Consider the following 71630-nt stretch of genomic DNA (forward strand, 5'->3'; position numbering starts at 1 on the left):
GTAAGGGTTAGGATAACCCTAACCCTAAACCTAACCCAAAGTCAAGTACTATATTACCTAGATATTTTGGCTTCCTAACTACCAATTCCTTTCAAATCTTTTAGAAACACTAAACACAACGTTCTAGCAGTAGGTGGATTTTCCACAGATAATTTGAAGTTATGTTCCACAGAATAGGTGAACACACTTGTGTGGAAACGGAAAAAGGCTGGGATCCACTGGATTTGTTTTTTTTTCATCTTCAGTCTTTTTACTAACCAGCTGATAACATCAACTATATTTAACAGACAAATTTTTTTTCTGAATGTTTTTGCTTGGTTGAAGAGATCCTACAGCGTGAATTCAGTGAAATCCTCTCCTCTTTTCTAAAGTCCTCACTTCAGCTGAGCTTTGTCCTTGCGGACCTCGTGCAGCAATGCAAGGTATCAACATGTTTACCATAGAAACAGTGAAGAGCAGACCTTGGCACATTTTCCCTCGGAGTGTTGTTTTATAACTCCCATCGTCTGTGGCCTACCAGCAACCTCATTTTTCAGGAAGATAACATCACTTTCTCCTAAGCAGCCAACGATTCAGCATCAGCTTAAAATAGTTCCTTATCTTTTTTTATTTATTTAAAATGCTAAATTATTTTTTATAAAAAAATAATAAAAAATAGGGCGCTAGATCATCATAAAGCCAGTGAATAAATGGAATAATGAGGATGAAAAAACCTTTAAAAAGATGAGCAAAAGGAAGGGCTAAGTAGTGTTTTTTGTCGTTGTCAGCACTCTAAAGTCAAAAAGGCACAGTCCTTCCCTCAGTTGGACTATGATAAATGTATCTCCTTGTATGCACATTTATCCATACATCCGCTTTGTCTCCAGCCTCTACAAATGACAAAACAACCCCCAGCCCCTAAAAAAAAAGAAAAAAAAAGTAGATAAAAAGACCAGAGTACAGCCTTATTCCTCAGACATAAAAGCTTACTCTGATCCCTACAACACAATACGGCCGTTTCCCTTGTGCCTTTAGGCCAGGCAACAAATAATACCCATAATGGAGGAAGTCTGACTGCTGGAATCCCCTGTGGGCGCACTGGTCCAGCTCATGGAGGGACACGATGCCAGGCGGAAAGCTGTGCTGCCTATTTATGGACGCCCCAATCTGGGCACACGCATTTTTATTTTAATTCCTTTCTCTCTGCAGCTCACCTCACTGGCAGCGAGAAATGTTCTTCCGCCATTATTCGACACAGTTCACACATAGAGTTTGGAAAACAGGTTGGAATGTGCCGTGAATAGTAAGTTTGGCGTCGAAGCAGCAGTTTGAGAGTCTCTCCCTCCCAGCAGCAGCAGCAGCAGCAGCTTAACCCACGGGGGCTCAGATGAGGAAGATGTGACAGTAACAGCTCGAACACAAAGTAATAAGTCCCAAGCTGACACCCCCTCCAACCCACACCGTCCCCTACCCCTAAATAAAACAGCGAGCCACGGATCCACGCGACGCTTCCCGCTCGGCTCCCTGGAGCTTCCCGTCGTCTCCTCAAACAGCTCACACGAAGGAAAACTGGGAATTTAACCACAGAAATAAAACAATTACATCTTAAGTTCCCCCTGAAAAATTCATGTTTGGGCTATGCTGCATGAAACATGAGCGTGCTTGAAGAGAAGAGACAAAAAAAAAAAGTAATCCCTCTGAAACACAATTGTGCTAGTTTTGTGGCCTCAAAGTTGAGCGCTGGGAATTTGGAAAGCTTCAAACAGCACTTGGTGTTAACATCTGGGTCGAGTAGCAGCGGGTGAGTGTGTGGGCCCACAGCGCCACACTGTGGTGGCTGTAAAAGTCAAACAGCCAGCACTCCCCCACCCCCCTTTTTACATTGAACGCCCACGGCTGGAATTCAATAAAGCTGCATGTAAATAAACTTTTAGAGGAGTGTTGCATAATAACAAGTAAAGGACAAAAGAAAAGTCAATGGTATTCTATAGGAAACTGGTGGATTGAGTTGAAAAGGCAGTCAACAAACCAGACTCCGTTATATTAGTGGTCACGAGGAACGGTCCGAGAGTCCAGCAAACTATTGCGAAAAGGTTGTCAAGTAACAAAAAGAGATTAAGTTTATAGGACAATACCATATCAAACATGAAGAAAATGTATGTAAACTCCAAAAACTACATATCATCTGCATGTAGTCTTTTTTTTTTAGTGGCTGTACATAATTCTGTCCTAATAGCCAACAATTACATCCAATCACACACCAAACCAATGTGGTTACAATTCACGCTTTTTATTTTCAATATACAAGTCCACAGCTGCACTGAAATAAACTTATTACAAAATAATGACACTGGCTTACACTTTGGCAGAAGCAGCATACACATTCCTTTCCGACGAAAGCTTAAAGCGTTTAAATACAGTACGAGGGAATAGCGTGGAGTGAACAATCGCTGTGTTGAAGCGGCGATGGGAATCGCCTGATCTGACCCGGTGAAATGTGTACGCAAGTTTACATATCGTCTGCATACGTGATGACTTTTTTAAGTGACGGATGTAACAGGAGCTTGAACATCACTGAGTGGCTAGAGGATATATTTACTTACCAGTCATGCACATGTGATGAATGTCCCGTCTATGTAACAACTCTGGCATTTGAGCCATATACGCATGTAAATATAAAGCTTGCAGTATACCATGCTCTGTTCTTGGCCCTTTACTCTGTAAATACACAAGGGAGACCACGAGAAAATAAATAACTTCAAACTTTTAAATATAGATATAAAACCCACAACGCATTGGTTTTTTCAAAGGGGAATGATTGTGCCGATTGTCACAGCGGCTGTCCAACAGTCGGGAGTCCACATGCAGCTCAAGCATCTCACATCCTGAACCACAAATTGGGTTAAGGCACACAGTTTACAGAGCACTTTATGTGGAAAAAAAAAAACATTTAAATAACACAGGTTGGACGCATTTTCATCACCATAACAGAGACGGTTTTGAAGCATAGCAGCCTTTGACTGAAATGTAAAGTGTTGATTCTTTCTAGAGCTGGAGAATTTCACAGTTGGCTTGAGTCTGAGCGGAAATGTGGTTCTGTAGCGCCTTGAAGTGGCAGATGAGCACAAGAAGCCGTGTGAGTATTCATGTCACAGTCCTTTACCCGTTTGCCACAAGGCTTTTTAAAACAGACGTGGAGCCGCGAGTCGCTCTGGAATCGGATTCCACTTGCGTACTCCCCTGGCTTTCCCCCCTCGCCGGCTCTGCCGAGGAGCCGCCACCATTCCAGACGTTCCTGACTTTGGTCCCCTCGGCTTGTCCCTGGGCGACAGCTCGGCTCGCTTTCTCTCCCGACGTTCGTTCAGTCACACGTCAATCTTCTTCAGCTGCTCGTAAGTGAGGAAGAACTGAAGATGGAGTGAAGGAAAATGTGAGGAAAGGGGAGCTGCATTTTGGGTAGACAAAGGCAAAAGCAGAGGGAATCCTTCAACTTTGCCACCCAAAGTAAATAAGTTCGTTTTTAGCCCTGAACAAAGAGTGATTTCCCTCTTAACATCAAAAATGAAACCCTGTGTTCATTCTCTTGCCCGCTGAAGGTCTCCTACGGTCACTCTGACAGGGGGGTATTTGGGTAATGAGGCAGTAGCTCCAGGAGATTACATAAAAGTGTTAGCCAGAATTAAGCTAATCTCCCCCACTAGAAAGAAAGAAAGTCTCTGAATCCCATGCTTTACTGAAAGCATTACAGCATTTTACAACGCGCCTCAGTTATTACCACATCCTGGAATACATTTCAATTTTAACCAGAGTAGTCGTCGACTCAGAGGGCTGAAAGGATACAATGATGTTCCATGGTCCCAGGCGGAGCCAGTTTGGGAAGAAACCCTTGTAGAGCGCCATGAAGCCCTCTGAGCGCCACGTCTGCAGGAGGAAAACACAACAAGTTCAGTCCAATGTCACGTAATTGTCCTCTGATGGAATCTGCTAGTGATGATACTCTTCACTGCTTGGTGATTCAAAGGAAGAAGAAAACTTTAAACTTGACATGTTTGAGCCAATAAATTGAGAGAGCAAATCATTTTGACACCATGATGGAACAAATTTCCAGCTAATCAATCCTGGCTAATGACCTGAAGGTGATAAAATTTTAAAAGCCAATCTTCCCCCCCCCCCCCAACAATGAATGCATAGTTCAACACTCTTGAGTGTGGACGCACAAGTGATTTTGACATATTTTGAATCACTGTAATTTTTTAAAAATGAAATAAGAGTAAGTACAGAGGCAAGTGAAGCAATTTAAGGAGGAAATTGTATTTTCTAAAATAAAAAATGTCTTGACATGTCTGTGGTTCAATCAGGCTGCGAGGCAGTGAGAGAAAACAAGACTTATGGGAAGTTCTGAGAAGTGTAGAGTAGTAGAGAGGATTAGGATATGTTGACTGTTTTTAATCAATCTAATTCTGTAAGGAAGATGTATAGTCTGCAGACACATTAGTCCAAGCTGCATTACATACAAATTTCTTAATGGCTTTTCTTTGTATTGGTCTAAACATGTCTGCCTCTCACCACAGACATGGCCTCAGGTTTGTCAACCTGCCTGTTGACTCAACATGCATGAACAGGCCCCACTGTGTGTGTACGTTGCAGGACATTAGCATACATTTAGCGAGTTAGATTAAAATTAATGGTTCATTTGAATAGTCCCAGATGTTTTCTTTTAGACATCATGACTAGAATCCATCAATTGCCACCATATTTAATGTTCAAGTTGCTTTTTCTCCGACTTATGAGTTTAGTATTTTTGTTTTTCACATTTCAAATTTTATCTGCATCACCATTATAACAGCCGCTCTATTGTCATCCCGTTTTCCCATAAAGTGCAGCGGAATGCATTGTTTTTTGTTTCTCACAAATAATTAAAAAAAAAAACTAGGCTGTTTCCATTTTGCAGCAAAATGTTCTGTTTCAATCTGAATTAGCATTCAAGTGTGGGATTTTGCAGGCATGAGTAAACCCTCCTAAACGAAGCAGTTAATACTTCCCTGTTGCCAGTAGCAACATGTCTATCAGTAACTCACTGAGGGCTACAACAATTGCAACAGAAATTCTTGCATTAATAGTTTTTGGAGATTACTGAGCTGATGCAGCACCGTGTTCAGACCCGATATCAAAGTGATCAACCAGGTGTCTAGCAGACAGATATAAACTGCAGTGCCCTCAGTTCTTAGAACCTCCATATAAAACATTACGGCCACTAAAACGAAGGGCCCTTAAAGCCGAGCTGCACACGGCCGCACTGGAGAGGTGCAGTTAAAAACCAAACCTAATCTTTTTCACTGACTGATCTGGCTGTTACACATAAACCACAAACACTTCCAGGTTACAGATTGGGGTTTTTTCCCCCCCCTCCTCACTAAAAACAGTTCCAGTCCTAAATGCTAAAGAAAGTTCTTGATTTGCTCTAGAAAAGAACCAGTGCGGCTTTCCAAAGACAGACAATTTTAGGTTCGTCTGGTAAATATTTGATTCTAAATGAAGCATTGAGGCTGCGGTTTATTAATGAAGCACTTAATGCTCTATGAAGAGCACTGACCTACTTAAAGACTGACAGACAAGAGATAAGAAAACTGATTTCATTCCAAAGTTACTTAAGATTTTTATTACCGTTGATGTGTAACTTGGATCACTTTTTTCAGCCTTTGCCAAAGTAAAAAAAAAAAAAACTGGGACTCAGCAAGCATTAGTACCAGATTTCTTTAGAGTATTTAGCTGATCATGCATTTATAGCAGTTGATATGTAAAGCAGTAGATTAAATCTGTCTATATTCAACAGCAGAAGAAGAATCTACACAGGAAGACCTCAGACAGTGTTTATGTGTTTTCCCGTTGTTTAGTATGATCCGGGTGTTAGTCTGTGACTCACCTGCAGCAGACAGTCGAGCGTTCCCTGGTACAGAGCCCCTCCCCTCTGGTTCATCATGCGTGTCCGGACCACATCTACTGGATTCGAGGCCAGAGCCCCAGCAAGGCCACACACAAAGCTGGACCTGATGGGCAACAAAGAGCAGCCAGCGTTGGGGACGTTACAGGGTATCTGCAGGTTTCAGCCAGTCAAATTTAAAACCTTGAATAAAATTTAAGACAGAAAAAGAAAAAGCCTATAAATAAAGGGGACGATTAATGGACTCTGCCGGCTCGTATGGGCTGGCAACAGAAGTAAGGCAATAGTGAAAATGAACATCATCCAGTCAGCAGGTAATACATTTGCATTTACTCACGATAGACGCAAAAAATTAGCAGCTAGTTACCGAACGCCTCAAGTCACAGAACACAATGAAGACGTCTGCATGCAACTCAAACTTTAGCAGAAAATTCACAACATTTATTACCTGGTATTGGCATTTATGACCAAGTTACATTTTTAAAAATAATTTAAGTCCTTAACTTTAGATAAATGAATTTAAGACTTTTAAAGGATGCGTGGACACCCTGCATGATATCATGGCGCTAGTCAGCATTTCGGTGCCACCAATGAGACCAAGACCTCTGAATCCTAAAAACCACTAATGCAGCCCTTTTCAAACACATTAACCATTGTTGACATGCGTCTGTGGCTCTTCGATTATCACACTCCTTAACTGACCAGTGACTAAGTGGACAGCCATGTTTCTGGCTCTAAAGTTACTGTGTGAGCATTTAAAAAATATCCAAAAACATACATACCGCAAACCAAAAACTAAATCCTGACAGATGCACGTCACTAAAACATGTTTTGACTGATGCTTTTCATTTTTGACAGCTCTAATTTACAGCCACTTAAGGGATACGTAGGAATCCCTTCAGTAACTGAAACTCACAGGAAGTGTGTGTACACGGTGTCTCCCATGTGACCCGACAGGATCAGGTGCTTCTTGGTGATGTCGTAGACCGGGAGTTCGACGCCGACCACGATAGCCGCTCTCTGAGCTGTTAGAGAAACGCCCTGATGCGAAGACAAAACGAATGCTTACAGGCCGACACTCTGAAATATGAAACTCACCGGGTCTTTTTGTTTGTTTTGTTTTTGATTCTTTGCCAATTTCCTCTACCTTCCACAGTCCTCGTGTGCCCTCCTCCTGGTAGATATTGATGAAGTTGCCCATCATGCTGCCTTGGATCACATTTCCCTGAGCCTGCATCCGGATCTGGGAGAAGACACAAAGAAAGGGCATCAGATATGACAATGGGTGCATTGTTTTTAACCTGTGTTTAAACCTATAATTACACTGCAGGTGTGACTAATAAAAAAAAAAAATAAAAATAAAAAAAACAGAAACCGCCACTGCATTCACACGGACAGCTTGTGCAGCACACACCCCTATGAAACACAATGTTCCAAACCTGCAGAAGCATGTGTCGAGGTGTTAATCTTATAAACACTAACCGTGCCAAACGGATCGCAGACAGAGAGAGAGAAAAAGAAAAAGAGAGATAAGGCCGTTGGCATTCACCAACCGGTATCATTTACAGAACACTATGTTAGGCCTTTCAGGGGTCAGTCTATAAATAAAGCACCAGTGAGGTCGTGATAGCCCCGGTTTGACTTTCGCTCTACTACGCTGCCTTCACCAAGTATTAATATCTCCTGAACTTTTTCACATTTTATCAACTGACAGCCAAGGTTGGGATTTTTTTTTTTCTTTTGCAACTGGTAAAACAGAAAACTACTGCAAAACTGTGGAGCATAAGAAACAACAAAATGTGGCTTTCACATTTCTTTTAACAAACAAAATAATCTAGAAAGCATCCTATGCATTTTTACCATGAGAATTGTTTTTCTTTTTTTAAATATCTCAAGTTCTGTCAGATTAGATTGAACAAAATTCAACTGATGTTAAAGACTTTCGGGTCTAAACCTGGGCTTTAACCGGGTCATTCTGGCACACAAATATTCTCTCATATAATCCAAGGGCGTCAAGTTTCAGTACTGCAGATTTTAAATGCATCTATGCTTCTACACACCAAATATCTAGGCTGTTATAGCGCTACATGAAAGCTGAGGAGGCAATTCAGTCGTTTGATTCGGGTGTAGTGAGCCAAGGACTGACCAAAAAGTTGTAGAACACATTAAGAGTCTCCATTTGATATCGGTGACCTGAACTATTCCACGGCAGCTTTAGCTGAACGTTAGGGATCTTTGTCCTGCTGGAAGTCAAACGTCCATTCCCAGTTTTGGAGTCTACTGCAAGGATTATCGTCAAGGATTTAGCTCCATCCCCACCCAGACTTTGTAAATAAACCACCTCAGATCTCGAGACCTGAGCACCTTCTCCCAACTTTGTTGTGTCAGCACACAAGTGCGCAACTAATAATTGTTCTTGTCAACAGCTTTGTGGATCTCCACAGTTATCATGGCCCCTGTAGGCTGTTTTCTTTTTCTGACTCAGGGTGAAGCTAGACAAGCTGTAGTTTGTTTGACTAGAAAGTCTGGTTGGTTTGAGGAGGAGGGGATGAGCAATAAAACTTTTATGTGGACAAAACCAAACCGAACTCTGGCTTTCCTGAAAACCTGGGTCCTGGTTCGGATGAGTTTCCAAATGCATGGTAATACCAAGCAGACCGGAGACCGCTCCAAAGCGTAGGATGTGGACAATAGCATAGGGCATTCTGGGTAAATTCAACCTAAACAAACAAGAGTCGTTGGTAGATCAACTTGTAATCTTTTTTTTTACCAACAACAAAAGAGAAATCCTTCCACCGCTAAAATCTGATGCTCCTCCAGTTTTGTTTACACTTTGTGAAGGAGGAAGTTGTGTTGAGCGTCTTCTTCTGAGGTTTTCCTGTAGTTTCTTTTAGTGGGTTGTGGTGTAGTGCCACCACAGGTGAGGAGGTAAACCGGTTTTTCCAAAGAGTTTGGTTTGTTTGACACAGCGGAGTGTGAGAGTGAACCTCTCCGCTTAGATTTTCAAATAGATTGAACACTGTTTCATAATTCCTACAGTGCTTGGGATGTTATTTTATCATCTAATCCTGCTTTAAACTTCCCCACCGTTTTCTCCCCAACTTGTCTGAAGTGTGTCTTGATCTTCATGATGCTTTTTGTTCACTAATGTTCCCTGACACAAAACACCTGGATTAAAACTGATTATTAAAACTGAGATTTTATTGCACATAAGTGGAGCAATAAAACAACTTCTGACCTCAACCGGTTCAAACGTGAAAAGGTTTAAGTTCTATTAATAAGTAAAACTCCACACCTTCCTCCGGTTTCAGGACAGACTGCTCCGTTTTCCACTGAAATATTTCCAAACACTTTGCTTTGGGGGCCCAAAGACCCGTCAAACCCGCTCTGCCGCTTTAAGAATTATAAAGAAAACCGGTCATTTATGCTAAATTACATACCTTCAGCACATCAGTGGGGTTGGCAATGGAAGAAGAGATGACTCCAGAAAGAACGCCGCACAGCACATTGGTCAGCAAGGTCTCATCTGGAAGAAAATCAAGATATTAACTTGATCCACTCAAAGCGTGCAGTACTGGTTTTAGAACTCAGTCTCAGGGACCCGGCCAGGCACTACGCTTTAAGAGGTCACGCAATGTCACACCAACACCTGTGACCTTCTGCAGGAATGCGCATGCGGCGTGTTTGCCTTGGAGCAAAGTTTGTGGGTTTGTGTTTGAGAAGTGCAACAGAAACCGAGAGCTCACCTTCTGGTCTGTCCACCAGCAGCCGCTTAAAACTCTGATACGTCCCAATTTTGATGGTCCCGTAGGAGGCCTGACGGAGCATGGCGGGGGAGATGCTACCAAAAAAATGGTTATTTTTAATTTTTTTTTTAATGTAGCACTACAGAAAAACACTGATTAAATAATCTAGAAATTGTGCTCTCTCTGTCTCTCTCTCTCTCTCTCTCGGTTAAACAAGGATGCAGAGAGATCGGGGCGACAAGACACAGGAACAGGAAGTACATTGTGTTCATGCAGTACCGTTGCACTTTCATTTTGCGCAAAATAAAACACATTCAGCTACATAAGTGTGAACCCGCTCACCCCGAGTAAAGCGCCCGGAGCCCCTCCTCTCGTCCTATCCTCATGATAGCATGGAGCATGCCTCTGTAGCGGATCTCACGGTACTTGATGTCCCCGACTTGTCCCTGGACCTGGAGGCGCGTCTTGGCCAGGTCGATAGGGAAAGTGCCTGTTAACCCACAGCATTAAAGACTCATTACCTTGTTTTCAAACCCACGTTCGAGCAACCCAAAGCAGGAAGAAAAAATAAAATAAAATAAAAAACACCCCATACACGCTGCACGGCCTCCTCCCCACACATCCCTCACCCACTCACCGCATTCTGCCGTTATAGAAGCAAGCCCGCCGAAAACGAAAGGCTTCCAGTTCACGGTGGACATTTTTTTCTTCCCCGGACCGAGTATTAAGACGCAGTGAGCCGCTTCTCGGTATTATACAGCCAATGTTTCTTATGAGAGAATCCCAGGTCCGGTCGTCGCCAGAGAACTTCAGCCCCACGTCGCCTCCTCAGACTGGCAGACCTGAAAGACGCTGAGCTCCGCCTTCCCGCCGCTCCTTCACCGGTGACTGTATTCTCAGGCTCCGCCCACTGCTCGCTGCCTGGCAACCGTGCCAGAACGTCTCGTGACTTCAGTTATCAGATCCTTTCTTGCGTTTCTTTTTCAAACAAATATAGACTGACAATAAAAGAAAAAAAATACAGCTGGGTGTTTAGATTTCCACCACAGGACTTCACGAAATCCACAGTTTTGTAACAGCGCATAAAGAAGCCCCCCCCCCCCCTCCAGGAAAGTAACCTGAGAGAACATGGTAGTCAGTCAGACACTGGAATAATGACACAGCTTTAATGTGCAATAAAGAACAAAATGTAAGAGATCTTAGTTTGAAAATGATGCATATACATACTTAAAATATTACATTTAAGAGCTTAAATGCTCTTTTTTTATTTGTGCTGTAAAAAACATGAGAAAATGCAGCCTACCTGTTTGGTAGGTTATTTCTACATTGTAGCAATTCTTCTAGGCAGGCCTAACCCCAGCTTGTATGGAGCCTTAAGAGGAATTTGGTGTATATTTGTGTGTCTGTGTAGTTAATTTCATTTGATGTTAAAATAATCCATATTTGTAGTCTCGTTATTCTTAAGTTTTTTTTTTTTTTCACTTTGATTACATTTGGTTAAGATTTTCCGAGGCAGGCTGCATCTTTAGTAGGCCATCATGAAATGTAAGTATCATTTTCACAAGACAATCTGTGTTGTTTCAATTAGAGCTGCTACTAGCAATAAATAAATAAATAAATAAATAAATAAATAAATAAAGCAAAGAGAATCAATTTCACCTGGAAAAAGAAAAGTCAGACATTACACCAATATAATTTTTGGAAAGTTTTAAGTCTTGTCTTCTTGTTTGACCTTTTTGACATACATTTGCAATCATAAAGCTAGCTAAACAAAACAACAGAGCTTAAAAGGCTCACAGAAGCATGAAGACAGTTTGTGATTTATTGCTTCAAGCTAAACGTGTATCACTCTGGAGTTGGAGAGGGAAATTCCTCAAAAAAAAAAATGTCTGCCTTAGTATGGGGAATCATTTGGGAACTAAAACTGAGCCATATCTATCCGTGTTAAAACCTGTACTTTCATTCTGCTGCCACTAGAGGTCACAACAACATTACTATTATATTCGATCAACGGCACTGCGTGGCTGAGCCTGATGTGACGGTATGACCGTATCACAGATGAGCCAATCAGTCGCTGCTTCATGGGGGAAAACAAAGACAGCAGGAAAACGGTGCGATCATGAAGCTAATTAGGAAACAAAACATGGAAAGCCCTGATTGAGGGATTTAAATTAGCATGGATGGCCAGAATAAACCTTAATGAGTTCTACTTTCTCGAAACAGAGAGCTCCACTAAAATATATATTGTTTGTTCCATTTCATGTGTGTGCATTGATATTTTCTACTTCTGGAGTCCATCCTTACTACCGGAAGAAATGCATTATTATGATCATATGCTAGTTGTGTTGTTTGATTAATGGGCCGAGTATGGGTCAGTAACCTCGGAATTGCCATCCACACATTATTAACGACCGGGAGGGAAAAACTCGGCGTGCGCGTCACCGTGCGCACTCCTGTGTACACACGCCTGTGTGCGGTGTGTGCAAGGTCGAGCGCAGGGCACAACATCGATGAACGGAAATAGATGAATGGAAATATTGCGGTTTTATCTGAAACCAATAGTCGGGGGGTTGGAAGCGCGGTGCGTTTTAAAAATGGCCACATTTAATGTGGTGATTTGTCAAAGGCGAGCCTGAGCAGAGACACAAGAAGGGGATGAGATATATCTGAGTTTGGTGGTCGTAAGGAGGTGGAATACGATTGTGCACCGAAGAAAGGGAGCTGTGGGTCAAGTCCAAATGCTCGGCCGGAGCTGTGTAAGTGTAGAAACAAAAAGCCACTGAGGAGCTGGCAAAGTTTTGATACAATTTCTATAAAGTTATATAAAACCTCCCAGAGCAAGGTGAGATAGACTTCTATAGTCATTAAATTTGGGGGAACAACAATACACTCAAAGTCAGGTACAATGCCGTGAAAAGCATTTGAGCTTCTTCTGGGGATGGGGGGGTTGTCACTCTGAATATCTCACCCTTAAGGATAATTTAGAGAGTCCATCCTAACAGTTATGTTTCTGGACTGTGAGAGGAAGAAAGAGAGAACCCACAAACCACTGGGAGAAGTTGGGAGAACATGCAAGCTCAGTGCCGAAGGACCTCAGGGAGGGAGTCAGTCTCTGGACCTTCTTGCTCCATGACTCTAGGTCTAACCAACCGTGTAACCCATCAGACAAAGATAACCTGTGTAAGATAACCCCAAAGATAACCCCAAATCAATTTTCACCAACAATTTCGTTTTTTAAGTAGAAAGTCTATCAATCCATGATGTTTTGGTTTGTTTTCGCACATTTTGTGCTAATGCATATGAGTGGGAGGGTAATTAACACAGTAGGGTTACCTCGTTCATCATTTTCAGTGTGGAAATTACAGTTTTTCAGGCTTGCTGCACAGAAAGAAACAACCTGTTATTGTCTGTTGTATTTTGGTGCCATGACTCAGTTTCTAAAGACTTTTTGTGCTGTTCTGTGTACCATGCTTTGATGCAGAATATGACATCACCTACAGTTGCAGCTTTGGTTGCCGGATAGAACGTTTTGTGGCTGAACAGCCACAAGAGATTCTGATGTGTTTAGGTAACCGGAAAAGGTTTTAGTTTTGTTCGCTTTTCCTGGTTTAAAACTAAAGACCTTTTTTTTAGACAGTTGACCAATGATTAACCAAACTAATCAGTGTTTTTTTCCCCCTTCCTTCTGAAACAGAAAATGATTTACTTAGTTTTTTATGAGCAAGCGTGCAGACGTATAAAGAAAACATTCAGTACACAACCTTGGAGAACACCATCAGTCAGAGTAGAAAAAGCTGATTCTCCTACTCGGATACTTTGGGGATGATTGTTAAGAATGTCGCAGGTCCAGTTGGGGGTGATCACGATAAGACCCAGCCCCCACAGTTGTTAATCAAGACACAATCATCAACATAGTTGGCCTTTTCAAATTCAAGGGTTATTGTGTCGGTTAAGTAAGAAGCCCTGATTCTCTACTGAACTGCAACTGATTGCAGGAACATCACGCCAACAATCCTGGTCTCGACTAGACATTGTTTAAGATGTGCGCGAACAAGGGCGTGCATTCCTCTAAGTGTGTTGTCGCACTGTGATACTAAGTCAATTTGACGTTTTTGTTGAGAACACGGTGTAGTACTCGGGCTATAGATGCGTATAAGGTTTTCAGGGCAGTGCATTGGGCTGCATTCGGACAATCCAAACTGTCCTCTCGTGTCTGCACCGCATCCAGACCAGTGATGGCTCATGCACAGCAGAACACAGGCTCACATCCATGACACACTGGCCTAATAAATCTGAAACAAGAAGTGTTCACATAACTCATTACTTTTTTTGTATTCAGGTCAGACACTGTTTTGCTACATTAACTGCACTAATGTGTCATTCAGTGGAAAAATCCAACGTGAAACACTTGACTTGACTAGCCTTTGTTCTTTCAAGAACTTTGTAGATGGAAAAGTTTTCATCCGCCCGTCATGGACATGAGCTTTGTACTTACTTGATTGGATTGAGCCGTTGTTTTCCCAGAGAAGAGTGATTACTCAGCAAACAAATGTAAGCACTTTTACAAACTGTTACTGGATGTATTAATTTGTATGGATAAACTTGCAGGATCAGATATATGCATACACTTAAATCTTTTATAAAGCAGTGCTGAAAGTTCGGGAAAGTCTTTTGACAAATACGGGGAATATGTGTCTCAGCTCACATTGAGGCCAGCACTGGGAGTTCCTGCATGAATGCAACAGATTAACTTCCAATGCCACCGCATTGCTTTATCTTACATAATTTGCATATTGCAAAACATCAGGTGACACGCCGTCCATGTAACTGATAATGCAGTTAGGTAAAGCAAAACTTGTTAATGGTGAAACTGCAAATGAATAACCTTTTTTTTTTCAGTGCTAATGATGCCCTCCTACGTCCCAGGACATATCGCCCAGGATGGAGAGCCACATCACTCATAAAAAAGCAGCAGGGTTAGGAGTTTTTGACAAAGAAAGAAGCCATTGCTCCAAAATATACACACCTTCTGGCTTGACTGAAATTTACAGTTGATGTCAGATGCATTTGGAAGTAGTGGCAAATATTGAACCATGTGGTCACAATGACCGACTCAGTGTCAAACATGGTGGTAGTAGTATCATCCTGTGGGCTGGCTTGCCTTGACATCCACCAGCAGTCTATAAAAACCTGAGAATGTTAGGCATTTCTTCAGAATAAACAATAATAATTCGTTGGTTCTCAAAAGACGGGTTGTTGGTTGTTATCATAAAAACAGTCATTATTAGTATGTTTCCATAACGATCCTGTCATGATATGAGAAACACATGTAATTTAGTGAGACAGAAGTACAGTCATGGTACGATGAGAGCCGGTAAGGAGTGCCGGAGGCTGAAGGAAACGCCCAAATGTTCCGGATATTCCTCTCCTGTCAGCCGGAATGATTCAGGGAACGCTGAAGATTGTTCCTGAATCACTGCCCTGACTGAGTCAGGACAGTGATGTCACACAAGAACTTTACAGATGGAAAATTTTTATGACATCCATGTTCTAACTCATTCCTGGACATGAGTGTTGTGTTGATTTGGGCTTTTTAATGATTGATCTGAGCTGTTGTTTTTTTTTTTTGTTTGTTTGTTTTGTTTTTTTTCCAGAGAGGAATGGTTACTCAGCAAACAAATATAATAACTTTTACCAACTAAAGTTGGATGTATTAATTTGTATTTGACTGTGTAGATTGAGAAAGAAGCATATGCATGCAGCGAGGCCAGCACTGGCAGTTCGTGGGTGCATGGATGCAACACTTGAAAGCTGCAGATCATCTTCCAATGAAGTACTGCTTCATCTAACATAATTTGCATGGTGCAAAATGTCACTGATAAAAAATAAAATATTCTGCTTTATCTACTCTAAACAATGAAGTCAACTATTTGCATCATTTATTTATGTGGATCAAGCAAGACTGTTCTTTGCCTAAAGTGCTTACTTATTTCTTTACATGAAAAATGAAATCCAGATAAAGTGGACTTAATTTTGTCAAGTAGATTAAGCATAACTAAACTCTGCATTAATGATTCAGCTTTTTTAATATAGTAATTTCAATTTGCAAGTATACTGTAAAATCCAATTAGTTAACCTTGCTTAAAAAAATTATGCACTCATTGCCTCAAAATAACCAAGTTTTTAAAACTTAGAAATGTTAGCAAGTGCAAGTTGTTCATCTTCAGTTTACACAACTCAGTTAACTTAATCATTCTGAGTTGCATAAGCTCCTGGCTCCTGTTTATATTTGTTTCTCTCCTAAACCTTTGATAAAAAATATGAAAATCAGTAGTCACTGAAAAAAGTGAACAGTTTTTACACTATCAGGTAGAGCTAGTGGTCATGACAGTGAACATACAACTCACTCATGGCGCTAAAAACGAGCTAATTAGCGCTCTCCTGCTCTGAAAGTATATTCTCACTTTTTTATGAGCTGACTGAGCAGATAAAGCTTTGGAGTCTATGATCTTGTCTTAAACATCTTAAAACAATTTTTTGCGACAAATAACTGAGTGATTTGATTAGCTGCTGCTGCTGCTGCTGGTGGCACAATGTATTGTGGGATACCTTGCTGGCTAATCCCTACAGTCAAATAGAAACCAATGTCCTAAAAAAAAAAAAAATCAACTACTGCAACATATAAAAACAGATGAAGTCAAGTTGTGTGATTTAAGTATTGCAAACCTAAAATAACTTGATACATTTTGTTTAGCTGTACATAAATTAAATAGCAAAGACATACTGACATTATAGGTTATATGCAAAAAAGGTATTTGGTCTAGGCTTTTCCATGGTAAACAATATTCTGAAGCTGAAGCGTTATTCTAGGGATCTTTGCATTAACTTAATTTTTTTTTAAGTAGATAGAGCTGAATATTTTTGTCAATGTCCGTAGAGTGTTTGGGAACTCTGATGGTTTATGGGTAGCACTGGGTATTTTGAAATACCAAATGAAACACAGTAACGATGACAAGGTTGTTTTTTTGTTGTTGTTGTGTACAAACAACAAAATTGGAGGTAGTGTAGATGCATGTTGGGAGTAAATGGTGAGAAAGGGCAAATATTGAGCCATGTAGTCACAATCAGACACGGAGGTAGTTGCATCATCCTGTGGGCTGGCTTGCCTTTGACATCCACCGATAGTTTATAAAAGCCTAAAAAAATAAAAAAGACATTTATGCAGAATAAATAATAATAGTCACCATAGGGGCTAAAAAAAACAGTAATGATTACCATGTTTTATAATGATCCCGCAATGATTTTTTGGAAAAACCTGTCAGTGAGATAGAAGTACAGTTATTGAGCGACGAACACCGATAAAGAGTACCACAGGCTGAAGGAAACGCCCAAACATTCCACAAATTCCTCACCCATCAGCTGGAATAATTCAGGAATTTGGAAATCCTAACTCTGAATTGTTTGTAAGGATTAAGCAACATGGTGATTGTGCCTCCAGACAGAAGAAAAGAAAAGTTCTGTTGATATTTTTACCTGACTCGTGACTTTTAAAAGGAAATTAGTCTTGCCTTTTAATTAGTTAAAAATACTTCTTTGCAAAGAATATTTAGGTCAAGGTGAGCGTGGCTGGGATAAACACTGAATCCCTCCCACCCTCACACACACACACACACACACGCATACACCAGTGCTGTTTCCTGCTGCCTCTCTCTGTGTGGTGAGGTATTTTTACCCCTACCTCAGGGCAGTATTGAACTTAATGGGATCTGAAGGCTTGTCCACCCCGGTTAGCGCGTGTTTGTCTGTCCTGGTTGTTTTTCGCCATGCTCTCCTCACACCCTGAAGCTTTGAGATCGAGGCCTGATGGGATGGGCGCACGCTCCATCGTGATTGGCTGGGCGTGAGTCCGCCCGCTCCCCCAATGGGCATGACAGAAAAAGAGATCCTTGTGACGTGGGGAAAGAAGAAAAAAAATTAGCTGTGTATTTTTCCAGTCTTGTTTTTTTTTTCCTTTTTTGAGTCACATCACGATTCCCTGAAATCCAGGCTTTGAATTCACATCTTGACACCATGCAGGAATTTGGCATCACAGCCAATCCCTGTGAATCAGCCGTACTGCAATAGCTAATCTTTTCTTTATTCTACTTGCGGAGGGGATTTTTTTTTTTTGTCATCACCCTTCATCTTACACAACCAAGATCTTAGAGCTGTGATGTTCCACTACGCCTCAGGGTTTCTGCTCGATCAGCTGGATGCTCTTATCAAGGCCCCAATAAGATGGAGGTCTCAGGATGATAGAAAATCCTCTGGAAATGCTCAAAAATGGACATCAGAACGTAACCGTCGAGAAATCCCTTTTATCTTTACAGAGGCCTCAGGTTTTGACCTCTTCTAGTACGACTGATTTACTCCACCTTGCTTGTCCGGCCATCACAGAGGGAGGCCATCGTAAACAAGGTCGTCTGAGATGGGGAGGAAAAGTCTGCAGGATCATCAGTAAGAAGTATATAGCTGAGTAATGAGAAAAAAAAATACTCATGGAAGTTAGAAAAGGTACAAAACAGAGAAAAAAAAAACACCTTGAACATCAAAATGGCTGCTAAACAGTGCAACTGAAGGGAAGGTAGTACGCTCTAAAGCAGAACAGTGTGTTCCCAAGGTACAGAGCAAACAAAACAACAACTAGAAAGCTGAGATGCCAGAACAGTTTTGAGGTCGCTCCAGTGGTGGGAGGTGGTCTACGGTGTCAACAGCAATGCAACAAGCAACAAAAAAGCAGATCATCAACAAAGTTGCTCAGATTCTTCTCATTTGCACCGTTTTGTCTTCTTCCAAATCATCAACTCTAAGCATCAGGTGTGCCATCTCGAGGTTTTTCTTACTTATCCCACCACAAACAGCCACCTGAGTGAAGTTGCCCACCCAATCTTCTTCAAATCAGACAAAAATGGTGTCAAACATTTGTGCAGCAAAAATTTTGTTTGTGCCTCTAACATTTTACAGATATTAAGAAATGTTTCCAGAGGTCATGAAAGGTCAACCAGCCCCCCTACCGTCTTCAAATCAGATTAAATCGGTGTTAATCGGCAGATTAACCTTTGTCCTGGTTTGTGCAGCAAAATTTTTTATTTGTGCTGCTTTAGCTTTGAAGATATTTATGAAAGTCTAAAGGTCAAATGGTCAACCAGGAACCCCAATTTCATCAATATCTTCAAAGCCAAAGCAGCACAAACAAAAAAAATGTTGCAGCACAAACCAGCACAAACGTAGTCGAGTTGATTGACACACATTTTGTCTGATTTGAAGCAGGTGGGAGGGGTCTGGTTGACCTTTCATGACCTCCGGAAGCATTTCTTAACATCTTGAAAATTATAGCGGCACAAACAAAAGAAAATGTTGCTGCACAAACATCTGACACCGTTTTTGTCTGATTTGAAGACAAACTTCACTGAGGTCAAACAGCCAGTGGTGGGTTTTAAACATCCTGCAAAAACAGAACAAATCACAGCTTTAATATTTGCAACAAGTGACCAAAAGTATTTGCTTTATATGCAAAATTTCCAATTGTGCGTCCAGGACGAATCATTGCATTGGGAGAAAGTTTGCTATAGCTGTCTGTTAAAGCCAAACATGGAACCAGGATCTTGGAGGACAATCCAGAGTGGACACCCCCACCCCACGCCCCCCAGGGTACGTTTACAATAATCTCTCACCCCGTTTAGGTCTGTATTTAGAGCCATTAACCCCCCCATGTAGCACCCTCTCACACACTCCTTCATTCTGCCTCTTAATAGCCTGGATTAGCTGCTGCTTTAATAGACTCATCCATCTCCTCTGTTTATTCACTAGTTTTACACACACATGCACACACTCGCTTTCTCTGCACCTCGTCCTCCTTCCATCTTCTTTGCTCATGGGCAATTACACAAACAAATACAGTTTGTTTCCACTGTTTCTGACTGCTGCATGGCAAATGAATAGGTTTATCAGGCAGTTGTTTCTTTTCATTTTCTTATTATTATTGGTAGGTCAGAGGTTGCGTTGCCATCATGGCCGGGTAAAGGTTGAAGCAGCGCGTCACTCCTGCAGTTTGCAGGGTACATTAAGCATGCAGATTTATGCAAATTCCTGCCGCAGAGCTGAGCTTCTGATTGGACGGAGCTTCGAGCCCCTGCAAATCCCCCTCAGAGTTCAAAGCTGGATTCATTTAGTCTGACGTGAGCAGAAGCAGGGGGATGGAGGGGCGTAGGCTGAGAGGAAGGGCTTCCTGGGGACGACATCCGTCAGACACACGCAGGGAACCCACCCACGCTCAGATCTCCGAAGAAAACAAACAAACATATGAACGTAATGTGATGTCATCCCAAAGGGAGGGGAAAAGAATGACATCCTGTTGTTATTCTAGAGGGGTTCTTACAACCTGACATGTTTTCAGTGGAGGTCCATACATTTGACTCAAGGTCAACTGGGTCAGCATTTCGGAGTGTCAAAGATCAGACTGTCACCACATAAATATGGTCATTGAATTTAGAGGAAATGTTATCCATTCACATTTTAATTAAGCATTAGCCTGCAAATAAATGAATACATTTAATTTTTTTTGTTAAATATTTGTTGGAACTGTAACTATGTCATGACAGTATGGGGAGACAAATAATCTGTGAAAAAAATGGACCTGCTCCACCTTCTCCCAACGCTAACCAGAACCAACCAATCAGAGCCAGGAGGCGGGTCTTAGCGCCGTCAATCACCTTCCACGTGGAGGTTTGTCGCTTTCTTCCTCGTCCCCCTTTACTCTCAGGCTCAGGCTAGTTAGCATAGCCACCAACGATGGCAGATAAACGGTTTTTCTGTAACTAGGTTGTTTCCCTGCCATTCACACAATTAGCAGTTAGTACATGAGAATGATCAACAGCTCTAAGCCCCTCCCCCTGGCTCTGATTGGTTGGATTTGGTCAGAACCGGTATGTTTCTTCAGACAGCAGGAGGTGGAGGAGATTGATCTTTTCACAGATTATCTGTCTCATAACTTACTGTCACGAGATGTTGATAGTTTTAACAAATATGTAAAATAAATAAATAAATAAATAAATGTTATATATGATTTTTACAATTTTTTTTAATAACAAATCCTATCTAAGAATTCTAACTTCATCAAACTTAAGATTCAATCAACCATCACTTTCATTCACCGTCTACAAGAGTCCAGTAGAGAATCATGAGGATAATATAATTGTATAAGTTGTAAATAAATAAACTTTATAGATCTTAAGACTTGCACTGATAAAATATACTAATGGTATTTAATTAACAAAGTTGGCTCAACCATTGACATACATTTCATTTTCTCTGGAATTCCCTAAGCATTTCTGAGTAAAACAACTCAAAAACAGCTCAACAAGCATTTAAATAAACAATTCCAAATCCAAAACAAATATTTAATTTGAACTTTGTTGTAGGAGAATTTCACTCAGCCAACTTGTCCCCCATGGCAAAGAGGAACAAAACCAACAATCAGGGGGATACTAGGACATAAAACGGGACTAAAATTGATAAGCAGCGAGAAGGAAACCTGTGAGGAACATGCAGGAAACAGGGGGATCTGACAAAGCAGTGATTAAACCAAGAGGCTCTTGAAAACCTAGGAGGTTGATTACTGGAACTCAACACAGGTGAGTCTAATTATTTGACGTTTTATCAGTGTAGAGTTCCTCCATGTTTTTTTGTGTGACAGAAGTGTTTCACTGTGCGGCAGCATCTCAATATTCTGTCCGTGGATCAGCTGCCATTTTCTTTAACCTGCTCCACTGTTACTGATTGTGGGGGCCCCACTGACGTAGACGCTTTAACTTTCAGTTGTCACCCACCCAATGTCTCCGACTCCACCCCCACCCATCCCACCAACCCTTTTCTCCTCATCTCCTTTTGTCGTGCTTAACTGTGTTTTTTTTCCCTTCTCTTGATTCCCTGTGGGGAGGAAAATTCCTCTTATCAGCTCGGACCATATGCAGGCGCGCGCGCGCGTGTGTGTTTGTGTGTGTGTGTTTGAGCCCTATGTTGTGTGCGCGAGGATAATCCTTTGCCTCTGATTGGCCCAGCTCTAACCCCCAGTTTTAATTTTTTTATTTTTTCTATTTTGGTGAAGGTGATGACTGGAGGTTTTTTTTCTTTTCTTTTCTTTGAGAAGCAGCAACTTTCATTTTGGATTTTAAAGGTTGTGCCTTTTAAATGGCGCAAGAGTAATTACAACGGGAAGCATCTTAGAGTGGCATTTTGGGAAATCCATTAACTCCTGGATAATCAAAAGGAATTTGCATCCATCATCCAGTTTGAAAGACGTGTGTGTGCGTGTGTGTGTTGTATTAGTACGTAGTGACTCACTGAGCCTGTCTGAGGACATTAACATCAATTCAGCTCTTTTTTTTTTGTTTGAACCAGCTTGCTTCTGAATTTGCTTTCCTCATTCATATTTGTGATGCCTTGCATGATGATGATCATGATAATGATGATGCTGTGGATGGATGTGTGTGTGCGTGTGTGTGTGTGTGTGTGTGTGTGTGTGTGTGTGTGTGTGTGGGTGTGTTTGTGTGTGTGTGTGTGTAGGTGTGTTTCCATTCAGCAAAGTCACAACAGTCCTGCTGTATTGGAAAATTAACACCTGTCATTTAATTGTAGGATGGCAGCTCGTGGCCAATCAGCGCGGCCGCCATTATCGAAGGTCAACTTCCATTGGCTGCTGTTCGGATTCATTCCTCCGTTCGGAGTCGCGACCACGTGACACTGGCATGTGTGTCAGTGTGCAGCACCGCCGTTTGCCAAAATTGAGAATAGAAGAAGAAGAAAAAAACGAAATAGTCTTTCCCTCCTAGTTGCCATAGTAACCAGTGATTCACCGCATCTGGCAAATTATAGGGCTGTTCTGGAAGGGCGCGAGGGTGTGTTGATGTGAGTGTGCAAACTATAAATGTGCGAGTGTGTGTGTGTGCGTGTGTGTGGGTGTGTGTGTGTGTGTGTGTGTGTGTGTGTGTGTGTGTGTGTGTGTGTGTGTGTGTGTGTGTGTGTCTGTGTGTGTGTGTGTGCGTGATTGTGTGAGAGTGCGTACCTGTCCTGCATGCGAAAAGAGAGGTTCAAGTGAAAGCTAGAAGGAAGACGCTATGATGAGTGACGTTTCTAGCTAAAAATAAACAACAAAAATAATTCCAGAGAACAAAATTGGTGTCCGTAATGCTAGATATTAAAGTGCAACGCTAGGCAAAATAATAATAATAATAATAATAATAATAATAATAATAATAATAATAATAATAATAATAATTGTTTCTCTGTGTTGGGATGGTTGCAGATTAACATCAATTGAAAGACGAAGAAGAAGCTAACAGGGACCGCTGAGAACCGCCTTTGTTTTATTAAGTACACTCAACAAAATAAGTGATTATGATATATCTATGAAATTAACATTTAATTACACTGCACAGCAGTTGTTTTTATTAGTGCCATCATTATCCACATTTTGACAATTTCAGTTGATGAAATTGCAACGTCACATCTTACTGTTTTCTTTCCTTTATGTTACTGTTACTGCTTTGTATCGTATTGAAACAGATGGGATTATACTGTATATTGTATTACATTACATTATATTAAAGAGAGACTGACTGAATGTTATTTATATTTGAAAAAAATAACATTTTGCTTCACACATCTACTGCTTAATAGATATCTGGGGCGAAAACTTGCATAAGATTATAAAGTATAATGTTACTATTTGACTTAATTCCATTTATGTATTTAGCTTAGAATCTTGTAGTGAAGTATATAAAATTTTTGTGAAGACTTGGTATACTTTTGGATGTTTTTTTTGTTTTGTTTTGTTTAAGCTTCTTATAATGCATATAGAGCACAGCTAATGTAATCCGCAACCGAAGGTGTTGATTCCCGTTTCTATTTTGAGCAGATCAGCTTTTGCTTCAGAGGATGCCACAGTAATTTCGGTTCATAATGCATCCATAAGAACGCCTCGAAATTGTTGAATGAGAAATATTATGAGGATTAAAAATGTTGACATGTTTACAAGGCCAAAATGAACTTTAAAAAAACTTCAGTTTTCCACTTTGAAACGGCACAATTTCAGTTTTCAGGAAAGGTCGAACCTTAAAAATCACAGAACATGCAGTGACTTTTTGATCCAAGATGACAAGAGATGCTGCAGAGAAGAACAGCGTCATGAAAACAACTATTTTTTTTACATTAAAGGATGTAAACATGCATAGTTGTTTTGAAAATGTTTGGGAGAGAGAAACAAACATGGTGATACAAGAACAACATTTACAGCCCAGTTTCCCCTGACTCCATAGGGCATCAGTCTCTTTAACAGTTAAACGCTCTGGTACACACAACCTCTGAACATATGTGTGTGTGTGGGTGCGCGTGTATGTGTGTGTGTGTGTGTGTGTTTACTGCTTAGAGCTTGGCAGGTAGTGGATTAATCTGAGTCTGTATGTTAAACACTGGCTCAAAGTGAATCAAACAGGTTCTTGGGTTGCTGCTGTTGAGTTTAACCGCTATTTTTTTTTTTTTTATTGAGCACATTAAGAAGTAAACTATACATGCAGATGAAGTGACTGGCAAAAACATTCGTACAATTTGAACTTATTTTGTGGTGTAGCACCAACAAACTTCAAGGTATTTTGTTGAGATTTTATCTGTTAAACCAGCACATGGCAGGATATCAGAAGAAAATCGACACGTGGTTTTTAAATTTGTGTTTATGTTTATTCCCTGTTGATCGATACTTTGTAGAATGAACTCGAGAAAGTCACACCGACAGGTTTTTTAGGTTTACATTTCTTCAAATTTTTCCATGTTTTTTTTTATTATTATTTTACATTCTTATTTTCTCAAATTGTTCAAGCTCACACAGATTGAAATGGAGAGAGTCTGAGAACACCACTTTTCAATATAAGTCTTAAATTCCTTCAGGTTTGGACTTTAGCTGGGACATTCTGACGCTGATGCACCACATACGATTTTCTCCACATTGCATTTAGCATGTTTGTCACTGTGGGTCTCATCCGACCACAATGCATTTGCAACATGTTTTCTTGTGGCTCCTTACGGCAATCTGCAAAAACAACTTTAGCTTTCCAATAGTTATACTTCATAGTTCTGAAATCTCTTTCCAAATTTTGATGATGGTTGAAGTATTTTTATCTTTTATTTTTGCAAGCTAACCCTGCTCTAAGCATCTCCCCACCAAAGGTAGCATTTGACTGTTGGCTACACTGGAATTTCTTTAAAGGGGTGTATTATGTTTGAGCATTACATCGTGTTACATAATCATAATGTGTAGCTTGAAGAGGACCCAAATGGAGCGAGGTAGAGATGGTGAGTAGTTTTGAAGCTTTACTAAAAAAAATCTGAATAACAAAAAGCAGAAAAATCACAGGGAACACAGGGAGCCAGAGGAGAACAAAACAATCACAGGAACCAAGAACATCAGGGAAGTAACAGGATATAAGGGGTAAAGTAAAACAGAAACAATATTGATCTCATCAAATAATGGGAAGGAACACAAAACAATAAAAACAAGACCCAGACAGTTATTTAGTTATTCCCTCACTCAAAACACACCTGGAGTGTGGCTTTGATTCTTTCTTGCATGTTTGGGGAATCCTTTAATCTCCTGTGGCAGACATTTTGTTTTTAGAAACTTTTGCTCTCACCAAGCGCTGGCTTTTTCACTGACCTCCTTCTTGGTGCTGCAGTGTCCAAGCCAAACACGACACCCATGACTTCTCCACTCAGCTCCTTCAGACTAGCAGCAGCGGCAATTAGTAAACATATGGTGGAACTGCGTGTCTGCTGACCTCATCATACGAACTACTTCTCCATGAAACGCTGGTAAAAACTTTGTGATGAAAACTTCATAAAAACTGGTAAAAACTTAATAGAGCAATGCTGTTGTGATGACTTTCAGAAGGCGGAGTTTCAGACAGAGCAGGAGCTTCTTAAAGCGACAGAGGCCCAATTTCAAGGCAGCAAACTGCAAAGTCAAATTTCTTTAAAGTCATGTTTGATATTTACAGCAGTTTTATAAAAACTTAAGGTGACAGATTATGCTATAAAATAGCACAATGTAGCTGGAAAGTAAATAATACCGCCCCTTTAATGTGTTGGAGCAAATTGAGATGAATACAACTTTATTTGATTAAGAAAATGAAAACTATATTTACTTTCCCTTCAGAGTTCTGCACAAAATTGTGTTGAATACTAGCAAAATGCATAAAAAGTGAAAAAAGTTAAAGGAGTATGAACACTTTTTCAAGGTACAGTATGTATAGAGATGAGTTTAAGTTTGAGAGTAGACAGCACAGGGCCACATGTTTAACCAGTAGAGAGAATAATACGAACAATGCCTTTCACAGTGGCTAAACAGGGGATCAACCTTACCTTGTTTGGCAGCGGCCCCCTTTTCTATAAATCACAGGGGTAAATGGTCTGTGTTTAAGGCTTAAACACCGCTCCTATTATGGTCTGTTCGATGGCTGACAGTAAGCTGTATATTTCCAGCATTTACCTGTTAAAAACACACACACATACACGCACACACACAGCACAAGTAAGAAGTTTTCAACCCAACAACACCTGGACTCATCTCCATTCTTAAAAATGATATATGGGAAACGTTTAGCTCTCCGAGCTGAGCGGGGGACTTTGACATCTTTATTTTTACTCCACTTTCAATTAAAGCCACCAGTGAACCAAAAAAAACCACAAAAAAAACAGAAGTTATGAGCTGTCTTGGATTGAGGGAAAGAGTGGAGGAGACAGAAGGATGGGGAGAGAAATGAGAACTGCTTTAGGGAAGAGCTGAGATGGACAGCAGATAGAGGGAAAGATGGAGGAGAGGAGGAGAAGAGAAAGGTGGAGAGGGAGGAGGTTAATGACTGATCGGTGTGTGTTTGTGTGACTATGTGACACAGGGGAGAGGCACACAGAGAGAAAAAGGTGTGTGAGGGCGCCATTAAAGCCTTGTACCATAAATCTCCTACAGTATGTGTGTGTGTGTGTGAGTGGAGATAACGGAGGGATGTCTCTCTCCATTCTGCTTCTATCAGGATGATTCATGAATCCCTTTCTTCCTCCTTGTGAAATATCAGAGAGGGGGACCTATGTGTGTGTGCGCGTGCGTGCGTGCGTGCGTGCGTGCGTGCGTGTGTGTGTGTGTGATCTCAGTCGGCATGTACTCACCTCTTATCAGGGTGGACACAATAATGTAAGTGGGAGACTCGTGGCCACCTGAGAAAGGAAGTGAAATGACCCAGATTCCCAGTCACCACATGCTCACTGATGAGGGAGAAAAAAAAAAAACACCCAGAAACGTAAGGAGCGTCTGACAGTGACGGCTCTTTTTGATGGAGGGCCGCGCGGCTGACAGCGGTGATTGATTACGCCACAGTGAACACATTTCAGCGCTCCGCTCTTCATTTAGCTGACAGTATTTTCTTTATGGCGCCTTGTATTATGGCATCATAATCATACCGGTGCCACCGGAGCGCCTGCGGGGAATAAATCTTTATAATCTGTCCCGTTTCCTCGGCGCTGGACTGCCTCTCTCCTTCGTGACGCTTGAAGGTTGGCCTGACGGTCACACGGCCTCGGTTTGGAGCCGCCGAACGGTCGGGCGGTGGGGGGAGCAGAGAGAAAGAGGACGGACGAACGGAGGGAGTAAAGTCGCAAAGTCAACTCAAGTTTATTTTGTACAGCACATTATAGCAGTTCACAGTGCTTTACACGGTAAAAAAAATATCAGACTAAATGTTGTCAAATGGCGTTATCAAATTCATTAGCAAATTCAGTAGCATTACGTGACAGGAACTAAATGCAGCCCGTTTACTTCTGTCGATCCGGCTTCAAAATATACCTAAAGTCTGAGTCCTGTACGGTTGTTCCCACCGTTCTAATAGAGAGAAGGATAAACTTTATTTTCATGTTTCGAAGGTAGTTGGTTACAAGGGAGTTAATTTAAAAAATAATAATAATAATCTTGCCGAAAAGCGGACCAACAATCTACGGTTGAAAACAGGAGGGAAACTAAAAATGCCAAACTGTCTGATTTGTCGTGGTTGTAGGTTCGGACCCGAAAGCAGAGAGGTGAGGCAGCAACTTAGTTTGATGATTTAATGAGTGTAAGGGCTTTAGAAGTGGGGCGATGTGCTTTTACCTTCCTGGTTTTAACATGAGAACGTAAAAGTTGCTTTGAAATGAATCAGTGTTGTCCATGTGATACAAGTATAGTGATACTGTCACTATAAAGAACGACTAAGCATTTTGCAAGTATTTTGTACGCAAAGTTCTATCCCCTTTTTCCTGTTGTAATGACATTCCTGTTTGTGTTTCCTCCTATATAGCAAGACCCTAAGCTGATGGACAAAGTGCAGAAACTTCACATATTTGTTTAAATTGAGAATTTGACAAGCATAGACATACCACTACAAGATAGTCCCTCCAGGTACAAAGAGTTCAGTGGGGTTGCATTTTTCTCATACTAACGATGCAACAGAAACAGAAACACGTGTGGGATAAGACTGGACATGAACAAAAACATTTTTGAAATGTCACATAATTCACTATGTAATTTAAGACCTCTAGTTCTGCCCTCAAGACTGTTAAAGTGCTTTGCTACAACCTATAGTTCCTTGAGTAAAAGGGGAAAAAAAATCAGGCTTTTGGCTTCTTCCACTTAGGCAAACAGTTCCTTTTCCTCCAGAGTCATCAATCTTGTCCTTCCTATTTGTTGCTTCATCACAGACAGTGAGATCAAGCTGTGTCTAGCCTACATTTTTTACAGCTGTTCAAATATTTGACAATGCAGTCAGAAAAGGAGGGAGCTAACAAATTTCCACCTTCAGTGGGAAACACACCAATAATGCATAGTTAACCAGTCAACATATAAGGATGTTTTCAAAACCTATTTAAATAGACCAGTAGCTGTATCACTAAAGTTTGAAGTAAAAAACAAAAAGAGATTTTGTTTTTTACTATACTTTCCTGGTTGCACTGCATACAAGTTTCCCTCCATGCTTGTTTCCTGGAGGTGTGGACTTTGTTGAAGTCTTAAATTTTACCCAACTGCTAACAGAAAATTGCCTCCACTGTAAACAACTGTCCTCCACTGCGAAGAGAGAAGTGCGGAGCCAAGCAGGGCGACTGTTAATGTTGAGTCAGTATTTGAAAGAGTTGCCGACATGGACTGAGCGACTACAATTCTAAAAAAAAGCATAGAAAATTGACATCGTCGTTCACGACTTCTCTTTCTGTTTGCTGATTGGCCCGGGTTCAAAAATCTACCAGAGGGAATCCAAGTAAATGGGAGAAAATCTAGACAGAGCCATGAAGGGAGATGAGAATTGAACAGAATTCCGGATTAAGGCTGGTAAACTGATAAAATGGAAGATACCTAACATGATTACTTGGCCCACTGAAACGGTTGTCATGGTTACACCAAGGACAGTACAAATCGTTTTGCAATCTGCTCTACAATGTGAGGATTTTGGGGTTTAATGCGACACCAACCCTAACTTGTAGAGCACCACCTTTCTTGAATACATTTTCCCACAAATATTTCGACTCTATCACCTTCTGTCATATTAATCATTCTTGCTTTTTTTGTTTTTTTCAGTTTTGTCTTTGTGTTGGATTCAGCTGACTTTAAACCCTGTCTGCCAGGTTCCAATGTCCTCTGCCTGGGAATTTCAACAAATATCTATCCAGCTCCCCATTTAAAAAGAATAGAAAAACAAATATGTTAACCACAAATAAACCAAGACTATTTTTTATAAAAACAGTTTTTTAAGTGCTGCTGTTGCCTTATAGCAACAAGGTCCTGAGTGTGAACTGAATTAGTTTTTTGATTAAAAAAACCCTTTAAGGATAATTAAACATGCTTAGTAAAAGTAGGACAGTATTTACACAGACTTGAATATATGTGTATATTTTCAGTTCTGCACTTTTCAAAGTGTAGAGCTGGTAAGGTTGGGATCGCTGCAGCGTGCACAGGTGGCACAGCGTGGCGGACGCTTCATAAAGCACACATTTATGTAACGCTAACATTAGGCCTGCTTAATGAAGCGTCCACCCTATCGGATATTGTGACCACGTATGTTCTTCGAGGTTAATAGCCTTTAAATTTCGTCCTTTTTAAAGCTGCTACAGGTTCAACTTGAGAGCGTCTCGTGAAAAGCTGCATTTTATCCAGTTTAATTTGAGACTTCTCCTCAAATCAAAGTGATCATCTGGAGCGAGGAAAAGTTGCAAACGTAAAGAAAAGTCCCGTATTTCAAATAACGATCCTATTTCCCCCCTCCTCCCTCCTCTGCTCTGCAAAGCTGAGAGCTGGCTGACTGCACACATGATGGGCTCATCCACTGAAACATCTTTTGCTTTGGAGGGTGGCAGGCCGGGGAGGAGTAGGGGGGTAACAGGCTGGAGATGAGGGGCCGAAAATAAAGCCAGAGGAAGGCTGAGAGTGAGGCAGATGGATGGAGAGCGGAAGGAAAAGGAGGGAAAGCAGCTTCCCAGAGAGATGGGTGATGTGTGAGAAGGAGAGACAAAGATTGAGAGAGGAGAGAAAATGAAGAAACACGGAGATGATCAGTGAGGGATGATGAATGGGGCCAAAAGAGAGACAGATGGGCCGACTCTATCGGCGATTTGGGCGGCAGGGAAATGGAAACAGCAAGTCAAAGCGGCATTCAGGAAGTCCTGAGATAATGATGACATACACACTGAGAAACACCCAGAGGCTGGAGTCGTCCTCGCAAATAGATTTCTTATTAAAAGTAAAGCATCTGTAATAATATAAATATCAGCTCTTAAAAGCCTTTGGCTCACATAACAAGTGACACAAACAAGGGGGTGATTTACTGGAGCCATAAACGGATGTGTCGTTTAGGGACCGACCCCGACGTCAGAAAGGAGGAGAATGGACGCGGAGAGCGAAAAACCAAAGAGCGAAAGACAACATCTATGGAAAAAATTTTATTTAACGGATAATAGGGCAGGATGGCCAGATGTAGAAAGACAAGATTAGTGATTCAAGGAACACAAAATGAAAGCAAACTGTTATAAAAAACGTGAAGAATTTATGAGGGGAGAATGCAAAGAAACAGGTAGTTGGATGAATTGACTTTGAATTAACTACTCGACTAATCAAAACACCAATAGTTTCATATTTAAAAATAACATTTTTAAGTATGAAAATGATGTAATATAGTTCACTTATTTTGTTTCATTTGCCTTATTTTGTTAGTTCACAAAATAACAAAATAAGGCAAATGAAACGTTTTTCCCAATCCGTTTCTGTCAATATAAAACTCACCAAACTTTAACGAAAACTTCAAGTGTGTCTGAATCTTCGGTTAGAACAAGTTTGTTCTTCATTCAGTGAAGTTATTCACAGTATGTAGAGAGAATCCAGAATTTTTTTTAGAGGAAGATAACATTTGATCTTAGCAAGAGTCCTCAGCTGGAAGAAACTGGCTTTGACAACAATGCTAATCTGTTTATCAAATTTAAACATAGGATCAACAGTCACACCCAGATTTTTCACGAACGGACGACAAAAGGAAGACAGGGGACGAACCACGCTGTCGTGTCCAAGCAGGGCATCGCATTGACCAAACACTAAAATCTCAGTTTTTTCCTTATTTAGGTTCAGAAGATTTGCTCTTAACTATGACTGTACGTCCGAAGACAATCCTGTAACATCCGTACAGCAGACCGGCTGCCATTTGTAGTTATAGGTAGATAGATTTGAATGTCGTCTGCAAAGATGAAAAGAGACTTTGTGCTTTTTAAAAATACAACCCAGAGGCAGCAGATACAAGGCAAACAGAACAGGCACTAAAATCGACCCCAGGGAAACCCAGGGAAGTTCAGAGGAGACACAGAGGAGTGATGATGTCCTAGATTTACAGAAAAACTCCTGTTTGAAAGATAAGGACCAGTGTTCTGACTATCTGTGCTACTTCGTCAGATTTTCCTACCGCAGCATAGATAGATAGTTATGTCTATCTGTCAGCGCTACGCGTCCAAAACTGCCACTGTCATGTTTATACGAAAACTATAGCGGATTATGTTAATGTTAAATATATTGGATAACATTGTTTGAGTGACGAGACTGAAGTGGAAGCTTAGGAGTTAAGCTTAGCATAGCATTGGAACAATGACAAAACCAAAAGAAGATCATTTCCTTCAACTGAATATCCTAAAGTACACATTTTCCAAAAAGTTAATCAAGTAAATGCCACTAGTTACTAACTCTGACTCATTTTGTTTGCATTTGTTTTTGTGATTACAATGTTTTTCACAATGTTGTGAGCTGCTGTACCTGACATCCACACCAGATCACAGCGATCATTTCCTGGAAGAAAAAGAGAATACATCCAGCATTGCCTTGTCAAGCACACACACAGTATACTTGGTGTAAACATGTATTGGTTTCGGTGTTCTTTGTGCACCGGTCACAATCAGCAGCGGTCCGGGATCTGGGTCTTTCTTTGTGCTAATTCGTGAGTCATGGTTATATCACCAGTGACAGGCCTTGCATGTCCCTCCCTCCTGGAAAAGGGGAATATTTCCAACAAGTGAATCAATATTTAGTCTCAGTTATCCATCCGTTATGTAGTCTGATTGTGACGTCACCTTTTGGGATTTTAAACACCCATTTTTCCCTCTCTTTCTCTCTCTCTGTCTTTTTTTCCCCTCTCCATTATACAAGATGTGCACATCCACCTGCATGCAGCACCATAATGGAGCAATTATCCTCTTCAGCTCCGGCGTGCTCCTCTGATTGTAATTTGCATTTATTATTAGCCTTTCTCCTGCCGGAGGTTGTGAGCCATGAGGATGTGGTCCGTCATACACCGCGTCACACTGACGGACCTGCACAGATGCTTCCCAAACACGGGGAAACATGGGCCCTGAATGCGTCGTACTTACATGCACCGCATAGGACGTGATTACAAGAGGGTGATGTGTTTCTTTTAGAAGCAGGTCTTTGATAGTGAAACCAAAGCAGGGAAGGTATGTTCAGCGGGCGCTCCTTCGCGGGAGTACACGGCTTGTACATCGTCGATGTCCTAAGGGGACGTAGCTTGTCTTTCTGCTGTCGCTCTCTGGCAGCGTGGCCCCAGGGATCATACAAATGGAAATTTTGTGAGGAGCGCAGTCTCTCCAGGCACACGACACGCGCGCGCGCGCGCGCCCGCGTAGCGTCTGCCTCCACGATAACGGACGCACGCGCTGGCACTCGAAGAGAGCCGTGCGGAGGATCGGTGGAGTGTGAAATGATTCTGTTATCATGTGGTCTGGGTGGGATATAATTTCCCATCAACCTTCCACGGCAGGTGTGGCTGTGTCTGCCTGATGATGAAGTGGTGGCGGCGTGTCTGGGTGAATTTCGACGACTGTCGCAGCGGTTCTCTTGGCATGTGTAAATCAGCTGGTGATCTTAAAACAAGGAGACAGTTTTTCATGTTTTCTGTTTATTTAATTATTTTATTTCACATTTCTGTTATTTTTTCATTACATTTTTTTAAATGAACCACAGTTCAGTCTGTTCAGTAGGTGTGCGATACGGCATAACCAATACCGAGTAAATAGGGCCTGTATCGCCGATACCAACACTTTTTATTTAAGTTTGATATATCGTCACTCCTTTGACACTTTAGGTGTTTTTGTGGGGTTTCCTCTGAATTAGTTTCTTCAAAGCTATTACAGAATTTGGACAAACGTTATAGGTGTCTACAAAATACTTTAATAAAAAGAAAAAAGCAAAATCAAAAATCACAATTTGAGTGAAAATTGAAACAAAAATCTTGTTTTGAGAGTTGAGAAACTACAATACGAAAATGAAACTAAATTTCATGAGCATTGAGAATAAACAATTCTGTGTTTTTCTCTATCTCTTTTAGCTATTTGCATGCTTGTTTATACATACATGCACTCACATAGAGCACATGTGCACAAAGCTAAGGCTAAAGGAAGTGACATGGGAACACTTTCTTTAAGGTTTAGCTTAGATAGAGACTAACAAACGGAATTACAAACTATTGTTTGATGCCATTTTGCTCTCCTGGCCCATAAGGACAGCTTAAACAATGGACCAGCTGCATTTTGGTATTAATAAATGGAACTCATGAATTCAACTCACTGACCTTTCTTCAACCTCAAGAACCTATGAAGAAAGGATAACTCTCCACTAGAGGGAATCTGAAACTAAAGTACGGATTTTACCATGCTAGTATTGATCCGAAACTGACACCTCATTATTATTGATATTTTGGATCAATCCGCCTGCCTCTAATGCTTCGAATTTTTTTAAAACCAATCCTGATCTGCTATGACTGGAAAGTCTGCTGTGCATATTATGCTTGGAGATGCATGTCTTTTTGAGCAGACTCTCAATGCAAACCAAAGCAGGTGACAGAGACCCATCCACATGTGCTGCTTCTCTATTTTCTAAATTTTGATTTGGTAACATCCAACATGAAGTTCCAGTTTTAACGTTACAAAAGCTTTCAAGTAAGAGGTTGCCAACTATCTGTCTACCATGTCACTGAATCCCTTTCATTTAGGGAACAGGAAAAACAGGTGTGTTGAGGGTACTGTTTCACTTTGCCTTCATAACATCCTCCCACTGTACAAGGAAAGCTTACATGCACACATTTTTGTCTGTGTGACTTTTCTTCTGCTTTTAACATTATTCCCAAAGTCAATGGAATGGGCGGGAAGAAGTCAATGTGCAACTGGATTTTTGACCAGAACCTTCGGCCTAGAGTCTAGACCAATGTCCAGCAGCGTTGGGTACTCCATGTTTTTCTATTGTACAAATGATTGAGTTTGTATTGGCAAATAAATCAGATGTTTAAAATTTACGGATGACACTATAGTGGGTTGGATTGACTGCGACAACTTACTTCTCGACATCTCCGCTCCCAAAGAGATGTCTGATGACTTCTGTAAAAACAAACCTATCGATAAAATCGATCAAAATTGATAAAACCTCCTCAGCTTTTAAATATGTCATCAACATGTTTCATAACGATTGCCAAAATGATCAAATAAAACTTTTGCTTATTTATTTATTTATTTATTTATTTATTTATTTATTTATTTATTTATTTATTTATTTATTTATTTATTTATTTCCAATATAAGTCTCCTGAAACACTATTTCTGGCTGAAGCCTGGAATGTCTCTTGGACATTGGTCAGTGATCTGGAACTGCATTTCTCTCGACTTTGTGCAGATGTTTCAGTCCGACTGTCTGCTAATTTAGCTACAGTTCAGACCTGGTTTCTGAACATTTTAGGGCTTATATTATGGCTATGAGTCCACTTCAAAAAAGTATCAAAAACCCTTTGAGGTGTGGTCTTACTGTCAACAAAATACATTTACCTTAACTGATGAACAACCTCTGTGTGTGAACATGTGTACATCTCGATGTTTTGCAGAAAATATAAGAGTTAGCTTATAAGATTTAGATTTAGCTTATTGTGGGTTCTTTCCTCAGCATTGTCAGCACAAGCACAATGTTTTACATCAGCCTCTGGAAACAAATCAGTAAACTCACTTTCTTGCATGGTGAACACAATTTGACTTTAAGTCCAAAAGTTTTAAGAGGCATAGAAAAATCTCCATTCATGCATAGCAGGTGAGCTACTGCATTGATTCTTACAGTGTCAAATTGATGATGAGAGAGAAAGTTTTCAGCACAATAATCTGTTTTCTCCACCCCAACTGTGAAGGTTAAATTACTGGATGATCTAAGCAAATAATTTAGGTTTCTGAAATGAATCAAAACAATAGAGAGTACCATTTTTCCAGTGGGCTTGATGATGAGCAGATGACAATATGAAGTTATATAAAGGGGCAGTATCATGTACCATTTTATAGTACAATCAAGCAATAGGAATTAAAAGAAAAAGTACTTCATGATTCAATGCTTTGAACTGGGGCCTCTGTCTCTTAAGAAGCTCCTGCTCTTTCTGAAACTCTGCCTTCAGGAAGTTATCTTAACCCCACTCTTCTATTCACCCTTTAGCGACATTATAACCAGCGTTGCGCCGAGAAGTAGCTTGCAATGCACCTGATGAATAGCTCCAGCAGGTTTTTGCTAATTGCTGTTGGCCCGTGTGAAGGAGCTGAGTGTGGGAGAGCCGCTCTGTGAGTCAGGAGCTCGTAGACGGCAGCTCACAGGAGGAGCTTCACCATCGAAGGCGGGGCTAGGTCCACCCAGGTGTTTGGCACAGCTGAATGGTTACCAAGAGCAATAAAAGGATCAAACATGTGTGAAAGAATCAAAGCAACATTCCAGGTGTGTTTTTGATGAGGGAACTGCATCATAACATTATGTAATGCTCAAAAGTTCATCTTACATAATACTGCTAGTACATTTACGTAGGTTGTGTTGAAAAACAGATGTATTTAAAACACAAACGTAATGAATCCCAAACCCTTCTAGAACTGCTGCAACAAGAGCAACTTTTAACAGGTCATAGTGATTTTTTATTTATTCATTTTTTTTACTTCCCCACTTCTATAATCACAAAATCCCCCACACAAATGAATAAAGTCATGCACGTGTCGTGGATTCAGCGGTGAGTCGGAGCTCGAGGGAGCGTTCACCGTCTGAGAAACTTCACCGCACTGCCTAATTGGTGCGAGTTTCTGCAGGTTTGAAAGTGCTTGGACGAGAGACTAGGAGAAGGCAAACACACTTAACCGTCCTCAGCCAACCTCAACTCTTGCCTTGACGATGCTTCAAATTCTGAGGGATAAGTAAACAATCCTGTCAGTCATGTGCTAAATTAGCATCTAAGAGATGGCTCACTCTTTTAGCCCATCAATCTAACAGTCGGCGTCTTCTCGAGATCCCAAGACAAGCATGAAATAATACAGCCAAGTGCCAAGAAGACCTGAACCTATTACAGCCACACAACAACTTCTTCCACAAACTGTATCTCCCTCTCTCTCTCTCTCTGTCTCTCTCTCTTTCTCTCTCTCTCTCTCTCGCTGCATGCTGATTTGAGACTGAGGCGAGTCATTTCGAAGTGTGCGCGGCTAATGTAGCAGTTACAGCTACTTATTGGATGAATTATGGCTGCCACCGAGGGTGGACAGAAACAGTTACTTGAGAGAAGCTGTGAAACTGCCGGACACTGAAGCTTAAAGTATTACAAACACTGCCTTTTATGCCTTAAGTGGCTTATCTGTGTAATATTTTACTTCCTAAGTGTCACAGGCAACTGAGCAAGTTGGAGTAAAGAGAGGTGGGCTAGGGAAACATGTCTAAGGTTACAAGTTAAGGTAAATAACATCACATACGATGTTGTAGCTAAATGAAGTACACCTTCTTTAAAGCCTTTTGGTCAAGAGTCTAAGAGGTAGATATACAGAGGATGGAGTAGAGATGACAAAAGAACCAAGTAGAACATAAATAGTGACAAAAATAACTACAATATCTAATAAAATAAACTGAAGATCTAAAATGAGAAACTAAACTAACAGAAGGAATAAACTAGAACGAAAAGTAAACAAATCCAAAACTCAAATACTTGAAGTAACTGGTCATTCAAGTATTTGTAAATTATGTTCATCAGGGTTTGTACACAATTATAATCAAACACAAAACACCACACATACACACACACACACACACGCACACACACACGCACACACATGCACACATTGCACTCTACCAGAGTTTAACAAAGATGAAGCAATAATGGAAAAGCTGTACATTTTACTCATCACGGCTTTGTCAAATACTTGTAATACTTTATTAGTTAGTGTGAATCAAGCAATCCTAACTACTTTTAATCATTGAAAAATAGACTAAAACTCATCACCTTCCTAAAATAATGGTCTATGTCATTTTTTGCCAATCTTTTTTTAGGAGGGGGTGGGGGGGGGAAATTGATTTAGGCCGTTATTTTAGGAAGGTGACGAAATATTCCCTTTGATTATAACAACAGTAGCCTTGACATTTTAATCAGTTGATTAATGAAGTGCATTAAAAATGAAACTGGTGTTGGTATTATTAACTCTTCACAAAAAAATGATTTAAATCAGAAGTTTGCACAGTATAAATAGATTCACTTTAAAAATAAAGTTAATGTGTTCTTATATACTAAAGTCACTAATACAGTGATATTTGACCAGCTATTGGCTGGCACTGACAGCCAGACAATGACCACCACTTGTTTTTTCGTACTGTCAATGGTAGAGATAAGGAAGATGCTAGCTTCTGCGGTAGTGCTAAGACAGTTTCGACTGTGCTTACTGATACATATTAAGGTACATTTGGTGCTTGAATTATTAAATTATTATGTTTTTAGATTATTATCTAAAAACACTTATAAGTGTTTTTAGAGGGGGGGCTAAAAACACTTTAGGATTTTAGCTACTTGTGGTCCATGCCCCCCCCCCCCCATGAATACCGTCGGTCCACTGTTATCTGTAAAACAGAATCTAGCTGCTCTGTCTCCAGCTTTCTCTGTGTGCATGTCTACGAAACGAACAAACAAAAACCTTCCTGCAAACTAAAAACGTCTCATCTGCATGGAGACAAAAAAAATAAATAGTTAAGAAATGTCACTGTGCGGCTGTCGGAGAAGTGACAAGCGCACTGTAACGGCCATTGAAGATGTTTACGTGAGAAATGTCCCGTGCAGACTGCCCCAGAATGGAATGTGTAGAATTTCAGCCGCTTCAAAAACACAACAAATATCAGGAAAAATGAATGTACTTCATTGAAATTAGAACGTATAACACAAACCCTGCTGAAGTGCAAAATTTGAATTGCATCAATTTCATAATGTAAATAGTTTTTAATTTAAATATTAAAGTCAAGATAAAGTTGAGATCAATTCTCCATGGAAAGAAAGATTTGGAGACTAGCAGCCAACCTGATGTTTGGAGTTTCTAAGGTTTGATGGCAGCTGGTCAAACAAACTTTGGGCTCTTTGTACCTGCTGTGGTTTGATGACAAGTGACAGGAGAATCGGCGGCATCAAATTTCTCAGCACAACGGAAATTTTTGTCACAAAGGAAATTTTTGTCTGCTATGCTCAAGTTTTAGGTGAACAGCCACAGCATGCAAAGCAGGCAAACAAGTTCAAACCTGTTTTTAATTATATAGGCAGGCGGCCCAGTACTGATGCTGCTGGATTGGTTCAAAGAAAAAAAATTAAAAGAGTTTCTGGGAAGCTCCTGTTAGAAAACAAAATGTGCAGAACATCAAAAAGGTATGGTGAGCAGAACAGAGGGATGGGAAAAACACTAAGTACATATCAGACCAGCTAGAGGGGGGTTTGCTTTGTTATCTGAAGGTTTTTGTCTGTGTGGCATTTTAATAAATTAGGGTGGAGATTAAACAATGGTGAATGCAAAAAGACGTTGCTCATACGGATGATTCCTGCATGGACATCTTGCTCTCTTTACTGATGCACTCGATGGTGGTATTGAGATGGGTGATATGGCTCACCACCCAGGGTATCAGTCTGTCAGGGGGGGCATTTACATTCATCAAGCTTCAAGGGCTATTTTATTGTTTGTATCTTCAACAAACTTGAACTCAAGTGAGTTCCAAATCTAAAACCTGTAGACTGATCAAACCTGAACTGGATTATTCAACACTGAAGAGAGATTCTTTGAAACGCACCTTATTTAACCTCTCTCCATTGGTGAAAATGCAAAAAGGTACAATTATTGTACCAGAAGATTGAAGTAAACACAATGGCATCAGAGCACAGACAGATAAATCCCACAATCTGACTGACAGTCTGCTTGGTGTACTTGTCCCCCAGAGTCGATGCTTTCAGAATAACACGCTGCTCCATTTACAACCACTAGTGATAACCATTAAAGTAGATTTTTTTTATCTCTTTCTTTCAACAATGCCTTCTTCTCAATGTTTTTACACAAAGGTCGTATTTGTGAAGAGCATGGCAATAGGTGTCCTGTTAGAAGGTTCACACAGAAATCCAAATCAGATCAGATCACTAAAGCTAACACATTGTGTTCTGATTCACAGAAATCGAAGAACAGCTGAGAAACAAAGTCATTGAGATTCATCCGATGAATCTCAACGCCATTTCTAAGGGTTTAGGGTTTAGGACTATAAGGGTTTAGGACTCCAGTTAAACAAAATCAGAGCCAATTTGAACAAATGATGAAACAATGAACAGCGGGGAGAACCTTCCAAAAGCAGTCGGCCGACCAAAATTATCCTAAAAGTTTATCCATGACTCATCCAGGAGGTAACACAAGAACCCAAAGTCATGTCTAAAACTCTGCGAGCCTAATGGCTAGTTCACACAAGATTTACTGTCGGAGATTCTTGATGACTTTCACCCCGATTTCCTCCTTTCCAAAAACCGTAAGGACGCCTCACTTATCGGGATGGAAACAGGGAAAGGAATAAAAGATACACAGAAGACCAAACAACTGCAACCAGAAAGTCCAATAGATGTTGGAAACTATCGCCATTGCTTCTTCCCAGTCCACCATGTTTGTTTACTTTGAACTCACATTGGATCTCAAGAGGTTTTATGAGATTTCCCATCTGAAACTTGCATGTTGGTGGGTGAAATCAGTTCATGTTGCTCCTGAATGCCACACACCCATTCACACACCAATAAAATGACTGACGTTTAGAAAAAATATCATGTGACACATGAAACAAAGGTGGAGCCTTTTGCAAAGTGTGTGAAAAACTGACTCAGCATTTCAGATGGAGAACATCATCAAACATGGTGATATATAATTGATAGAACCATAAATCCTCCTCTTTACAAAAAAGGACAATGGCCATCAGTTACTGACTTCAAGTCCAAGTGCACACCGGCAAGTCGATCTCTGCTCTGTTTAAACCTGCCTATAGTCTTTGTCTGCAGCTGATTTGTAAAAACATATAATCTTAACCCGACAGTGACTGAATTAAAACCAAGAAGAGTCTAAAAAATTTGCCTCCTCAAGGTCAGCCGCTGAGGAATCAAGTCAGAAAGCGTTTTAGGAGATCATTACACCACCCACCCAACCCACACCTGGAGACACGCACGTGCCTGAAGGAACAACACGTCACTGTTGCATTTAATTTCACATTTTGCCCCCCCTCATGCCCCCACCCACCCACGCTCTCTCGCTCTCTCTCAAGTCTTGTCTGGCTTCTTGTAGTGCCTCTCCGCTGTCAGTGGACTCCGGGCAGGCTTCATTAGTCGTCACGGGGAGGCAGCGCCGTGACTCACTGCCTGCGTGGAGGGACCAATGGGCAGCCTCAGCCTCCGATATAAATAACGTATAGAAGATATTCTTGAGAGAGGAACGGGTGGAGGGGGGTCAGCCCGCGCTCACAGCTGGATTGGATTCTTTCAGTGCGCTCCCTCCGTCAATGGACTGCTTCTTGTCGCGCATATCATTGAGTTAGTGCGTGGAGTCGATAACCTGTGCCGGTAAGATCCGTTCACCCTTCCTTTCTGTCCTTCGTATTTATTGACAGGCGTCAGATAGACGCGAAACCCCAGACAGGTGACAGGTTGATCCTAATAGGCATCATAAACCCAGAGCTGGTTTCATTAAAAATAATAATGATAATAATAATAATAATAATAATAATAATAATAATGCAGTTTTAAATGAAAATACTCAATTACTTTTGAGATTTTAAATCTTAGACGAATGACAGAACGAATCGTGTTTTTTCCCCCTCATACCTTTATGGCATCGACTCATTTTTTTTTAGACTGCTATGGTTTACTGATCAAACAGATTCTTAATAGAGCAAAATTAGTCTAAATGTTTTCTATGTCCTTGTGCTCCTTCGGAAATATCAACTGGTGCGACGGCTGTGGATGCTCGACAATAAAGCGCAAATATTTATTTTATTTTATTTTATCTTATTTTTGTCTAATTAATAATATCTAAGTGAGGAAAAAACTTAATGGGGATAAAAGAGGCTCGTTTATGGAATGATAGAGGTATCTGGTTTATTCCTGTCAATCATTCTCATTATGTACATTATGTATGGGGGAAATTGTTGCAAATTGAGACATGGTCGTTTAAATATTTTTTTAAAATATCCATGTAGGAATCGCCTTATCTCAAATATCTGCATTTTGATGTGCATCTGTTCTGTTTACGTCGTGCGCAATTCTCTCCACACTGAGCGTCTTGATCAATGCCCACACCGGGCTTGGTCTTTGGAAATATAGATATACCCCATCAGATCTCACCATGGACATACCGCTTATTCTGGATTTTGTTTTCGGACCCCGCAGCCTTTTTCACCGCCCCCCACCGTTCTGTTTACAGGTGAATTATCCCCCAGCTTTGGACACCAGATAACGGAGAAGCGATGGCGACGTCCGAACCCAGAGCCACCGGGGAGGAGCAGGACCCCAACGCGGCTAATTTAAGACCCCAGTCTGGAAGTAGGTCCTCACACCGATCATCCGGCTAACGACAAAAAGTGATGTTGCCTCCGTGTCCGCTTTCGGGAGTTACCCTCAAAAATATAGCAGCTCAATGACAAGGCCGATGGTGCCTTGCTAAAAGGCACTTCTGAACCCAGTCCAACCCCCACATCTGTCTGGATCACTTTCTCTCTCCCTCCCTCCCTCTCTCTATCTCTCTCTCTCCATTCCCCTCAACCTCTCTGATAAAAGCAGTCTCGCCCGGGCCATTTGCTGTGTGGGCTCCGTCGTTAATCATCCCGGTTAAAAACAGAGACATTACACCAGCCTGTCGCTGTCTGGCGGATCAGCAGTGCGCGCCGGGCAGCAGACAAGGCTGAAATAACGCACCATTAAAGCCATCTGAATGACATTTATCCCTATAGGAAACACATGATAATATTCGTCTTCTCTTTTGAATAATTTACAGCTTCATTTTTGCTTTTTCTTTCTTTTTTTTTTTTGGATGGAGTCTTATTCGTTCACATTTACTTCTGACTTCTTAATATTTCATGATAAAGCCGAAATATATGTAATTTTTTTACCCCAGTAAAAGCTGATATCATCTTTTTATTGGCTAGTTATTTTTCATCCAATGTTCCAGAGACGGCTATACATTAACCTGGGGGTTAATTAGTCATATTTTCAGTCTGCGCCGCATGCACAAAATCGACTCTATTAGAACACGTTTGAGCGGCCATCTGCACCGCAACGCGGAGGAAAAAAATATAATACTAACAGGGTGTTGTCCTCCTCAACTCAGCCAGTCAGCAGAGAGAAATGGCCAGTTCGGCCAGTGAAGCAGCACATATGACATTTTCTCCTTTTGTTTTTCTGAAACGAAACATTTTGGAGAGAGAGTTATATATGTTTATGGCCTTTGCGTGTCAAGTGGACGTGTCTCAAACTTCCGGATTTATTCTCAAGGTGAATTTGTACCCCCACAAAGACGCACTGAAGGAAAAAAGAAAAAGACAGAAGAAAATCTAAACTAAAATGTTTGTTTTGTCTGCTGCTGCTGCTGCTGGATGTTGCCATTATCTCTTTGCTATGCTCCATCTCACGCCTGGCGGCTTGTGTCTGTCCGTGGGTGTTTGTGTCGTGGTACGTGAGATTGCTTTAACATATAAAAACACATTTTTTGTTGCTCAGTTTTGTTTTGTTTTACAGAGTTTCTCATCAGGTGCTTTATGTAGGCCTATGCCATGACTTTGCAGCCGGTGCGCTTACGCTTGTCGCTTCTCTCAGGCTGCAGATGCATAAAGCCCGCTTGACTTCTGTGCACTAATAAAACAAGCTGTTAGAATTTCCTAAATAAAAGATTTTGTAGTGTAAAAAATTTTGTAATTCTTTGGGGGGGGGGATTTTTTTGCCAAATATCTGAGTAGAAATTATGTATTTTTTTCCAGCTTATAAAGAAATTATTTATACTGTTTTAAAAACTTATTTGACAAATGTATAGCTACATTTGAACACTCAGTTGTGTTTCTGGTTTAAAAGAAACAGAAGCATAAGAATTTGTTTTGCATGTTACTACACAATTAAGATATGCTAATGAGAGCCTCAGGGTTAAGAAGCTCTGAAATCTTGACAATACTGTACAGAAAAGAAAAAAAACATTAGCATTTATGCTATAAAGCCGACGTAACAAGTTGTTTGGGAATTGTTTTACTAAATATTTCTGAGTAGAAATTATGTAGGTCCAACAGTTAAAAGACTTAAGCAAGTTAAATTCCAGCTAACTCTTAAGGTGTGCTAACTCAACAGAATCTAATTAGCAAGTTTAACGTTAGCATCATTTCTGTTCCTAATCACGATGAAAAGAGAATACAATGGTGATTTGTAAACCTTTCCATGGCAACCACAGCTAAGACATGCTGTTCCCTGACATTGAACAGCATTGACTCATTAGCACAGTTGCTAAGCAGGCTAAAACTGGATATGAAATGTATGTTTCACCACAGAAACATTCACAATTTCAAGTCATTTCACATTTCTTAACTTTTACTAATGTAAAATCTAACAGTTACTGAATGTTATACTGTATTTACAAGTTAAAATTCTTACTAACAATTTATCATTTTAATGGTTAATATTTAACTGAGAAATTAATTTTTATAGGGCATAAATTAATTGTTAAAAATTATTCAGAAAAAAATTGTTTTTAAATTATTTGACCAATTTGTTGATTAAATTCCAACACATTGTAGGTGTAAGAAACTTCACTTGTCAGTATTTCTGACATTAGCATTAGCGGTAAATGCTAACTTGAATTCTTGTTGTAGCACAAGCCTTTTGACAGTTCTTAATTTTAATTAAGTTTATGCAGATTTTTATTACACTACATATCCAGCATCCTTTGCTGGACGCTACACACAACGAATAAGAATAACTTTGGCGTGAACCAATATCTGCAATTTAATTCTAATTTAAATGTTTAGTCAGGACGTTCACAAAAATAAAACGACAAATGCTGTTACAAATGTAAAATTTTGAAACATTCAGTTTACGTAACTCTTGATTAAAACTATAAGTACTTTAATTGGTTCATATTTAATTTCCTCCTAAATTCATTTTTACAGTGTATGAGATGTAACGTTTAGCTTTCTATTTCCAGCTTGCCACAGGCTACCTAAAATCACGCCCATTTCCAGCCCGTTCCAGTCACATATCCTTTGTTGCACTCAATTAATTTCTCGTCCGTGGGCTCATTTCACGGGTGTTAATTCCAGCCCGCCCCTTGGCTGGGTTTCAAGCCGGCGTGGATGAGCCCCTCGGTCCCTATTGATTGAAACCAAATCGGAAATGTTTTAAAACTACACTCTCTGAAATACAAAGGGGTTATGGCACAGAGGACATAATTAGAGAGCAAAATAAAGGCCTACCAATTCTGTGTATTAAAAATAATTTTTTTAAAAAGGGGGTGAAATATGACTCACCGTACCTGTCCGAGAGCCGTCGCTTCACGGTGTGCTCAGTGTGTGCTCCATCGTCATCCGCCTCTGCACGGCCTGCACAACACACAAAGACACACACCCAAACAAAACTCAAAAACGCTCATTCTGTTTTAGCCTACGAGTATGCGTGGATGCACGGATGCACACGGAAACTGGGGATGAAGATTTGCGGTAAGTTCTGGTTCGAGCCCATCAATCATTTCCTGTCACTATTTCATCACCTTGTGAGCCATATATCAGGAGGACAGGTTTTTTTTTCTGTCTGACATTTCATTTGCGAAAAATACTTGTATTATTGTGCTTTTCTTTTTCCTTCGAAACCGGTCATTACTGCAGTTTTTTTTCTCTCTCTTTTTTTTAAACCCATTTTGAGGCCTTCTGAAATGTAGGCCATTGTTTAGAGCTGAGCTGCTCATACAGGCCGAACCACCACTGTCACTTTGCGTTTCCATCTCCCAAAGGTCAGCGGGCATTAGCCCCTAAGGTGCCGTGGTGATACCCCCACAGCCCGCCCCCTGACCACCGTGTCCTTTCCTTATCAACACTGAGAAGAAAAGCCCTTTCGACATGTCGAGGAGGGAGAAGAAGAAAAAAAAAAAAAAAAACAGAAAAACCCTAGAATTAACTAAAACATTTTCACCTTATTTTGATGAAAGTGGGATTATAAAAAAAAAAAAAAGCATCTGCGGCTTGTTTTGTGACTTGTAAAATCCATGAATGATGTAGATTTACAAAATGGAGATGAAGGTAATCAAACGGAATGTTATTGACCTGTTTGTTTCACCAGAAATCAATGAAAGGCCCCAGGAAGTACGACAAGCCAGTGATCTTTTTTTCTTCTTTTTCTTGTCTTCTTTAATTTTAATTCATCATTTCGACTTTGATGAAGTCGTGCTTTGAGGGCAGATGGAGTGAGAATGTTTACAATGTCACAAAGATAGATTTTAAGTTGGCTTCAGATTTCGAGCAGGCGTGAACGGGACTTCTATGTTTTTACGCATTTATCTGCAGAAAGCTATTTAGTTAGGAGCCGCCTGATTAAGTGGCTGAACGTAAAATAGGCCTCCCCCTGGGCGCGCGGAGGAAGATTGCCTCGGGACTCTGTTCATCCGTCATTAACCATTGGGTTTGTATTTAGCGGCTGCGTGGAACATCGCCTCGGGCTGCCGTGTAGTTGTACTGAGTCGGCCTGTTGTTGCTCCCTGCTGGCAGGGACTGACTGTGATGTCACTGGGTGGAGCCCCCTTCCCCCTTTTCCCGGTCCTCCAGTCCTAACATTGGCGCGTGCCGCTGGCCTATTTAAGGTTGACCTGCCCACACCAATTAGCATTTCACATGGTTCAGATCATATGAAGCTGAAACAGCTTTTTTTCGGACATTCATCGTCTCAGATTTTGTGGCATAAACTCATTTGCATTATTTATTTTATATATATGTATATATATATATTTTTTCTGTTTTCATAAACCTGTTTTTCTGAATGTAATGGAGGTGCTCGGAGATAACGCATTCTCTTCATCGTGCAACACTTTAGGCTTCCTGCAGAAGAACAACAGCCTGGAAGAGAGAGGGAGGCTCGCGGGCCAGAAGAACCTGCTCTCGTGCGACAACAGTGACAGAGACTCGCGCTACCGCCGCACAGAGACAGACTTCTCCAACCTGTTCGCCCGAGGTGAGACCTTTACACCTGGTTGTAGTTTCACAATGGCGGGCCTAAGACTTTGCTTTTTTGCCTTCGGTAATATAAAACGACAAAAGTGTTCCCAAAAGCGCTTCCTTGTGGTTTTTCTTTCGCTGGCCTGTCGCTCTTATCTTTTCGTCTAACTGTAAGTCCAGGTGTTCGCTAAACTCATTAAGTTTGTGAATTTATATCTGTTTTTGTTTCATTTTCTTTCCCCCCAAGAAACACAATTAAATAGCTATTAAGTCAAATTGATTAATGTTATTGCTTGTTTTCACCTGGTAGACTATTTATGACGCTTAAATGTGCTCCCAATTTGATTTTTTTGTGTGAGACTTGATTAAAGGGCCATTTCACCTCAACACCATCTGGAGTACCACTGTTGCAAAGTATATATAAAACAATAGTCAAACCTGAGTCTGACTATTATGAAAGCACAATAAATTCTTGAAAAACCACACTCACTAGACAGGTCAAATTTTAACCTATGAAATATTAAACAAAAATACATTATTTTTATTTGGGTATGTTTTATTTTAGATTTGTGAACACTGGAAATGTGATTTACAGATTTTTAGGTTTTTCTTCACCTCAGACAGGATATACCAGAAAACGGCAGCAGATAGGTCAAACCTGGACCAATCTAATTTGTGCCAGGTCATTTACCTGGCACTAATTATTTAGAAATTGTATAAAATGTAGTTTATGAAGCCTTTTTATTCAGTTTGTTAAAACCCAAAAAGGAGAACGGTTTCAAGGTGCTTGGCTTGTCCACCACCTAAAATGGGGTCCAGCCAGAAAACTGCAAACTAAAACCTGGACAGATTCATTCTGCATCACTGACAGATTTCATAAAATACAATTAGTGAAACTTTTATCCTATTTACATTTTAAGACTCTTTATACTATAACTTTAAATGAGGTTTGGCTTGTAAATTGTATGACCTGTACAGCTCAAATCCAGACAGTTATTCTGCACTAATTACAGTTTTTATGAAATATAGTTTGCAACTTTTTGACTTTTTTATGAATACTCAAGAGGTATTTTAAGGCATTTTTGGTTTACATGGTGTCCAGCTTGAAAACTATTTCATAAAAAACTCAGAAGTTCTCATAACTGTCCTTGTAACGCTTAAGTTTGAGTATTTTAGATTTTAATCTAAGCAAATTTTGATTAATTTAATGCAGTGAAACAACCATTTTGTCTAACACCATCATAGATTCAAAGTTCAGCATTTTACGTTATTGTATGGCAACTTGGCTGCAAGGAAACTTTTATTATAGACTGAAAATAAGCTTCCAGAAGATTCCCACCTTTAATCCAATTCTTATTGGTCGCTTGGGTCGAAAGGAGAAAAAGAAAAATGACCAGAATAATCACTTTTACCCCTGACTTAAAACCAGTCAATTTGTCCTTTTAGAGTTTAGTTCAGGAATATTTCTAAAGTGCAGTTATCAAATAAGCCTATAGTCGTCTTTAAGCTTTTTGATTCCAGCTGACATTGAGACACAAGGTAAAAATAAATGAACTATCAAATTGAATTTGGTCGTGTTTAAATATGTTTGAATTCTAAATAAGGAGAGGTTTTAAATTCACCGCTAGGCTTTATTCCCACTGACTCTCCCTTTCCACTATTTAGACCTTCTCCCAGCCAAAAATGGAGAGGAGCCCACCATACAGTTTTTGCTGGAGGTTGTTGAAATCCTCACAAACTACATCAAGAAAACCTTTGACCGCTCCACCAAGGTGCTGGACTTCCACCACCCTCACCAGCTGCTGGAGGGCATGGAGGGTTTCAACCTGGAGCTGTCTGACCAGCCGGAGTCGCTGGAGCAGATCCTGGTGGACTGCAGGGACACGCTGAAATACGGCATCCGGACAGGTGAGAAGTAGCTCGTATAATGAGATCAATTGATGCGCAGACACAAGGTGTTTGCTAATTGCTGCTGGCTAGTCTGAAGGAGCTGAGCAGGGGAGTTGCGTGTTAGGGTTGCCGTGTGTAGCAGAAGCTTGGAAACTGCTGCTCCAAGGTGGAGCTTCATTTTTGAAGGCGCTCTTGCGCAGCTGAATGGTTGCCATTGGAGATTAAAGTATTTCTCAAACAAGCATGAAAGAATCACTTTATAACATGATGTAAAGCTAAAAAAAAAATAAAATAAAATATTGATTTTACACAATACTACCCTTTAATTTTACACGGTTGCATAGGAAAATGACTACAAATAGCTAAACTGTTGGCTAAAATATTACTGGTTTAGCAGTGGAATTTGGCTAAATTTTTTTAGGCTGAAGGTTTTAACATGTATAATTACATTTTTGAATCAATACTTGCGTTTAAATTAAGCGTCAGAAAAACAAAGAGGTTTTTTTTCACACATGTAGTCTATTAAGATAACTACTACCTTATGTGTTTCCCTTGCAATTCATTTGACATCCCCTCCTGTTTCCCCCCATGACTTATTAAACCGAGTGTAGCCTGAGGGCGATCCTGACGTGGGCTGTTTCAAGCTGCTAAAACGACAAAGCTCAAACTGTCCCCTGGGTTTTACCCCATGCTTGTTCAATTCAGCCTCTATATGTTTTTCTCTTTGTTTTAAAGCACTGCCAGGAGGATTTTAGTGTGTGTGTGTGTGTGTGTGTGTGTGTGTGCGTGCGTGTGCGTGTGTGTGTGTGTGTGTGGGCTGAAGTGGAGCTCTCCACAGTGCTGAAACAGAAAGCAGCCCGTTTCTTCCGATAGCGTCAACAGCAGATATACCAGCTATTTTTTCCGTGATACTTAGTATGCATCTCTTCATTATGTAACCCGTGTAGAGAGCTCACATCCTTGGCTGAGTGTTGGCTGTGTGTGAGCACCACCTTGCAGTTTAAACAGCTGTCATACAGCCGTCACCAGGGCAAATATTGCATACTAGACGCACATGTTTGAGCTGTTGTTGTCATGGGTGACCATAGAAAGAAAAACTGTTTGAGCACCGGAGCTCTTCTGTTTATTCTGTTTTTGTTTTTTTCCACTCAAATCATAATCAGATTGTCTCTAGTGCATTACATAATCTCAGTTTAGTTGTTCGCTCTGCATATGAAACCTGATGCAGCCTGCTAATGCAGCCTGTATGTGTTTATTTGTTCAGGCCACCCACGGTTCTTCAATCAGTTATCGTCTGGTTTGGACATCATCGGGCTCGCAGGAGAGTGGCTCACTTCCACAGCGAACACCAACATGTAAGTCAAACAGAAGGCAGGCCTCTGCTCGTCCTTGAGCGGGAAACAGTTTATCTTTACATGTGTCATATAAGGACAACTGGGATTTCCTGTCTAAAGACCGCTGGAAATAGCCTCTGGTCATTACCATAACAGGACGCGGCGGAAAGGTTTATGTCGGTCCCCTGAGCTCGCTCCGCCACAGGTCCCAACAGCCACAAGGCTAGTTACATAAAGTACTCTGTTTGTCCTGTTAAGACTTTGTATTGACAGATGCAGGGCTCCCGCTCTGCTGTTGTGCGTATCAGAGGCTGCCATGCCCCAGGGGTGGTTAGATTGCATATTGATCTCAGGTCAGACTTACACGGTGGCCCAATCTGATGGAGGGCATGAACCACGTCTGCTTTAGACGCTCTTAATACACATGAACCCACACAGTACATGTGCATGTTGATGAAAAAAGAAAAGAAAAGCAATTACACTAATACGATCTGTAAAACAGAATAAGTAACACCAGGGTAATAGGCAAACAAACGTAGTCCTTCTTAGAAAGTGGAATAATGAATCTGTCGTGTAAAGAAACAAAATCAGTCCAACATTTTCAGAGTTTTTAAACTTCAAATTGTATACTACCATTATATTGTACTACTACTAATAATAATAATAATAATAACCTTTATTCTACACATCTGATAGAATATTCAATAATCAGTTTATAGAATATTCACTGAACTCTGATCCAAAACCGCACAGCATTCTGGGAAATGTAGGGAGAGTTAAAGCTTTAGCCACTCAACCTCTCACATAGCTAATAAGCAAAGATTGTGGTGTCAACTGACTCACTCACTCTTTGGTTACCTAGCAACAACTTGCTAGGTAAGTTGCACAGCAGCAGTTTCATGTTTTGCCACCGTGTCACATAGTGATTTAAAAATAAAAAAACAACAATGTGGAGTGAAAATTAGATAAAACAGGAAAGGTCAAATCACTAGTTTGGCAGCATTTCAGATATTTAAAACAAAAACAAATAAAAAATGATTCATATCTGCTGATATGAATTGCTTACATGGTGATAAGTTTTTCAGTCGTATCGTCCAGTCCTGGTTCTTAAAAATGTTCTTGCTTGCTCTAAGTGCTTAATTAAATGTCTTTGCCTTACTTTGAGTTTGGTTACAAGAAGGTATGATTTGACAATCATCTTCAAAGCGAAACAAAACCAAAGTTAATGTTTCTGAGGGCATCAGCTCAACAAGTTTAAACAAACTTTGTCCCTGTAGCTCTGAAACCATCCCCAGCTCTTTTTCTGAGCGCTACAAGCAGCAGCCAAGCTACAAACTGAAGAACTTCCTTTGGTCTCAGGAGAGACAACACATGTAAGAATGGGTGCAATTTCGTCCAAGCCTTAAACAAGCTGAGTTATACATACGGTTTCCAATCTGAAAACATATATTTAAAATATCACTTTATTTTCCTAAAGATAATACATTGAAAGCCATTTATGTAGTGAACTAATAACATGCTAGAAATGTATGCTGCTTCTTCAGATCTAACCGCTAACAGCGGCAATGTGGCAGAAAACATGACATTGAACAAGCTGTAGGCAGCCGAAGAAGAAGAAAAAAAAAATCTGCAATGACAATACATGAATCACCAAAAAGCTACAGCACTAAGTTAATTCATTTTTTTCCCCTAAACATTATCTCAAGAAATGACCTCTTCCTTAATCTACTCTCTCTCCCATCTCATCTGCTGGTAGGAAGAATGCCCCAAGAGACAGGGCCATTGACTTTCCACACTCAAACACACCTCCATAACTACAACCGCACATACACACTCACACACCAGCCCTGGCTGTCCCAGATTCAGCAGCAAGTCTTTCCAGTCCATTGACTGCCGGCTCATTGTGAGCTGGTCTTAGCAGATAGGCCAGCTGGGCCCCACACTGACACACAATATCCTCAGGCTGCACAGAAAACCCTGTTACTGCAAGGAAACCGGCTGCCACAGATCCCTGCAGAGTCCTCATTCCGCCTCTATTGTCTCCATGGTTATGAACCGAGTCCCTGCTCCTCTGAGCGGCTGGAAGTAGCGTTGTGTGTAGGGTCAGAGGGTTTCGCACATACAAACACACGTTCGTGCACAAATTCATCTAAGCACACACACAGACACGCACAAACACACTGCACGCCCTTGATGATGATAATAAGGGCATTTAGGGGCTGTCTCTGGGGGACAGGCAGGTGACTGAGGGGTAATTTTCACCCTGAAAAGACCAATGATTGGCTCTGATTGTGATAATGATCACCATTATTGTCATTACAGCATGAAATGACTCAGAGATAAGGAGAATTTTAAAAAGGTGCATCGGTTTTGTCCTTTTTTTTTTTTTTTTTTTTTTTTTGCTGTAGCAGGGATTGGTTTTAAAGCCAGAGAAAGTGAGATGTGGGGATTAAATATATGTATTATTTGCTTCCATAATCCTTACTTCCAACATATCATGTAAGACTTTGATCTTGGTCTTTTTGTCATCTCTCTAGTTTTGTCCTTTTGTTGTTGTGGATGAAAGTCAAAGCCCATAAGTCATGAAAGGAGACTTTGTCTCTTTATGTCTGTTCAATAAAATTTAGCTTGCAGGGCAGTACATGGATTAGACCCCATCACAAAACGTCTCTCTCTTTCAACCTTTTATGCCTTTTCTGGCCTGTTTCTAAGCTATCTCCCATACAGGGTGCCGATCATTTCACTATTTGCCTTCTCATTCCTTGCATAGTTATAGTTGTTTCATAGTTTCTTGTGGTTTGAACTGATGATCGTCAATCACACGTCAGTTTCTACCATTGCTAAGGGCGTTTCATTCTGGCTTTGACAACTGAGGATTTGAGAAAATCGTTTTAGAAACACACAAAGTACCCACAGTCTGCAGTAAAGAAATGAATCAACTGTAATAATAAATTAGATATTGGAGGTCATCTAGATTTATTTTGGCATATTGAGGGGTGAAAATTATCATATTCTAGGAGAGTGAGCTAACCCAAACAGGGATGAGAACCAGAGAGAGTAAAATGTTCTCTAATTATATCCACCTGAAATAAATGGCATGAGATTCTGAGTCTTTATTTTATGACAAACTATCTTCATAACTAGAGATGCAAATCTTTGTGTCTAACGATTCGATTCCGATTTTCAGGGTCACGAGTCGATTCAGAAACGATTTTCAAAGAATTGTTCAAAATATAATCTTGCAACAAAATTAAGCAGACTAAAATGGATTTTTGAACTGATTCAGAATTGCTAGGACTAGGAATTGTGCTTCTCTGTATGGTAGGGTTTTTTTTCTGCACCTCTATTCAAAACAACTAAATAAGAATGAAAATATAATCTGATACACAACAAATAAAAACAGAAGTAGATATGGATGTTTTCAGATTATAATATTCAACAATTAAATTAAATTATACAAGATATTTGCACCACTATGAATATCTATAGTTTATCCCAGAAATATAAAGAAATAATAACTATATGCAACATTTTTTGAGTCAAATACTCATTTTGTACTTGACCACAAAACGAGGGTGCAAACTGGCGAAAGGGCCAAATGAACCTGGGATGGCATAGAGTGGGATCTGTACCATCCCACTCTACTCTCCCACCACAATGTCAGCAAAACCAGTGTGGGTCAGGGAGAGCAGAGCCTGCTTTTGTCACGGTGGAGCGGCGTCTCTTCAGTGATGGGAGCAGTGAAGTGTTGTGTAACTGGCCTCCTTACAGGCGCGGTAAACAGCGATGTGTCCGGAGGCGGCGCGTAGCGAATGGCTCGTCCCGTAACAAAGAGAGCAAAGGCGCGTGTGCTTGTTTGGAAGAGTCAGCTCTCTGTCAGATTTAACCTACTTTAGCCTCTCAAGCAGTTTTTCTCTTTTGTTGTTGGTCGACGTGCCTCTCATTTTATCGTTTCTGAACCAACTCTGAGGTCAAGTCCACACCTAGCATTTAAAACTCTTCCTCGCCTCATCTTCTGGATCTTTAAAAAAAAAAACATTTTCCTATTTGGTTTGCGATATTTTTTGTTCTTTTAACGCGATGGTGAAATTCATTGATTCAGACTTTTCTTTATTCCAGGGCCAACCAGGGCTGTTATCTCATTCTAACATCCTCTCTCCTCCTTTCGTCCACACATCCACACACACACACACACACACACACACACACACGCACACACACACACACACACACACTCTTCCACATTTGAGTTCTTTCAGCCGTCACATTGGCCCCATTCAGAGCCGTCGCCGGGATGGGCGGGACCGCCAGATAGCCATCAGGGCTTTGTGTGTTCTAATTAAACCACTCAATGATTTCAGAAGCCATTTCAATATGAATGTTTGCAGGTTGGCTCCTATCAGAAACTTTTTAATTAGCCCAGTCAGCTCTGTCCTGTGCGGATGGAAATGCACAAAGGCTAATGGGAACAATGGAAGAGATATGTGTGCACACACGCGTGTGTGTGTGTGCGTGTGTGTGTGTGTGTGCGTGTGTGTGTGTGTGTGTGCGTGTGTGTGTGCACATGCGCTGATGTGTCTGTTTGGAGCCTCACATCTGCAAGTGCTGCGTACCTTCATTTTCCAAATGTGTTTGCAATATGGAGCAATGCGCCGTCTTGATAATGGGACGGTGTGACTGGCAGGTTTACCTACGAGATTGCTCCAGTGTTCGTGTTGATGGAGCAGCTGACTCTGAAGAAGATGAGAGAGATGATTGGCTGGCCAGGCGGAGAAGGAGACGGCCTCTTTTCACCAGGTCAGTTAATAAATCCCTCTGTTGCTGAGCAAGTACGTGCTGTAAAGGATCCTAATAATACTGTCACTAGAAGAAGAGTGTGTGGTTTTCCTCAGAAAATGCTTGCATGCATCATTGGCAGGAATACTTTAGGTTCATTGCAAAATAGTAATTGTCAAAAATATCTGGGAAACATGCAAATAAAAAAATGCCAATAAATGCACCATTGCATTTATTGGCATTTTTGGCATGCAATTTTTGGGTAAAGTATATATAAGCTATGTTTCCTATGACTATATAATTGCATAATTTGACATTTTGAAAATAAATTCACTTAATGGAAGCACAGCAATTTTGAAACAACTCTTGTTTTTTAGTAAAAAGTTTTGCTCTATGATGAGATTTTTTCTTGGCCCTATGAAAACTGGTTTATTTTACAAAACTGCAATGGAAACACTTTTTTTTTTTCCGCATCATCAGAGTCACATGATCAAACCATGAAGAAGAAGACAACAGGAAGTAGTTAATCATGGGGAGGCATGTTTTTAATGATTTTAATGAATGAACTTATTGACGTGTGACGATAACAGCATTTCTTGTTTAATGGAAACACTGCAATAGTGAAACTGTCCATATTCCTCTAATGTCGAAAAAACAAAATTTTATGCACATTTGTAATGGCAGAGCAGCTATAAAGAAATGTCTGGAAATAGTTTTTTCTCCTTGAAATTATCTTTTTTTTTTCATTGTCTTCTTATGTTTGAAGACAAACTTCTTGGCTGAATAAAAATAACTTTAAATCTAAATCTGCCACGGGTAACGATAATTTTGAACTTGACTGTACAACCTCAGTGATATTTTGTTAATTGCCCCTAACAAGCCCCACCTCATTCATACTGTTTTTGTAGCCATCGAGCATTTGACATGATTCTACCTGGATGTTTGACCTCTGACCTTTCAGAATCTGTAGAGTTCACTTAATTAATTGGTTGGTTTCATGGTAGATGGGACTCTCGGGAGAAATCAGTAGACAGGTAAAACTATTTAATTCTTGACTTACTGTGAAGTAGAAGGTTTTGGAGGTATTCCTCCTCACTCATTATGTTTCACTGGGTCTGGATGATTCTCCGCTGTGGGACTGAATTATATGTCTTTCACTGACAGGGGGCGCTATCTCCAACATGTACAGCGTGATGATCGCTCGCTACAAGTACTTTCCTGAGGTCAAGACAAAGGGCATGTCTGCCGCTCCCCGCCTCGTCCTTTTCACATCTGAACACGTACGTCATCACACACCAACGCGCTGCTCCACCTCACACCTCGGGAGAACTAGTTCAGTGTTCAGTTCAGACAGTTCACTTTTTGAAAATCTAAAACACAATAGTTCAGATTTATTCATCAAGTTGTCATAAGCTAAAATCTTCTGGAAACGTTTTCAAATGTTTCAAATGATGTTGCGAGTTAATAACCATAGTAATTTTGTTCTTGTTTAATATTTTCAGGCTGGAAACCTTTTTGAAAAATATGTTCTTTTGTTCCCTGGAATCACAAACTGGGGAATCTCACAAATTTAAAATATCATTAAAAAGCAAATTCAGCAAAGTCGTCAAACTCAGAGCCAGTGCTTTAGTAGGCTGACATTTCTGTCATAGAAATCATTTTTTTGCTGTTAATGATAGAATTACATTTTCACAGAAACTGAATTTGAGTTTTAGCATTTGTAAGTCATATTCATAGCTGTATAAATGATTGAGATGCAAAAGTATTCTTAATTTCTTCATCTTATTTTTGTCTGATACTTTGACACAAAAACATGTTTATGTGACAATAAGCAATACTTTGAGAAATGTTTACATGTATGATGAGTAGAGTTAAAGAAGTAAGCTAACGTTACTGTTGCTGCTGCTTTACTCTTCATTCACCTCTGGATTCACTGTGTGACTGAAGGACGCCCCCTGCAGGTTAAATTGACAAATTGGCAAACAGGCACAGTTTGACGGACTCTTATTCTATAGCAATTAACTCAAGTTTTACCAAAAAGTCTGATCTTATGACACATATTCACTTTTGACAAAAGTAGTTGTTAGCAATGCAAGGTAAACATTATTAAAAAAAAAAAAAAAAAGCTCTACTCCTTGTGGAAAAATGTTTTAAGAAGGGAAATGATCACGTTGTCTTTTCTTCCTGCCAGATGCTCATCTTACAAGATTTGCACTTTTAACAGTTTTACTCCAAGCAAGGAAAAAAATTAAAAATCAGTTAGCAATTATCTCAAAAATGTTCAACCTTCCCTTAATGCAGCTGTTTGATCATAGAGTCTGATGTGTGTCCCTGCAGAGCCACTACTCTATAAAGAAGGCCGGAGCTGCTCTTGGCTTTGGGACCGACAACGTCATCCTGCTGAGCACAGACGAAAGGTTTGTTGAGGGAAAAGCTGCAATTTGAAAAAAACACGTAAATAAAAAAATGACCCTTGAAACCAAGAGTATAAAAATATATTGTTTTACATGTTTTCAGAGGGAGAGTCATACCTGCAGACCTAGAGGCTAAAATCATTGATGCAAAACAAAAGGTTGGCGTCATTATTTCTACTCATGGTATGTTTTTCATTTTAACTCAGATTTAGATCCATCTATAATGTCTGTGTCTCCACAGGGTTACGTGCCACTGTTTGTGAATGCCACAGCCGGTTCCACTGTGTATGGAGCCTTTGATCCCATCAACGAAATTGCTGACATCTGTGAGAAGTACAACCTGTGGCTTCATGTAGATGTGAGTAGCTGATATAACTCAGGGTTCAGATACATATGGATCAGAGATCCATCCCATCTTTAATCGTACTTATTTTGTCTTCTCAGGGCGCCTGGGGCGGTGGACTGCTAATGTCTAGGAAGCATCGTCATAAACTAAATGGAGTTGAGAGGTAAGACAGCATGAGAACAGAAACCGCCCTCTTGTGTTTGAAGAGTGTTTTCACACCCGACAGTCCGGTAGACTCGGTTCGACGGGATCAAAATGGCAACGTTTGTCACATTTACAGCTGCTGCAGTTTTTGTTCACCAATGATTCAGACCGTCTGAAGAACCTAGTCACCCCCTGTCGTAGCTTTGAACCAAGAACCACTGAAGGGAACGATATGAAAACTTCTGAATGAGACCAGCGCAACTTCTTTCTTCACAAATGCTGGAGGCATTTGATTTTCAGTGGTTGTACGATTTCTCTTATGTCTTAGGCAAAAGACCACAAGTCATTTCTCCTGCTAGTGTGAGACATGAGCGTTTGTTTTGGTTGTATTTACCCAGAATGCCCTGCGCTACAGTCCGGTCCCTACTTTTGGAGTGGTCTCCGGTACGCTTGACATCCACATATGCCTTAAAAACGCATCATGTATCCACTTCAACCAAACCGAGACTGACGTTTATAGGCGAACCAGAGTTTGCTTTTTTTTGGGTCCACATCAGAGTTCGATATGCGTTCACACCTCCCCAAACAAACCGAACGTTTTAGGCAAACGAACTACAGTTGAATTAAAGTGGATTAAACAGGGCTGGTGTGAATGCGCCCTAATTCTGCTGGAGATTTTCAGGATTAATGAGTGAATAAATGAACATAATTCACATAATGACATGTATTCAACATTACAGAGCCAACTCTGTCACTTGGAACCCCCACAAGATGATGGGTGTCCCTTTACAGTGTTCTGCCATCCTAGTCAGAGAGAAGGTACAAACATAATAATCATTATTTGTATATAAATATCTTATAAATTGCATGTATTCCCTACAAGTTCAGGGTGATCTGTTTAGAGGAGTCAGAGGGGAAACTGTGTGCCTTGTTTTTCCGCAGGGAATCCTTGCAGGCTGTAACTCCATGTGCGCTGGCTACCTTTTCCAACCAGACAAACAGTACGACGTCACCTACGATACAGGCGACAAGGCCATCCAGTGTGGGCGGCACGTTGACATCTTTAAGTTCTGGCTCATGTGGAAAGCCAAGGTGAGTTGGCTGGACAGTCATTAACTCAGTAGGAATAGTTAATGTTTGCTTCTTTACCCATGAACATTGGTTGAACAACTTTTCCCCTCAGGGCACTATTGGCTTCGAGCAGCACATCGACAAATGTTTGGACCTGTCTCAGTACCTGTACAACAAGATCAAGAAGCGGGAGGGATTTCAGATGGTTTTTGATGGCGTGGTGAGCTTCAGCAATTTTCCGTTTACATTATACAGTGTACATTTGACTTTTAATATTTGGTTGTTTTTTTTAACGAAAAGTAAAACAATTTAATGACTAATGTGGATTGATTACATTTGTTTGTGTCTACAGCCTCAGCACACAAACGTTTGCTTCTGGTACATCCCACCCAGCCTGAGAGGAATGCCTGACAGCGATGAGCGGCGAGAAAAACTCCACAGGGTAACTTATGATTCTTACCATATTATTCATATTCCGTGAATTGTTTTCGATTTGTCTCATTATGAACACAAACATACATTTATTTTTACGTGACAGAGCAGCACTAAGCTGCACATAATTGTGTTTTCCAGTTTTCTTCAGGAAGAAAGATCTTAAAAGTGTTGCGTGTTTTTATAGCAATCCATTCTGACTCGCCTAAGTAAAATCCAAATGGTTACCTAATTATTAACTAAATAAATATTTCATTCTCAATGAAAATCCATCTGTTCCAACAAATGTCACACTGCTCAGATTTTTATGTGTAAAAGAAAAAAAACTGCTTTAAGGTCATTTGTGTGCATCTGCTCTGTTCAACTGGCATTAGACACGCATCACACTGGAAGTATAATTCCCAGCAAAAATATATGAATATTGCACACCCTGGTGTTGCAAGGATAATATACTTGTGATTTATTGTGTACACACAGGATTCAGGTTTGCTTCACAGTAACCCGTCGTTTTGACTCCACCAGGTTGCTCCAAAGATCAAGGCCATGATGATGGAGTCGGGGACCACAATGGTGGGCTACCAACCCCAGGGCAATAAAGTCAACTTTTTCCGCATGGTTGTCTCCAATCCTGCTGCCACACAGTCTGACATCGACTTCCTGATTGATGAGATTGAGAGGATGGGTCAAGACCTGTAGTTCTCTCTGTTATTCAGACAGCAAACGGTGGTGGGGGGGGGGAGGTTGCCTCGAGCCTAACAAGCAAAAATAGGAGTCACGTGAAACATCAATAGTGCTGCAGAAAGATAAATGGCAGAGTCTGGTTTTGGTTTCTTTTTATTCAGTAGTAATTTGCCTGAGGCATTCTAAATGTTTCAGCAACTGAAGAGAAACAAGTTCACACAGTAGATTAAATATATAACCTGTACCTGACTTCTCCAGGTACAGAAAGTGTAGGATTTTTCTGTGATGTGGAGTCTTTTAATATTTTAACTTAAATGTAACAATAAGGCTCTCATTCAGAGACATTTGTCTTTTCAAGCTATATGTGTGAGTGAGTATGTGTGAAGATTGTAAATAACAAAAATGGGGCAAAAAAGCACAGAAAAATATACTGAAGTATCACTGAATAGCTCTGCTTTATCAGACATTTGCTACTCATAATTGACTCATGGATGCTCTACGATCTTTATATATATATATATATATATATATATATATATATATATATATATATATATATATATATATATATATATATATATATATATATATATATATATATTAGATTTATTTTGTATGCACCAGCCTATTGGTCCTGAATCATCGTCCTGAACTCCTAAGGCGGCGTGTGTCTTTTTGTCATACATTTAATGCTAATGGCCGATACCAAAACACGCTCTGCTAAAAGCATTTTACGTCCTCTGTAAATAGAGCTACATTCTGCAACGTCTTCCCTCGTGACAATAAGCTCTTGTGAAAACCTGTGTTTTGTTTAGCGCTGGCTCGTATTTGTTCCCAGTACTCGCGCGATCCCAACAAGTGAGTTTAATCGATAGAGAGTGAATATTCAAGCATATAAGAACATATTTATTTAGCTTCCAGCATTTGCAGATTCATTTATTTCAATGTGGCGTCGTCTTTCTCTGTATTACGTTGTAATACGTTTGTAAAAGTACTCAGCAGAATAAAGTTTATTTATATAGTGACGTTGTCTGCCAAAGAAAGAGAACCAGGACCAGAGCTATCCATTTCTTTTGTGTGAAACCTCTTATAGAGTCTAGATGTTTGTAAAAATTAAATGTAAAAAAAAAAAAAAAAAAGTTATTGAGGCATAATGCAATTTCTATTATTTGTTGATTTCTGTGAATGAGTCGTTGGCCTGAATGTTCTGAGATTAAGAATGAATCTATTTAATCCTCTGGCCGTGGTGCCAGGCCTATTTTAGCAAGAAGCACAAGGATGTGAGAATGTACTCTCCTCTGGAGACTGGGAAGAAAGTTATGCATCTGACTGAACCCGAATGCATTTACCGTTGTATAGTGGATTAATTTTAATACATATTACTGTTATTCTCAGTGTTGCAGGGGCCAAGTGGAATATCTCGTATGACGGTTGCTTTTTCTGTCTTTGCACAATCTTCACCTTTCTTTCTTCCATTGTAAATGGATGTGTATTATATAAGATATATGTTAACAGCATATTTATGGTAATTAGGGACCATATGTGAACAGCACAATTGCATATATAATACTGTTATGTGTGTACTGGATGTTATCAATGACTGTTTGTGACTAGTCTGAATTTTAATGAAGCCAACAGTAAGGGAACTGTTCCCTTAGGGTTTTCAGAAGGCACTTTAACACAAATCACTGTTATGGAAAAATATACTGAATAAAGTCTATTAAACGGGGAACGAATAGTTTATTTTCTATCTTTTCATTCACATCTAAATAAAATTACACTAAATGTTTTTGCCCTTCTGAAGACGTTGGTCTTCAGAAGTGCAAAAAACAGTCTTACCAGGTTCAAGTTGGTAAGACTGTTATTGGGTTATTTTGAGTTTTATCACAATATTTCTTTGTTCTACTGTGTTAACCACAAAAATTATAATAAAAAAACATTTATTTTTTAGGTAGCTTTATGGCTGAGACTTCATGACAGAGCCTTTAGAGCCACAAACAGAAATATCACTAATGAAAAACGTTTCTATTTGACATAGGTTTCTTCAGGACGCCATTAACGAAACAAAAATAGTGTCATTTATATCGCTGAGCTGCACATAGCAACTGCATTTAACCATAGTTTCAATTTTGCCGATATTTATTGGTGATCTCATGGAAAATACAGTGGTGAAAACAGGAGAGTAATTTACAAAATAGTAAATGTAGCAGACCCCCGCCTCAAATGAAGGATTTTGGCTTTACTGGTGAACAGTGAGGTTTATTGGAAGTAAACCAGGAGTTTCATCATAAGAGCTACACAAACACAAAAGGACAGTGCAAGCTACAGAACACGCTCTTACAGCCGTGATGCATCAACTAAAAGTAACGTTCACGACTAAAATATCGACTCTTATTCAAAAACTAAATCAGTATTCCTATACAATAAAGCAAATTTACAATTCCAATCAATCAATAAAAGAAATATCCTTGTTTACAAAATAAGCATACCTGGTGCCTCCATCAAGGGGGCCGCTAATAAGATAAATTTTACTAACTCTGTGCAACATGACTTCGGTTTTGTTGTTAAGCTGCTGTTCTACATTATAAACAAAGGCAGCTGCCTTATCAAAATAAAAGCATCAAGTTAAAAGCCAAAAGTCAATTATGTATTATACAAAATAAAATGACAGAAATGCAATTAGTGCAAAAAGGCATGGTAAGGTAAAGTAATTTTATTTATATTGCATATTTTCAGGAACACGGCAATTCAAAGTGCTGTACATGAGTTAAAAGGAAATAGAAAAAAATAAAAAAAAGGGGGAATACAACAAATAACCCCAAATAATGTGAGATTACTTACACTAAGTTATACATGAAATGTGTCATGAATTGCAGGTTGTAGAAGGCGAGGACAGATGTGGTGGGCCCAGGTTGTTGAGTAATGATGATTTCAATGGTGAAACAAATAAAATCCAGGTAGCACAGATGAGCAGAGGCTATGAGCTCACACTGGTAGCAAGTGGTGCAAAAACACACTGGCCACAGACTTGACAAGGACGGGATTAAAGGTGGGATTAAATACACAAAGGATAATTAGGGGAACAAGACACAGCTGGGAGCAATCATAGAGGTAGACAGGACAACACAGAGACTCAATAGGCACAGAAACGTAAATAAACAGAGAAAATTCAAAAATAAAAAATATATCTGCATAATACGTCACTGATTCAAATTCAATTAAAAAGAATCATTCCTTGATTAGACAAGGAAAATAATAAAGCTAATAATTACTTAATTGTGATATTTGTGTATACAAAATTCCTAAATCCTACAGCTAGAGTTGTTATCTACAGTTGTAACTGTCTTTTTAGGTTTTGCTGGATTATAGTGAGCTGGCTTGGATGTTGCCTAGAAATATAGCACACATCAAATTATTCCAATGATGGAATCTGATGATGTCAAAGTGTTATGATGTCACAAAAGACATAACACTTGAATGTACTGCATCTGAATTAAAGTCACAGAACTCTACAAGGAGGTACACGAAGTACGCTTTTTCCGTCTTGGATTTAATATTGCTTTTGTTTCGTAGATTTTTCGATACAACGCTCAGACCATCAAAATGTTGTCAACTGACAGTGATTTGTTAACAAAGTCACAAATTCAACAAATGACTAGAGATGAGTTGGTTGTCTTGGTTCTGGACTGGCTAAACAGGTTTAGAGAAAGAGCTGGAATATTAGTCAAGGAGAGCACAAGGCAGCAGGATTTGGAAAATGCTCATAAGCAAATCGGGCTTTTACAGGAGAAAATCGATTCAATCACCAAAGACCTAAATCGGTCTCTCAAACAGAACAAATACCTGGAAACAGAGCAAATCCCAAAGTTAAAACAAGAGATAGAGCAACGCGGCTCACAGAGGAATCAGTTGTTGTCAGACATAAAGCAATATAAAAACAAAGTGAAAGAGCTTCAAACCACTTTAAAAAAAGTCATCAGAGACTCAAAACAGCAGATTGACAAGTTGTTGGCAGAAAAAAAGCATGTAATGTCTCTAATCCCAGCATGCAAAATGAAGATTGAAAAGTATCAAAATGAAGTGAAAAAACTTGAGATTGAGGTGTCCCGGAAAAATAACAAAATCGGCATGAAGAACACTGACATTTTCAATGAAAAAGAGAAGTCCAGACTTCTTGAGAGCAAGATAAGAACTCTGGAAATGCAGCTGAAAGAGGGAGAGAAGGAAAGAAATGCTATTGAGAAGAAACTTAAAAAAACCCCATTTGAGGAAGCCATAGATAGAACTAAGCTAGAGTTTAAAGCAAGGATCAATCTAACTTCTGGCGTATTAGCTGAGGAGAAAGAGCGAAACAAGGAATTAGTAAACCGGCTGTTGAAAAAGGATCGCCAGGTGAGCAAGCTCTTGGAGATACAGGCTAAACAGGAGAGAGAGGCAGTGGTTGTGAAAAAAGGTTTTGACCATGCAGTGTCTGATTTTATAATTAGAGACCTGAGGAAAGAAAATGAATCCTTAAATGGTCAAATAAAGGTACTAACCAAAAGCAGGGAGAAGGATCAACAACACATCAAAGAAGTCACCAACCAAGTATCGAAATTGACAGAACTGTACCTCAGTGAGAGGATGAAACACGAGAATTTTAAGGAATCCGTGAAGAACAAAGTGGCTAAGGTAGAAGATTATATTGTTTTGGAAGGGCCTAAAGTTCAAAGCAAATTTGAGACACAAACCACCAAGAAAACACTCGAACTTCTACCACCCACCACTGACAAAATAACCCTGCAGACACCCAAAACACAGTCAATTGGCAATCGAAGAATTTTGATTCTTGGTGAAGGCAAGATACAGCCAGACTTTAAAGACGACTTCACAACACCCGGGCAGATAAAGTATAAGCCAGAACCAAAAACGAAGCCTAAAATGCCACCTTTTAAACCAGCAGGCAGGAAGTATTTCTCACAGAAACCAAGCGGGAAAACAGGCAACGGGCAACCTGGCAGGAAAGCCACTACAGATGGGAACAGTCAAGTTCTCGAATTATCGATTAAAGGCAACAGTATATTATGAGGTGTGAGTATAACATCCAAGAGGCATATACACCTGGTGGCCGGGCTTTAACCCTTGGAGCCCAGCTGGGCTTTTAATTCAGCATATCATGACAATGTAACATCTTACATTCATGGCGAGACAATCTGCCCTCTCCATACAAGATAAAACTGGAGTTTTCTCCATACAAGAAAATGACCACCTGCCAAGTCAATTGTTAAGATCAACCAAATTTAGATTCACTCATTAATTAATACAGTACAGATATCCCTGTACTGAACATTGTTTCTTTCTTTAACACACTGTAAATAGGATGGAAATTTTTTCTCCGGGTGCACCGGTTTTTCAGACTATTCGAGAACAGTAGTGTAGTATGAGGGGCCAATTAGGACAAAACTATGTTTTGTCTCTCACACACTACTAAAGACTTGTACACACACACACACACACACACGCACACAATATTAAAATTGCACATATATACTATTAAAATGTCACACACATAAAATTTTTCTCTCAAACGCATACACAAAATACTAAAATTGCGCATATACACTATTATAATATCACACACGCATACAATTTTCTCTGACATATACATAAGAGACTAAGATTGCACATATAAACTAATAAAATATTGCATGCACACACATACACACAAAGCATACAGATATACAATTCTGAATGATAGGTCGAAAATGTGTGCATGTGTGTGTGTGAACTAACACTAGGCTGAATTAATTAATTAATTAATTAATTAATTAATTAATTAATGGGGATGAGACTTGAATTTCTCTGTGCGAGGAACTCATTTTTTGTATGTGTGAGAGTTGAGGTGGCCATAATTGGGAGATCAGATCTGATCTCCCAATTACGCCCCGCCTCTTCTGTGACACTCTCACACATACAAAAAAGGAGTCTCTCACACAGAAAAATTCAAGTTTCATCCCTATTAATTCTTTAATTAATTCATTCAGCCTAGTGTTAGTTTACACACATTTTCGACCTATCATTCAGAATAGTATGTCTGTATGCTTTGTGTGTATGTGTGTGTGATATTTTAGTAGTGCATATGTACAATTTTAGTCCTCTGTGTGTGCGAGAGAGAGAAAAAAATGCATGTGCATGCAATATTTTATTAGTTTATATGTGCAATCTTAGTCTTTTATGTATGCGTGTGAGAAAAAAAATTGTATGTGTGTGTGATATTAGTGTACGCTTAATTTTAGTATTTTGTGTGTGAGAGAGAGAAAAATTGTATGCGCATGTGATAATATTTTAGTATTTTGTGTGTGTGTGTGGGGGGGGGGGGGTGTGTGTGCGTGTGTGTGTGTGTGTGTGTGTATGTGTGTGCGTGTGTGTGTGTGTGTGCGTCTGCGTGTGTGACATTTTAGTAGTATAAAATGTGCAATTTTAGTATTTTGTGTCTATGAGTTTATAGTAGTCATGGGTTCGGCAACACCGATGCGTCGGTGCATGCATCAAGCCCACAGACCAAAATCCTGTGTCGGTGCGCGTATTGGTTTCAGCATGTCACGTGACTGATACAGGAACTGTTTCGAAATTACCTTAACTCGCCAAAACTGTGTTTATAAGGAAGCGAATCTGTCAGTCTGTGAAAAGCATTTGCTAAACGAATTCTTCGTTCTTTCTTCAGATAATCATTTATTTGTATTTCATCAAGTTTCCCTTGAGTAAAACTCACTGCAAGCTTGTTCACTGCAAAACAGAAGATTTACCAAATATATTTAGTCTAGTTTCTAGTTCAAATCTCCCAGTCCACTGAGATAAGGCAAAACTAACTTACAAGTAACTTTGCAACAAAGTTACTTGGCTTAAAACAAGTAGGAGCTACTTGTTCTACTTAACATTAATGAAAAAGTTCAAGTTTCATTGACTGCTTATTTAAATTATAAGAGGGGGAAACGTTTTATTAGTGAAATAATCTGATAAAAGAACAAGAACTTTTTTCAAGTGTCTAGAACGATGAGATGTTAAAGTTCTTCTGTATGGAGATGACAGTGCAGATCAATGTCTATGCTGTGATTGGACAGATCAGTGTCTATGCTGTGATTGGTGGCTTCCTGTCTAGCAAGAAGTTGTGAACAGAGTTTAAAAGCTGCTGCAGGACTGCAGACATTCACAGGAAACTGGACCAGCAATGGCTCTGCTGAAGGTGCATCTGCTGCTGCTGCTGGGTGAGTCGGACACACTGGAGACACTTCCACTGGTTTCATAGGCTGCTGCTCTCTGTGCATCTCAAACTTCCCTCTGATTATGTTTCAGACTGAAACTTTCTTTGCATATAAATTGTGATGCTTTTCAATTTTTAACTGTTTATCCTTCTTCTGTTCCAGCAGCCATGTTTGCACCTGATTTCTGAATAAAGTCCTCCTTTTTCTTCTTCAGGTGTTTCAGTGAACTCAGTTGTTTCTCTGCAGAAGAGAATCATTGGAGGTCATGACTGTGATGACAAGGAGCGTCTTTATTTTGTTCGGCTGGACGACACCTACGGAGAGCAAAAGTATTACTGTGGAGCATCTCTGATCCACCCTGAGTGGATCTTGACTGCAGCTCACTGCTGGAAGTCAGAGGCAGGATGGTAGGAAAGAGACATTAACACAGTTTGATCTGCAGATGATCAGGTTTTCTGTGTGTTCATTATAATTTAACATTTTCTGCAGGTATAACGTAGCAATATCAAAAGTTCATCCACGGACTGCTAAACAGCAAAATCAGGTAATCCGACAGCCTCCTGTGATCTATTCTTCTGGCCAGTACCACGACATCATGTTGCTGAGGCTTCGGAGACCAGTAACAGACATCCCACCTGTTCAGCTACCAAATTGCAACAATTGTCTCAAAGTGTAAGTCTTTCTCTGATCAAAATCATGACTTCAGGTTTTCTGTCTCCACTCCTCCAGTCCTGCTGCCTCTGCTTCAGCACACCTGAGTCAGGTAATCAGGCCACCAGCAGAACCAGAACCCGTTTAGCTCAGGTGTGTTGGACCAGAGACGCATGTAAAGGACGCAGGAAGTCGTCACTGAGGACTGGAGGCGGACACTCCTGTGTCTCCTGGGGGGGGGCAGAAAATGTTTGTAAATCACTGGGGGGGTAGGGGGGGCACAGGAGAAAAAGTTTGGGAACCTCTGCTCTAAAGTGTCTGAAGACACAAATTTATTGATATCAATTTTTCTTCAGGGTGACTCTGGTTCAGGAGTGATCTTGAACCCCTAACCCTAACAACATGATTTATGGTGTGATTGTTAGTTCTGGACTAGATGCATATCAGATTCCATCTGGTGTCATGGATGTGTGTGAATACATGGATTGGATAAAACGACAAACTGGGCTTAAATAAAACAAACTATCATGAAATAAAATTATCGTCAAATTCCTTCTCAGAAATAATTTCATAGTTGTATCTACATTAGTTATCTTAATGTAGATACAACAGGTTTGTATAATTAGGGTAAATTAATAGTTCTGTTTTTTCTCACCTGACCTTGACCGCCTAATGGAGCTTCCTATGGCTCAGAAATGAAAAATAAATCAATAAATGAATGCAAAAGAATCATTTCCTGGCTGATCATTTTTACATTCATGCTTCAGTTTGTTCAGTTGATATTTTCCCTGAACTGGGTCTAAAAACGTGACATGAGATCTGAGTAACATGAAGAGGAACACCAGAAGCAATGTATTTATTCAGTTTTTGTCTTTCTTTTACAGCAGAAATGAACATGCAGCATCTAAACTCTGCAGCTCTGAAGATACTATTCATGATTTAGTTCTGGAGAACTTTAGACTCCAACAAGCTGTACACAAAAATAATGAAACAGAAGTCACATGATACAACAATTAACATATAATAAAATTAGAAGAATTTTAAAATACATTTTTTTTAAATAATTTTTTTAATGAAGATACAAATGAAATAAAAATTGCAACAATTTAAAAGTCAAAATCTGGAATGAAAGAGAGGTTTTAAGAAAATAATTTAAAAACGGGTGAAACTAATTAAACCTCTAGAGACTCACATAGAGAAAAAGCAGCACTTGGAAAGTTTTACTGGCCCAAAACTTTTGGCGCTCAGACACCGTCAGAAGACGAACGTGCTGAGAATCGCCGCGAGCTTGGATGATCAGCTCTGGGCGAAGCTCCGGGTTTTTTTCCCCCCAAAAGAGGGCAACCGGTGTTCTGTCTATCAATGCTACCTCATCAGATTTTCCTAGCTTAGCGCAGATAGATAGCTAACTCTGTCTATCTGAGCCGACAGAAACAGAAAATGTTCAGTGATTGAGAAAAACTGATCAACATTTCAATGAAACCTAACTGATGACTGAAGGGGGGAAAAAAGAGAAACAACATCTTGATATTCAATGTGAGGCTTTGACTGAAAACAAACAGGAAAACAAGTGGATCTTGGAATAATCCTGGAATAATCCCAGCTTCCATTTTTAAAGGACTGGAAGAAGAAAGAATTTCCAAGGACTCAATCTGAATTGTTTCACCAAGAAATAGATTGGAGAGACTGAACTATCTGTTCAACAGTGAGGGAGTTTCTCTGACAGGAGGAAACTCTTTACTCTTTAGGCTCAACTCTTTTTAAAACTTCACCTTGCTTTATGTAACCAGGTGAGAAATGGGTACATGTCAAATGTATTTTGTAAACCATGTTTTGCTTTTATTTCACTGACTGGTTGTAATTCTTGTTTTTGTCAGCATGTGGTGCTGTTGTTACAGAGGTCTAAAAAGACCGGAAATAAGTAAAAACAAAAACCCTCTTGTTTATGTACAGTCATGCTCAAAGGTTTTGAGAATGATTCAAATGTTAACATTTACAAAGTCTACTGCTTCAGTTTGTATAATGGCAATTTGCATATACTCCAGAATGTTATAAAGAGTGATCAGCTTAACAGCAATTAATTGCAAAGTCAATATTCGCCTAGAAAATGAACTTTATCCCCCAAAACACATTTCAACTTCACTGCAGCCCTGCCTTAAAAGGACCAGCTAACGTCGTTTCAGTGATTGCTCCATTAACACAGGTGTGGGTGTTGATGACCCAGGGCTGGAGATCAATCTGTCATGATTAAGTAAGAATGACACCACTGGACACTTTAAAAAGAGGCTGGTGCTTGGCATCATTGTTTCTCTTGTGTGAACCATGGTTATCTCTAAAGAAACACGTGCAGTCATCATTGCACTGCACAAAAATGGCCTAACAGGGAGGAGTATCGCAGCTAGAAAGATTGCACCTCAGTCAACAATCTATCGCATCATCAAGAACTTCAAGGAGAGAGGCTCCATTGTTCCCAAAAAGGCTCCAGGGCGCCTTTCTGACTCAACTCACGACAATGACGTGGATCTTGGAATAATCCTAGAATGATCCAAGCTTCAATCTTTGAAAGATATGAGGGGGGAAAAAGTTTCCTAGGAATCATTTAGAAGAGTTTCACAAAGGAACAGATTTAATCCATGAATCTGAAAATGTGTTTTTGAGTGAAAGAGAGACATGAAGAGACTGACATATCTGTTCAACAGTGAGAGAGTTTAGAATCAACTCAGCACAGAAACACTGAAGAACCAGAACTGGTCCACCAGAACCCAAAACCAGGAAGCAGAGGTTCGGTGAATGTGGTGTTGAAGGTGTGGAGGTGGATCAGTGAGTCGGAGGAGACTCTGTAGAAAGACAGAATGCCAGCAGGAACGTCAACATACACTGCTACTCTGTTAGAGACGGAGGAGGAGAGAGGAGTTTCTATGTTACAGTGCCTGACAAAGAAACCAAACTCATCAGAGCAGATTAAACTCCAGGAATGATCATTCAATCCAAACAAACAGTCTTCACTGTTTACTTTCCTCCTGATTCTTCCGTAACTCACTGATAGCTCAACTCTTCCTCTCCACTCGACCTCCCAGTAACAGCGACCAGTCAGACCAGTTCTACACAGCAGCTGAGGATGATAATCAAATCTGTCTGGATGATCAGGATATGACTGAAGCTCCTTCACATGTGTCAGCTTCCTGTTGTCTTCAGACAGTTGGAGCTCTCTGCTCACTGAGTTTGTGTCGATGGCGAGTTGACAGGAATCTGATGGGGAGAACAAACACAACCCAGCTGCAGTTATTGATCATTTATTGACACTTTGATGATGATCCTGAATGAGTGATGTAACAGTTTGAAGATGGTTGAATGTGAGCTGCTTTGTTGTCATGAATCAGATTAAAAGCACACTTACACTTCCTCAGACCTGGTGTCAAGAATCGGCCTCCAGCAGGTTCCACCCTGAAAGGAGGAGGGGGGTCAGACCATCAGTCTCTTTCAGCAGCAAACATGGACATTGCATGTCTGTCAGACAGACATTGTCCTCCACTGAGACAGGAACAGTCCAACATCTGGATTGCAAACTGCAGTGCATGTAGGAAAAACAGTTGGTGCTGCTGCAGCACAACTCATTTCTCCAAACACAGGAAAAGCTCCAACAGAGAGCAGAAAGGAAACCCTGGACATTGGGAAACTAAGGAAACATTTCTGGAAGCTCAACCTGATTTAATAATCACCATTAAAACACAATCAATCTAAACTCTGATCAACACCTGGATGCCTGCTCCATCCACACAGATGAAGGAATGAAACACTAAACAACCTGCTGCTGAAAACCTGCTGTGGCCTCACTGGAATATCCAGAAATACGAA

At 40.1% G+C, this 71630-nt stretch overlaps 4 protein-coding genes across 5 annotated transcripts in view; 2 read left to right on the forward strand and 2 right to left on the reverse strand.

Moving 5' to 3' along the window:
* Positions 1-2253: 2253 nt before the first annotated feature.
* Positions 2254-10532, reverse strand: LOC106904513 (kidney mitochondrial carrier protein 1). Its single transcript, XM_088014601.1, has 9 exons — positions 10304-10532; positions 10009-10156; positions 9667-9761; positions 9361-9446; positions 7068-7163; positions 6837-6961; positions 5903-6026; positions 3820-3900; positions 2254-3386 (listed from the first exon to the last, which is right to left on the reverse strand). The coding sequence occupies exons 1-9, from the start codon at positions 10365-10367 to the stop codon at positions 3345-3347; spliced, it is 861 nt and encodes a 286-aa protein (XP_087870727.1). The 5' UTR covers positions 10368-10532; the 3' UTR covers positions 2254-3344.
* A 30380-nt stretch (positions 10533-40912) lies between these two features.
* LOC106904511 (glutamate decarboxylase 1-like) lies at positions 40913-61615 on the forward strand. Of its 2 annotated transcripts, XM_014968876.2 has the most exons (17): positions 40913-41183; positions 42043-42161; positions 45254-45310; positions 46674-46811; positions 48461-48703; positions 49950-50040; positions 54704-54816; positions 55960-56075; positions 57133-57212; positions 57313-57367; positions 57451-57567; positions 57654-57718; positions 58440-58518; positions 58642-58791; positions 58883-58990; positions 59123-59212; positions 59725-61615. In XM_014968876.2, exons 2-17 carry the CDS (start codon positions 42086-42088, stop codon positions 59896-59898), a joined length of 1752 nt encoding a protein of 583 aa, XP_014824362.2. In that variant the 5' UTR covers positions 40913-41183; positions 42043-42085; the 3' UTR covers positions 59899-61615. The 2 variants fall into 2 exon arrangements, with proteins under 2 accessions (XP_014824362.2, XP_014824364.2); XM_014968878.2 differs by lacking the exon at positions 45254-45310 and having other exon boundaries at positions 40914-41183.
* A 5475-nt stretch (positions 61616-67090) lies between these two features.
* LOC148154815 (thrombin-like enzyme bothrombin) lies at positions 67091-68291 on the forward strand. The gene is made up of 4 exons (XM_088014836.1): positions 67091-67127; positions 67339-67531; positions 67614-67796; positions 68183-68291. The coding sequence occupies exons 1-4, from the start codon at positions 67091-67093 to the stop codon at positions 68289-68291; spliced, it is 522 nt and encodes a 173-aa protein (XP_087870962.1).
* Positions 68292-68599: 308 nt separating this feature from the next.
* Positions 68600-71630, reverse strand: part of LOC106909800 (protein NLRC3-like) — a 9943-nt gene continuing 6912 nt past the window's right edge. The window contains exons 9-10 of the mRNA XM_088014622.1: positions 71173-71219; positions 68600-71024 (exon numbers count right to left, since the gene is read on the reverse strand). Of these exons, the coding sequence (XP_087870748.1) occupies positions 70495-71024; positions 71173-71219 (577 nt within the window). The 3' untranslated portion in view covers positions 68600-70494. The remainder of the gene's footprint in view (positions 71025-71172; positions 71220-71630) is intronic.

This window comes from Poecilia mexicana, unplaced genomic scaffold (genome assembly GCF_051168715.1).
Source record: "Poecilia mexicana isolate PSO_F unplaced genomic scaffold, ASM5116871v1 scaffold_17, whole genome shotgun sequence".
Classification (NCBI taxonomy): domain Eukaryota; kingdom Metazoa; phylum Chordata; class Actinopteri; order Cyprinodontiformes; family Poeciliidae; genus Poecilia; species Poecilia mexicana.

Coding starts and splice junctions, on each gene's coding strand:
- LOC106904513 (XM_088014601.1), bottom strand. CDS start 10,367: ATGTCCACCGTGAACTGGAAGCCTTTCGTTTTCGGCGGGCTTGCTTCT. Junction 9,447..9,666: donor GCTGGTGGACAGACCAGAAG/GTGAGCTCTCGG, acceptor ATTTTCTTCCAG/ATGAGACCTTGCTGACCAAT. Junction 7,164..9,360: donor ACCCCACTGATGTGCTGAAG/GTATGTAATTTA, acceptor GTCTTCTCCCAG/ATCCGGATGCAGGCTCAGGG.
- LOC106904511 (XM_014968876.2), top strand. CDS start 42,086: ATGGCGACGTCCGAACCCAGAGCCACCGGGGAGGAGCAGGACCCCAAC. Junction 56,076..57,132: donor TCCTTTTCACATCTGAACAC/GTACGTCATCAC, acceptor GTGTCCCTGCAG/AGCCACTACTCTATAAAGAA. Junction 58,519..58,641: donor CCATCCTAGTCAGAGAGAAG/GTACAAACATAA, acceptor GTTTTTCCGCAG/GGAATCCTTGCAGGCTGTAA.
- LOC148154815 (XM_088014836.1), top strand. CDS start 67,091: ATGGCTCTGCTGAAGGTGCATCTGCTGCTGCTGCTGG. Junction 67,128..67,338: donor GCATCTGCTGCTGCTGCTGG/GTGAGTCGGACA, acceptor TTTCTTCTTCAG/GTGTTTCAGTGAACTCAGTT. Junction 67,797..68,182: donor TGCAACAATTGTCTCAAAGT/GTAAGTCTTTCT, acceptor TAACAACATGAT/TTATGGTGTGATTGTTAGTT.